A 72,089-nucleotide genomic window follows, 5' to 3' on the forward strand; every position below is an offset into this window, starting at 1 on the left:
AAGTAACTAGTAACGAAACGCATTACTTTTTAATTGAGACGGAAAGTGTTCCTCGAAATCAATAAAAACAGTCAAATGCAAACTCAGAAAATTATACAAACCTGCAATAATCAAATATGTTAAATAAGACAAATATCATTTATGTATATAATTTCATTTTATTAACCAATGATCAAATTAAACCATTCTGCTCATATTCTTCATGTGATTGGTTTAAAAACAAGTTTTAATCAGTTTTTAAATCATTGATTCAGATCGGGACTTCGGAGCATCGCGAATCATTGATTCAGATCGGGACTTCGGAGCATCTCGAATCATTGATTCAGATCGGGACTTCGGAGCATCTCGAATCATTGATTCAGATCGGGACTTCGGAACATCGCGAATCATTGATTCAGATCGGGACTTCGGGGCATCGCGAATCATTGATTCAGATCGGGACTTCGGGGCATCGCGAAAAAGTTAAACGTCAAATGATCCACGCCCTTCTCATAGTCACCTGACAGAGAGACGACCAGAGTTAACACTCAGAGCTGGTAAAGCTTACTAACACCTTAAAAAAATCACTTTGTTGAGTAAAATATTAGTTGAAACTAGTGCTGTCAAAACATTAAATCGCATTCAAAATAGAAGTTTTTCTTTACATAATATGTGTGTGTATACTGTTTATATTTTATATTTTGGTTATATATTAAGTATATAAAATATAAGAATATAAATATATATACATGTTACATTTCTTAAAATAAAAACTGTATGTGTGTGTATTTATATATTATATTAACATTATATATATATCATATATCATCAATCATAGGATAACTTATTCTCTCTCTCTCTCACACACACACACACACACACACACATACACACATTCAGAGAAAATAATGAAGGGGTTATCCCTGAAGGTGATGTGCTCAAGAAACTACCCACACCCCAGTTTATATTCCCCTGAAGCATCCAAATTCAGACCACCTAGACCTACATACCGACGGGATAATCTGGAGAAGTGAGGAGGTGGCCATCATCAGTGTTTGACTTACCTTCCATTTGTTTATTTTAGCTAACAATGATTTTAGATTTGAGTTTGCACTATGTTATTAAAAACAAGTTTTAATCAGTTTTTAAATCATTGATTCAGATCGGGACTTCGGAGCATCGCAAATTATTGATTCAGATCGAGACTTCGGAGCATCGGACTTCGGGGCATCGCGAATCATTGATTCAGATCGGGATTTCGGAGCATGTATCACGAATTTATTCAGATCGGGACTTCAGAGCATCGCGAATCATTGATTCAGATCGGGACTTCGGAGCATCGCGAATCATTGATTCAGATCGGGACTTCAGAGCATCGCGAATCATTGATTCAGATCGGGACTTCGGAGCATCGCGAATCATTGATTCAGATCGGGACTTCGGAGCATCGTGAATCATTGATTCAGATCGGGACTTTCGGGGCATCGCGAATCATTGATTCAGATCGGGACTTTGGGGCATCGCGAATCATTGACTTAGATCGTGACCTCGGAGCATCGGACTTCGGGGCATCGCGAATCATTGATTCAGATCAGGACTTCGGAGCATGTATCGCGAATCATTGATTCAGATCGGGACTTCGGAGAATCGCGATCATGGATTCAGATCGGGACTTCGGAGCATCGCAAATCATTGATTCAGATCGGGACTTTCGGGGCATCGCGAATCATTGATTCAGATCGGGACTTCGGGGCATCGCGAATCATTGACTCAGATCGTGACCTCGGAGCATCGGACTTCGGGGCATCGCGAATCATTGATTCAGATCGGGACTTCGGAGCATCGCGAATCATTGATTCAGATCGGGACTTCGGGGCATCGCGAATCATTGACTCAGATCGTGACTTCGGAGCATGTATCGCGAATCATTGATTCAGATCGGGACTTCGGAGAATCGCGATCATTGATTCAGATCGGGACTTCGGAGCATCGCAAATCATTGATTCAGATCGGGACTACGGAGCATCGCGAATCATTGATTCAGGTCTGGACTTGGGAGCATGTAGCCCTAAGGATCGCTATTCATAACATATAACTATAACTTGGCAAGGCTATTTATAGGATAAAAGACCTTTAGTGAACACAAATAGGATTATTTGAAACTGTTGGTTCGAGTTTTATTATGGATGTGTCGCTTTGAATTGGTTAGCAAACGCTTTCGAGGTTCATATGATAGTAGCCAGGACTTCTTTCCTGTATTTAAATGATGGAAGTACACGGTTTCCCGGGAAATCCGTCTTAACAGCTGTAAATTATTATGGTAAGCTTAATTTAGTTTAAAGCAAAACATTACAATTATGGATTTACGTTGTATTCGCATTATAATTACAATTTAAATTTTGTTAATTTTGAACAATAAAAGTTGTGTGTAGCGTCAATTTTAATAAATGTTGTGTACTTTGTTGATAACTAATTAATTTAATGCTAATCCATTGAAACTTGACCATATGACAGTTTTGAGCAAAAAAAAGAGCAAATAAAGTTTGTTTTCATTTTTTGACGATTTGTTGCTTTAAATCGCAGTTTGTGTATCACAGCACATTATTAATGAAGGCACATGAATAACTCTGACACATTACAATGATTTATTTTATTTTTATTTTGGAGTTAAAAAAAAAGAGGAAACTCCCCTAAAACAGAACACATTTAAATGTGCTTCCTGTCCCACAATACTACATTAAACATAAATAACTTAAATACATGAACACAGATAAATGACAGCAGCATGTACTCTTTACTTTACAGTTTACTGCTTGCATATTTCATAATTGTGTAAACCCAAAATGCTTCGCTAGTAAAACAAATAATTGGCGAAGAAAAAACAGGTCATGCTCGTCTCCTGTAGTTATAATACACTGAAACACACGTCAACTTCAACAGGTCAAGCTCAGATTCAAAACAAAACTCGCTTCTGTGCGTGCACTGTTTGAAAACTGGATGGAAAGGGGGCGGGGCAGAGCGGCGGACTGATTCGAATCAGACAGGACGTGATGTCACAGAGCTGCTGGAGGACTTCTACTCGATGTCGTCGTCGCTGACGCTCTGAGCGCTGATGATACGCTGCACGAAAAAGAGACGAGCATTAGATTAGCAATTTGGAATTCAGAAGACATTTAAATAATAATAAAAACATGGATTCGTCTTATTAACAGAGTTGCGTAATCAGATTACTTTTAATTTTAAAGTAACTAGTAACGAAACGCATTACTTTTTAATTGAGACGGAAAGTGTTCCTCGAAATCAATAAAAACAGTCAAATGCAAACTCAGAAAATTATACAAACCTGCAATAATCAAATATGTTAAATAAGACAAATATGATTTATGTATATAATTCCAATTTATTAACCAATGATCAAATTAAACCATTCTGCTCATATTCTTCATGTGATTGGTTTGAATGGTGCCCTCTACTGTACAGATGTGAATTTACGTTTCTCGTGAATATGAAGCAGATGATATATGCATATATTGCGTGTTGTAATTGTGTGTCACCTGGCTGATGGTGGGCAGTTTGGTGAGGAGCATCTGGAAGACTGGAGGAGGAAGTGTTTGCTGCAGGACCTGTAGGAGCTGCTGCGGCTGACCACACACAGCGATCGCATTCGTCAGATGATCCACACCCTTCTCATAGTCACCTGACAGAGAGACGACCAGAGTTAACACTCAGAGCTGGTAAAGCTTACTAACACCTTAAAAAAAATCACTTTTTTGAGTAAAATATTAGTTGAAACTAGTGCTGTCAAAACATAGGACTTCGGAGCATCGGACTTCGGAGCATCGCGAATCATTGATTCAGATCGGGACTTCGGAGCATCGTACTTCGGAGCATCGCGAATCATTGATTCAGATCGGGACTTCGGAGCATGTATCGCGAATCATTGATTTAGATCGGGACCTCGGAGCATTTATTGCGAATTATTGATTCAGATCGGGACTTCGGAGCATCGCGAATCAATGATTCAGATCGGGACTTCGGGGCATCGTGAAAAAGTTAAACGTCAAATGATCCACGCCCTTCTCATAGTCACCTGACAGAGAGACGACCAGAGTTAACACTCAGAGCTGGTAAAGCTTACTAACACCTTTAAAAAAATCACTTTGTTGAGTAAAATATTAGTTGAAACTAGTGCTGTCAAAACATTAAATCCCATTCAAATAGAAGTTTTTGTTTACATAATATGTGTGTGTATACTGTTTATATTTATTATTTACTGTAAAAATTAATACACACTCATGCATGTTTATTTATTTAAAATATAATATGATTATATATTAAATATAAGAATATAAATGTATATACATGTAACATTTCTTAAAATAAATACTGTATGTGTGTGTATTTATATATTATATTAACATTATATATATATATATATATATATATATATATATATATATATATATATACAAAGTACACATACATGTATTATGTAAACAAAAACTTTTTAGTAAAAAACTTTATTTTTAATCATCAATTATCTCACATAGGACTTCGGAGCATCGGACTTCGGAGCATCGCAAATTATTGATTCAGATCGGGACTTCGGAGCATCGCGAATCATTGATTCAGATCGGGACTTCGGAGCATCGCGAATTATTGATTCAGATCGGGACTTCGGAGCATCGCAAATTATTGATTCAGATCGGGACTTCGGAGCATCGCGAATCATTGATTCAGATCGGGACTTCGGAGCATCGCGAATTATTGATTCAGATCGGGACTTCGGAGCATCGCGAATCATTGATTCAGATCGGGGCTTCGGAGCATGTATCGCGAATCATTGATTTAGATCGGGACCTCGGAGCATTTATTGCGAATTATTGATTCATATCGGTACTTCGGAGCATCGCGAATCATTGATTCAAATCGGGACTTCGGAGCATCGCGAATCACTGATTCAGATCGGGACTTCGGGGCATCGCGAAAAAGTTAAACGTCAAATGATCCACGCCCTTCTCATAGTCACCTGACAGAGAGACGACCAGAGTTAACACTCAGAGCTGGTAAAGCTTACTAACACCTTTAAAAAAATCACTTTGTTGAGTAAAATATTAGTTGAAACTAGTGCTGTCAAAACATTAAATCCCATTCAAATAGAAGTTTTTGTTTACATAATATGTGTGTGTATACTGTTTATATTTATTATTTACAGTAAAAATTAATACACACTCATGCATGTTTATTTATTTAAAATATAATATGATTATATATTAAATATATAAAATATAAGAATATAAATGTATATACATGTAACATTTCTTAAAATAAATACTGTATGTGTGTGTATTTATATATTATATTAACATTATATATATATATACAAAGTACACATACATGTATTATGTAAACAAAAACTATTTAGTAAAAAACTTTATTTTTTTAATAAGAAACTATAAGGGGTATAAGAGAACATCTCTAAAGTGATGGACAGGTAATCATCAATCATAGGATAACTTATTCTCTCTCTCTCTCTCTCTTTCTCTCTCACACACACACACACACACATTTAGAGAAAATAATGAAGGGGTTATCCCTGAAGGTGATGTGCTCAAGAAACTACCCACACCCCAGTTTATATTCCCCTGAAGCATCCAAATTCAGACCACCTAGACCTACATACCGACGGGATAATCTGGAGAAGTGAGGAGATGGCCATCATCAGTGTTTGACTTACCTTCCATTTGTTTAATTTAGCTAAGAATGATTTTAGTTTTGAGTTTGCACTATGTTTTTAAAGACAAGTTTTAATCAGTTTTTAAATCATTGATTCAGATCGGGACTTCGGAGCATCGAACTTCGGGGCATCGCGAATTATTGATTCAGATCGGGACTTCGGAGCATCGCGAATCATTGATTCAGATCGGGACTTCAGAGCATCGCGAATCATTGATTCAGATCGGGACTTCGGAGCATCGCGAATCATTGACTCAGATCGGGACTTCGGGGCATCGCGAATCATTGACTCAGATCGGGACTTCGGAGCATCGCGAATCATTGACTCAGATCGGGACTTCGGGGCATCGCGAATCATTGACTCAGATCGGGACTTCGGAGCATCGCGAATCATTGATTCAGATCGGGACTTCGGAGCATCGCGAATCATTGACTCAGATCGGGACTTCGGAGCATCGCGAATCATTGACTCAGATCGGGACTTCGGAGCATCGCGAATCATTGACTCAGATCGGGACTTCGGAGCATCGCGAATCATTGACTCAGATAGGGACTTCGGGGCATCGCGAATCATTGACTCAGATCGGGACTTCGGAGCATCGCGAATCATTGACTCAGATCGGGACTTCGGGGCATCGCGAATCATTGACTCAGATCGGGACTTCGGAGCATCGCGAATCATTGACTCAGATCGGGACTTCGGGGCATCGCGAATCATTGACTCAGATCGTGACCTCGGAGCATCGCGAATCATTGACTCAGATCGGGACTTCGGGGCATCGCGAATCATTGATTCAGATCGGGACTTCGGGGCATCGCGAATCATTGACTCAGATCATGACCTCGGAGCATCGAGAATCATTGATTCAGATCTGGACTTGGGAGCATGTAGCCTAAGGATCGCTATTCATAACATATAACTACCCTTATGAAAATTAACTGTGGTTTTACTACAAATAAAACCAAAAAACCATGGTTACTATAGTTAAACCATGGTAACTTCAAATTAACCATGGTTTTGCTATATTAACCATAGTATTTGTAGTAAATCTGTGGTTATACAAATGGAAGTCAACACGCCAAAAAACCATGGGTTACTACAGTTTTACTATAATAAAACCATGGTTATTTTTCGTAAGGGTATAACTTGGCAAGGCTATTTATAGGCTAAAAGACCTTTAGTGAACACAAATAGGATTATTTGAAACTGTTGGTTCGAGTTTTATTATGGATGTGTCGCTTTGAATTGGTTAGCAAACGCTTTCGAGGTTCATATGATAGTAGCCAGGACTTCTTTCCTGTATGACGGAAGTACACGGTTTCCCGGGAAATCCGTCCCAACAGCTGTAAATTATTATGGTAAGCTTAATTTAGTTTAAAGCAAAACATTACAATTATGGATTTACGTTGTATTCGCATTATAATTACAATTTAAATTTTGTTAATTTTGAACAATAAAAGTTGTGTGTAGCGTCAATTTTAATAAATGTTGTATACTTTGTTGATACCTAATTAATTTAATGCTAATCAATTGAAACTTGACCATATGACAGTTTTGAGCAAAAAAAAGAGCAAATAAAGTTTGTTTTTATTTTTTGACGATTTGTTGCTTTAAATCGCAGTTTGTGTATCACAGCACATTATTAATGAAGGCACATGAATAACTCTGACACATTACTATGATTTATTTTATTTTTATTTTGGAGTTAAAAAAAAGAGGAAACTCCCCTAAAACAGAACACATTTAAATGTGCTTCCTGTCCCACAATACCACATTAAACGTAAATAACTTAAATACATGAACACAGATAAATGACAGCAGCATGTACTCTTTACTTTACAGTTTACTGCTTGCATATTTCATAATTGTGTAAACCCAAAACGCTTTGCTAGTAAAACAAATAATTGGCGAAGAAAAAACAGGTCATGCTCGTCTCCTGTAGTTCTAATACACTGAAACACACGTCAACTTCAACAGGTCAAGCTCAGATTCAAAACAAAACTCGCTTCTGTGCGTGCACTGTTTGAAAACTGGATGGAAAGGGGGCGGGGCAGAGCGGCGGACTGATTCGAATCAGACAGGACGTGATGTCACAGAGCTGCTGGAGGACTTCTACTCGATGTCGTCGTCGCTGACGCTCTGAGCGCTGATGATACGCTGCACGAAAAAGAGACGAGCATTAGATTAGCAATTTGGAATTCAGAAGACATTTAAATAATAATAAAAACATGGATTCGTCTTATTAACAGAGTTACGTAATCAGATTACTTTTAATTTTAAAGTAACTAGTAACGAAACGCATTACTTTTTAATTGAGGCGGAAAGTGTTCCTCGAAATCAATAAAAACAGTCAAATGCAAACTCAGAAAATTATACAAACCTGCAATAATCAAATATGTTAAATAAGACAAATATGATTTATGTATATAATTCCATTTTATTAACCAATGATCAAATTAAACCATTCTGCTCATATTCTTCATGTGATTGGTTTGAATGGTGCCCTCTACTGTACAGATGTGAATTTACGTTTCTCGTGAATATGAAGCAGATGATATATGCATATATTGCGTGTTGTAATTGTGTGTCACCTGGCTGATGGTGGGCAGTTTGGTGAGGAGCATCTGGAAGACTGGAGGAGGAAGTGTTTGCTGCAGGACCTGTAGGAGCTGCTGCGGCTGACCACACACAGCGATCGCATTCGTCAGATGATCCACACCCTTCTCATAGTCACCTGACAGAGAGACGACCAGAGTTAACGCTAAGAGCTGGTAAAGCTTACTAACACCTTAAAAAAAATCACTTTTTTGAGTAAAATATTAGTTGAAACTAGTGCTGTCAAAACATTAAATCGCATTCAAAATAGAAGTTTTTGTTTACATAATATGTGTGTGTATACTGTTTATATTTATTATTTACTGTATAAATTAATACACACTCATGCATGTTTATTTATTAAAAATATATTATGGTTATATATTAAATATATAAGAATATAAAAGGTTTATACATGTAAACATTTTTTAAATAAATACCATATGTGTGTGTATTTATATATTATATTAAAATTAAATACATATATATATATATATATATATATATATATATATATACACACACACACACACACACACACACACACACACACACACAGTACACATACATGTATTATGAAAACAAAAACTTTTTAGTAAAAAACTATTTTGGATGCGATTAATCGTTTGACAGCACTTGTTAAAACAAATTAAACATTTAAATTAAATGTAAAAAATAAAAGATAAAAAAAAACAAATAAAATGTTTTATTTAATTCAGCTAGTTGCCAAGGCACCATTTCTCATTTTCATTTAGTTTAACTTGATATACCAAAAAATACAACAAAAAAAAATAAAAAAAATTGGTAATGAAACTATAAGTTTCTAAATGTTTTATTGGGGAGGGGGACTATTTTGTATTATGATTATTATTATTATTATTATTATTTTGTTAATAAAGTTAAAAAATCATTTGAATGCTGAAAAACGAACGGCAAATAATATTTTTTAAATGTGCACACGTTCACACTTTTTTTTCTTGATATTTCAAAAATGCAGAACATTTCTTGTAACGTCACATAAATTATACCATGTTTTTCATTCAAAAGGCAAAATTTGAGGGGGGAAGAGTCGAGTAATTTACACAGCAGGATATCACTACAAGTTGTTTTAATATTTCTATTGTTTAACCATTGTCAAATATTAAATGTTTGACTCTTTCCATCTCACCTCACTCTGACGTGCTTCTGTGAACCCTAAACCCCGCCTACTCTGATTTGATTGGCCAGCTTAATTATTCTGGCATTGACAAACGCTGTCAGACGGGCGAGACAGACCATTTGTAGTTACTGAGAGGTCTTCATCTGGATCAGTGTCTATGTCATGATACAGAGGGATCTCACCCTGCGCCAGCAGCTCTTCTCCGAGCTGAATCTCCTCCAGGAAGAACTTCTGGACGGCTTCAGCGTCTTTCAGGTCTGGCAACTGAACAAACACAGACACAGAAAACATGAAAACCATTAATGAATGCTTCATGTAGCTATTTCTCAACCAGAATTCACTATACCAAGAAAAAAAAATACCATCTGTAACCACTGTTGCCAACTCATTTTCAGAGAAAGTTGCTAAATGGCATTGTGATGTAATTTCGTGATGACGTCATGAACGCAAAATTGTCACATCTCAGGATTTTTTGTAATTTTATATATATGTTAATTCAGATTCCTATGTAAAATAATATGCATAATATAATATTAAAATATAAATAGCTGTTTTTTAAATGTATTTAATTATTGAACACGTACACGTATTTGAATACAATGAATAATGTCCTGTAAAAAATGACTAATATATTTTCCATTAATTATTATTGTGTGAAGTGACCTTTGATAATCCAGCTTTCTCCTGAACCGCCTTCTGCTTTTTTCTCCCTGAAACAAAATCACATTCATCAACAGTTTACAACTAGTACAGTGGCTTAACTACTGAACTATATCTAGTCTAGTTCTCTAAATCTAACTTTAATATGATTTAAACACAGACAGCTAGATAGACCGATAGATGCGCTCACGTTCTCGTAGTTTGTTCTTGTAGTTCGGGTCACTGCGTCTCTTTTTGTCGAAATAAATGCAGTACGCGACAAACAGCGCTGCGCCCAAACCAGCTGCGATCCTGCTGCTGCTGCTGCTGGCGCCCATCATGACGAGAGACACGATATCAGAGCCGAGAAACTATAATAATAATAATAATAACAGCGATCAGACTGACTGCGTGACCCTCACGGAGAGCCACACGAGGAAAGACCCCGGTGACGTCACACCTGTGACGGCTGAGCTGCCGCGTCTTCCGCCTGATCAGAAAACACACAATAACATTATTTTACTGTATATGACAATAACACCAAAGACTAGAAAGGTGATCAAACAAGGGAGGAATATTATAATTTAATGTGCAAAATAAAACGATTTTTTTTAATCCGTCTTTTGGAACAAGTATGTTTTCTGTTTTTACGGCAGGTGGCAGTAAAGATCGATAGATGAATGCAAAACAAAAAGGCGGAATTCTTGTGTAATGTTTTGATGATCTGTAAATTGTACGTAGATTTGTTGAAGATGCTCCAAGTTCTGTGACCTTCAAACATGATTTAAAAAACATTTATTTCAATATTTAAAAGAAACTAAAAAAACATAGGCCCATAATATATATATATATATAGTTGAACACTGTAATACACTTTCATTAAATGTAAACATTAATTATTTACTAAACATCTCATAAATATTTAACTTAATTACTTTCATTGCATGGTAAAGAGTATTAAATTAATGAAGACAAAATTTAATTGACTTAATCTAATATTAGTTGTATAAACCTTTTATTATGCATTTTTATGCTTTTTTGCCTTTGAAATTTAATTGCATGAAAACTTAAATTGTTTCTGTTGCTAATAGAGGCATATGGACTAATGTTATGGTGTTTAAGGGTGATTTTTATTCAAATATATTGTACAGTTTTTTTGTACTTTGAAGTATCGCGTGAAAATATGGTACAAAAAATACAATTAATTTTATGCCATAAAGTAAAAATGAAATTATTATAAATTAAATCATATAATGTGCCCAAAATACCAAAAAAAAAAAACTTTCTGCTATAGATTGGAAATTTAATTCACATTTGCTTTTATTCAAAAATGGTTTAATGTTAATAACCAGACCGTTAGAGATGCAGACCGGTCAAGTTTTATCCTCAAAATTAATATAAATAATAGGAATATTTTTAAATATGATTTAATAATACTAATTTTTTCCCATACTTAAAAAAAACACAAAAAACAATCCCTTAAAGATGCAAGCGATTCTCGAGCAGAAACTCCTCAGTTGGCAGAAACACGGTGCTTGTGGTTGGAGAGGAGACCGAGGTCTGCAGACGCTCCACCCTCCTCTTCACAGACAGAAGTGCAATTATTTTTACCCAAAGCTGCAGCTGTTTATTGCAAGGTCTGGCAAGTGCATCACAGTCCCGCCAGGAGACGGAGGCAACTGAAAAAATCTGCTATTTTCAGTGGAATAAAACACACCACGAGTTGAGCTGCTGCCCAGGAACGTCCGACCAAAACGCCTTTGTGGCAGCAAAAGCTGTATTTTCCACAAACTCAGAGCTGTCTGATGTCATCCGATGTGTTTTCAAGGAGGAACACGTAGTGGAACCTGGATCGGTGTGATGTAGGCCACATCCAAGGCTCTTTCATCATTACAGGGAGGGGTATGGAGCCAAATCCAGGAGCACAGAGAGCCAGAGCTCTTTTTTGTGCTGTTTTTGGCCTGAGGTCTCTGTAAAGCCTCTGTGGTCCGGCTCTTTCGGTCTGCAAACAGCATTTCGTTGCAATCACGGCGACCAGCAGCTGGATAATGGAAACGGGAGCTCCACACCTGCTCCCCGTTTCTGCTCGGGTTCTCCAGCGCTGTTAGCTGTGAAGCTGAGAAGGTGTGAAAACCACTGAATGTGTCAGAAACTGTGTTTTTGCGCGTGTGTGTGAGAGTGAATGTGTTTGTGACACGTTGAATATCAAGAATAAAACTGGAAGTGTTAGATAGGGTTTGTGTGTGTTCAGTAGGGGTAGCTGCTGCTGCATCACACACTTACACACACACACACACTCACAGGAACAACACCAGAGGAATGAGAGAGAGATCATAACACGGCCGCTTTAATACACAACAGAAATCAACACTCACTGACTATTTACTCAGCTCTGGTTTCTAGTCTCTTTGTGAATGATTCATCAGTAAATATTTACATTTATGTATTTGGCAGACACTTTTATCCACAGAGTTTCCATTCAAGTTATACATTTTACCATTCATGCATTCCTTGGAAAATGAATAATAGTATTATTAATAGTATTATTAGTATATATATATATATATATTAAAACATTATAAAAAATCGTTTGCGAGTATTAATATTAATTTACTCAATACAACATGTAATTTTAAAGATAAAACATGTTTATTATTTAATTAAATTAAATTAAAAAATATTTTGTTAATCTTGTAATATGTTTTACTTTTTTATAAATGTGTTTTAAAAATATTTTACTTAAATTACATTATTATTCTAATAAAAAAAGCCTTTTGGTAGCCTTTCTTCATAATGACTATTTTCATTTCAGCTGACGTCATCAGTCCCGTGTATTTATCAACAAAAACATTTTCACCATCCAATCAACTCATTGTGAATTTTTTTTTTTTTTAAACCGAACATGCTGTTTAACTTGGAAATACATCACATTAAAACTCGACTACGTAACTTTTATTCCTCTAGCGGTTAAAATACAAAACAGGTGACTGGCGGAGGAAGATTGTTTAGCGCGTCACGTGAGTTGTGCTTCGGCGCGGATGAATCTAATGTTTTGAGGAACGCGCTGATCTTTCACGAGCGGGAATTTCAGTAACGACAACAAACTGAAACGAGCGAATGATAGTGATTATCAACAGGTAAGAGCTTTAACATTACTCAAGAGGTTTGTTTCATTGAAGTCAATTGTTTTCAAATAACGTTACAAAAGTTTGGCAACACTGACGTTAGACCTTACAGTTGCTTCAAATCAGATAACGAAAACTAACCATGATTTTACAAAAATAAAAACATTCATGGTACTTCAATTTAACCTTAGTATTACTACACTAACCATAGTTTATGGTGTGGTTAAAATGGTAAACAATATGGCAAAATAAAAAAAACATGGTTACTACACTTTTACTATATTAAAACCATGGTTAATTTTCGTAAGGCAAATTATAATTTGACAAGTGTATTTATAGTCAAATCGAGTAAAGCAGTTTGAGTGGTTTAGGGATTAGCATAGTTACCAACATAACCATTGTTTTATCAACAGTAAAAGCACAGAAAATGCTTTGAAAGTATGTTTATTCATGTTTAGTTTTTTCTTGTTGCATTCAAATCTTTTCCATTTGAGTTTCAGTTGTTTTGTCTTCAAGCTATTCCACTGTAGTAGGTCCCTATGATTTCTGCGATTCAGTTTAACGTGGAATGTCATGGAATATGTCAAATTTTGAATGAATTAATCAAAAGTAGGTCATTGCATTCACATCAAATCACGATTTGGACTATTATCTGTAAATATTGAAGCCAGAAAAGTATATTTAAATATGAATCATGCATGTTATGACGAAACATCTTCAGAACTGTTCTGTGACTGACTTCATGAGCGTTTGACCGTTTGATTTGAGTAAAACTTGCATCATATCACATACACAGAACTGTAAAGGTATTCACGGCAACCCGTCAAAATAAAAGTCTAATTAAAAGGTTTAGTTTAAAGTCAAGTTTTTGTCAGAAATGTATTACAATTGTTACCTATTTTTTTTTAAAGAAATAATAATGCAACATTTCTTCCATGTTTTATTTTTAATAGTGGATCCCCTTCGTTTACCAAAAATAAAGTTTGCTTAATTTTCAATAATTGAACGATAAATTAAATGAATGTTTTATGCCTTCATTTTAAAACCAGAAAAAGTAAGTACACTGTTGTTTTAATGCATTTAAATAATTAGACATGCTAAAACACAGAATTAGGTAACAATAAAACATATGGTGAAGAAAAAAATAAAACATTTCATAGGGCCCTAAACATGTAATTTTTGTTAAACTTTTAATAAATTGTTGTGAAAATGTATACGTTTTATGATTTTAATGAATTAGATCTTTTTCTGCAATACTTTGAATAAACCAACACAACCACGTTGCATCTAGTGGCTTCAACTGAACAAAAACATTATAATGCAACACTTTAATCATCAGCACATTTCATTCGTCACTGAATTTGACGCACACTTAAAATTCGAATGCAACGTTTTTGGATTTTTTTTATTTCATTTGTTTTTGTTTTTTTTGACAACCCTAGTTGTTATTAGGTAATGTTGCTAGTATTTTGTAAGTGTTCGGCTTCAGTTGGTTGGGTTTTGGCACCAAACGCTGCAACAACACACTTATACTTGGTATACTACATTTGCATAATATACTAAAGTAAACACCACTGCACTGCATGCATTTGTACTGTGCATGCACACATACATGCATACACAAAAGGATGCATGAAGGATACGTCTGGGCGAAACGCTTTGAGGTCAACAAAAGCCTCCTAGTGTTGCATTTCCAGGCAGGAGACGAGTACTAATCCGCACCTGCTCATCGGCTCTCTTCAGATCCTGTGTGTCTCTGCCATCCGCGACGGCCAGCCAGGCACATCCACAGGAGACTCTTGGCACGGTGCACACGGGCTGCAGATGGCCTGGGATTGATGCTCCGCACGCTGCCTCCTCCTGCAATGGATCTGATTAAAGCCTTTGAAAAGAGACAGGCATTGATCATGTCGAGCTGCATCCGAGAATACCAATTAAACCCTTTGAACTCCCCTTAAATTATATCACCATCCAATAATTACGCATCCATGAATAGTCATCATCAGGAAGAAACCTTGTTTTCTCTTCCCAATGGGATCCAAAGCTGCCTAATCAGTGTGTTTTGGTGTTGCTTCTGTCACTTTCTCGTGGCGACTCGCAGAAACGTTTCCTAGAGTCACGACTGTAATGACCGAAATCTGCTCTTTATACAATGCTGATAGTTTCGAAGCAGCTTCACAGTGATGAACACGAAAGGAATAATGTTAATGTTGCAAAACTCCTTAATTAAGAGTTCAATTTAAGCTGTAAAGCAGCTCTACAGAAGGCAGTAGTGTATGTATAAATGCAGCTTTTTTAATCTTAACAATTTAGACATTTTATCACAGTTTTGGGAAAATCGGATATAAATTCGGAACTCAGAATAAAGATTTTGACCTTTTCTCTGAATTTACATCTCATGTTTAATTAATTAATTAATTTATTTTTTGTTTCCACCATACTGTAAAAAATGTAAAGATGTTTCAACTAATTGTTACTTAGTAACTAGTTCCACAGAAATGTTATGTTCAGTCTATTTCTGACTTCAAAGTATTATCTGAATAGTTTTTTTAGTTGGCACTAGTTTTATAGTCCATTCATCTAAAATGTTTTAATTGGTCAAACATTTAGAAAACTGCAAGTTATGTCATTTAAAAAAATAACCATTTACTCATGTTTCATGTTACCTTAACTAAGATTTATTATTTTGTGCATTAGAAGAAATTGCTAGGAAACTAGCTTAATATATTTTTATAATTTAACAAAATTATTCAAAATGATTAACTAGTTTTTATCATTCACAATTTTTATTTTACATATTACAACACATAACAGCATTTTTTAGTTAATTTTTAATCTCCATTTATAACGTTTTTATGTTTACTAAATATACAGGAATGAAGACTTTTTTTTTTTCATGCCGGAAATTGTCTTCCATACAATAGTGTCTGTATTCAGCTAAATTCAGTTCAATGTTGATTCAGTTCAGTTCAATAACAGTGTTGATGTTGCAAAGTTAGTGTTTTAAATATTGTTGTCATCTGATACTCTAAACTGAACATTAAATGCTTTAAAAAATGTAACCGCTAGCAATTGTTTATTCCACAGAGTAGCCCAAAGTAACATTGTAGTTTATTTATGGGTGTGACAGCGCTGAAGCACGCAGGACGTGATTGTATTTGCCGAGCGCTTCACTCCTCACGTTCTACTCCAGAGCTTTGAAGTCTTTCTTTCAGGATGAAGTGTGCATGAATATTTTGGCTCGCGCCCGAGGCTGTGTTTTTCTGAGCAGGACTGGAATGAAAGCCTCGGAAAACATCACCAGTTTAACTGCATTTACCCAAGTCTCCCCTCTCTCTCTCTCTTTCTCTCTCTCTTCCCTCTGTTCTTGTTTCTTCCCCCCGAAGCTCGCCTCAGGAAACACTGAAACGATGAAAGGTGCTTGCATCTTTTTCTCCCTCTCTCTCTCTCTCTCTCTTCACATTCATCAAGAGCCTGTTCACATTTACTGTTTACAAGCCTGAGGGCAGAGTGCCCCCCCCCGAGCAGGAGACGAGCCTCTGATGATGCAATCGTCCTCGTGTTGCACAAAGCTCTTCAATGCACCACTTCTCATTTCAGACGCATTGTTCTGTGGCCTTTTGACACTGACATGCCTTGCATAAAGCAAAACTTAATTCATATAAAATGTGCATTATAGCCAACATGCAATGCAGGAAAATTTACATGGACAGATAATAATATATCAAACATTGTTCTTTAAAATATATCAGTAATATCTAAATTGCAGATGCATTCTTCCAGAATGCATTGGATGAATGCATTTAGTACTTTATTTCATGCATTGAAAAAGTTTGCATTTTTGTAAAGAAGTTACATTTATCAGATAAAGGAGATATTCAAAGCACTAGCAACTTAACATATAAAGTTTTGACTTGTTTGTTTGTTTTCGTTTGGTAAAGTGCATTTGAAAAAAATATAAAACTATATTATTAATCGATATACATGCTTATGACATCACTTTTCAAGTCAACGTGAAATTACATTTACAACTCATTTTACTTTAACTGATTTATGTTTGAGTGAGCAGTGTTATTTTGATATCACTAATATATTTTTGTAGTTTGAATTAATATTTTGTTTTTATTTTTATTAGTTTTAATTTTGAGTATTTAGGTGATTATTTATTTATTTTACATTTTTATAGTTTTCATTATTATTTCACTTGTAGTTATTTAGTAAATTGTTAACATGATGTTAAAATGGCAAACAAACTAACAAATATATTTTTTTAATTTTATTAAATGTTTTATTTTATTTTAATTAAATTTAAATATAGTTTGATTTTTCAGGTAACATTTATTTTATTTCCATTTCAGTTATTTTATTATGTGAAGTTAAAGTAAATAAAAAGGATAAATGTTGCCATAGCTAAAATAATAATACATTTATTTTTTCTTTAATTTAATAACATTTTAGTTCATGTTTAATTTATTCCAGGTTTAGTTTACAGAAAATAAGAAATGTTGTTGTGTAATATCTAAATATGGTTTTAGTCATGTTAAAACCCTGGTAAACAGGATATCCAGTCAAATGAATGGAACGCATCAGCTTCGTTTATGATTTCATGCACTTTGTAGCCCAATAAAATGCATCAATAAGTCAAAGTTCACACGTAACATAATAAGAAAACTAGTTCAGCTAACATTTACAGAGACAGGTGTACGTCATCTACGAGTCTCAGACAACAGACCCTGTATCTCAAATATCCCATACCCCCCTTTATTTTTTTGGTTCTAAAGGTGTGCATCATCTTTTGAGTATAGAAATGTGGGCTATTACCAAACAAATATATCAGTCTAAACGAAATGCATCTTTGATTTATTTTTGATTGTGAAATAGAGCAAAAAGAGTCGATATAGTGTCTAATTGTTAATATTTAAGTCTCTTAATGTTAACTCCTTGTTTATTGAACTGTTGCATAAAACCAGTATCACATTTGTAATCATGCTTATTTTTAGAGGTGAAAACTGGCACTCTTTGTGTGATTTACTAACTTTCTCTCTGTGGTATTTTCATGCATTACTGTATGGGGAGTGTGTGTGTGTGTGTGTGTGTGTGTGTGTGTGGTAATAATGGTCCATGTTGAAACACAGTGTTCCTTGTACAGTAATGGACTATTTGCCTCTGATTTTTGTTTCTGAATCGTTTCGGCCCTAGATTGAAGCACTGCATATACTGCCACAGCACTTTCGTGTTTTAAACTGTAGCTTTGCTCCAGTCACAAAGGGTTTCATGCATCTGTATGCAGCGGGTTTATCATCTTCTATTCAAATAATCCCAAGCCTGTCTGGTTTATCACTCACACAGATGGTGCACTGATTGAATTACACTTCAGTGCTGTCACATGCAGACACGAGAGCCCTGCCGGACCTAAAAATAACCTCTAATCTGAGAGCAGGTGGTCATTTTGACGGACCGCGTGAGATTCTGTGTATGTCCGCTCCAGCTGTCCTCCTACATCAACTAGGCTTTTTGTTTGTTTTTTATAGCTAACCTGAAATGTGAACTCTGGGGCCTAAAAATACAAGTTGTCCATCTTAAAATATCAGGCGTGACCCTGGTTTCACCCCGGCGGGGCCTCAGGGTGGTGGAAAGGACAGTCGGGATGAGTTACAGCGAGCCATGCGTCCTCCACGCGGTCATTCGACACGATGCATTGAAACACAGTCTGACACACTCGCTCTGGAAAACACCGTGGATTCATAGCCAAGAAACTAAAACTTAACATCATCTCATTTAATAAACACTCCACAAAACCAGATATACGGATCAATTTTTCGAAATAAATCATTGTTTCATTGATGTGTGGTTTGTTCGGAGGACAATATTTGTCTGAGATTCAACTAATCTGAGGGAGCAAAGAAATCTAAATATTGAGAAAATCATCTTTAAAGTTGTTCAAATTAAGTTTTTGGCAATGCATATTAAAAATTAAGTTTTGATATATTTACTGCAGGAAATTTACCAAATATCTTCAATGGAACATGATCTTTAATTAATATACTAAGAATTTTGGCATAATAGAAAAATCTATATTTTTCGACCATGCAGTGTTTTGGAACAAAATGTTTGGCTTTTGCTACAAATATACCTGTGCTAATTATGACTGCCATCCCCGATGTGGATGAGTTTGTGTCTTCATCAGGTTTGGAGAAATGTAGCATTGCATCAGTGTCTCATCATTGGAGTGAATGGGTGCCGTCAGAATGAGAGTCTGATAAAAACATCACAATAATCCACAGCAGTCCATCAGTGAACATCTGGAGAAGACCATAGTCATTGAGAGTCCATAATTCAAAATAACACTTTCTTGGTGAAAAAGTCCATCAAATCAAAATAAAAAAATGTCAGTACATTCTCAATCTTACATATGTTTTTCTTACCATGTAGACACTTGACAATAAGTGTATATTTTGGCGCACATTTTCAGACTTTTCTGATAAAGAACGGTCTACTTGTCCATAGTTTTTCTGTGTAGATGTGCTAGATTGACATCTTTAACCATTTTCTCATGTCTTACATCGTTTGTAGTGTCATTTCTAGAATAACGTCAAGTTTTACACAGAATGGGTAGGACTATTAGTAAAATTGGCAAAGTTAATGAGATCAGTTGACTTTAGTAATCTTTGTTGTATTAAATGCCAAAGGTGATTGTTAAAAATGTGAAAAAGCACTTTTAGTGTTTTTTTTCTCTACTAGGTTTGCATGTCAGTAACTCAAGAAGTATTAAATATATCTTAATATCCTTTTATATGTTGGTTCTTAACAAACTTTTCTTGTACTATTTTAATTTTTAAGTCCCAACATGGTCCGGTCACATAGATATTGGGAACTCAATGCAGCTCCATGTCCAAATTGTTGAATTTTACCCCAATGCACAATTGACACTTGGAGCCAGAATGAGAGTCCAATATCTTTGTAACTGGACCATATAGTGGCTTAAAAAGGAGGATACCAAACCACAAGTTTGTTAAAAATCCAAACATAAAGGGATCTTAAGATATCTTTAATACTTTTTGAGTTACAGGCATGCAAACCTTGGAATAAATAACAAAAAAAAGTGTTTTTTCCCATTTTTGAACTCTCACCATTGGCATATTATGCAACAAGCATTGCTAAAGTCAACATATTTTACTAATAGATTTACCAGTCTCTGTGTACAAATAATATATTGATGCTTCCATCTTTCTGAAGTCATTTTATCCTCCTGTAAAATCTTCATTTTGACCATCTTCTACTAAATAGTGGATCGCTCAGTAATTATTCATCCACTGCATTTAATATTTTGCCTTGCATCACTATTCACGTTTGTCTGTCTTCAGAAGAAAAAAGAATGAACAAAATCTAAATCTTTAGCCAGGAAAGTTTCTGAAATGTGGTTAAATGACATTAGTCAGATGATCTGTTCGTCGCCGGAGGATGATAGAAAACACTTTGTCTCTCCCTTCATTCACTCTCATCGCAAAAGCCCTAAACGAGTGGAGTTGTGTTTATAAGTGTGACGTTGATGCTGAAACGTGTTTTTTTATTTATTTATACTAAGCGCTGCTGCAGCAATTTGCATATGAAAGAGCCTTTGATGTCTTTATCTGATACACGTGGTGCTTTGAAGCCTCTGACTCATACAATATGAATATACAACACCGTCTCGTAGTGATTTAAAGCGCCGGATTGAGGCAAAGCTAGTTTTCCGAAGTGAACTGAATATAAAAGGAGCCTTCATCCTCTCTTCACAGGTCTGAATTAATCTGACGCTTCGCTGATTAACAAATCAATTAATGCTAAACAAATCTTGTTTGCATTTAACGAGTTTCTGCCACGTTTAACTCCACTTATCCTCAGGAACGTGCCGTGTTTGTATAGAAATGCTCGGTTTCTGGGATGTTGTGAACCGTGAGCTCGTCTCATGACCGCGAATCAAAGCAGGAGGAGGGAATCACGTTGCCAAGACAACAGCATCCATCCTGCGAAACATTTCAGGAAGGGATCCGAGTGTCTGAAGATGGAATAAATCCTTCCTGGGGAATCCGAGTTGATTTTTATTAAAGGGCGATTGTAGCATGAAAGGAAATGTTAATGTCCAGATTTGGTCACAGTTTGAGAGATTAATAAATAATGCATAATATTATGCAACATCATGAAACTACATTTGCATGTGCTGAAGGGTTTGCAACACAGAAACAGAATTGTTGGCAAAGTCAATGAGATGGTCAAGCAGTAAAGAAACAGTAACCCAAAAATGAAAATTTAGCCTCACCTTCAGGCCATCTGAGATGTAGATGGGTTTGTTTCTTCATCAGGTTTGTAGAAATGTTATGATGCTATTGCATCAGTGTCTCATCAATGGATGCTCTGCAGTGAATGGGTGCCGTCAGAATGAGAGTCTGATAAAAACATCACAATAATCCACAGGCCATCAGTGAACATCTGGAGAAGACAAAACCTGAAACAAATCCAGCATATTAAGACGTTTTTAACTCAAATACAAGTCCATTATAACACTTGTGGATTACTGTGATGTTTTTATCAGATGTTTGGACTCTCATTCTGACGGCACCCATTCACTGCAGAGCATTCATTGAAATTGTTGTTTTAAAAGCAGGTTTTCAGTTTAAGAGAAATAAACGATTTATAGTAAAAAATTAGTGTTTTCCCATTTGGATCCGTGTTATCAGTATTCATTATGCAGCAAAACACACGAGCATCAGATGAAATTATTCTGCCTTCAAACACTTAGACCAATCAAAATCACTTCTACATGTGTGCATTCTGTGGACATGGCAACGAGGCATTCGTTGCCAGGAAACAGCTGGGTTGAGTGTGTGTGTGTGTGTGTGTGTGTGTGCGCATGCATGCGTGCGTGTAAGTGTGTGAAGGTCAGGATGGTATTTGGGTCTGTGAGGAAAGTCAATCTGCTAAAAACACTCTCAAGGTTATGAAGAGCGAATGAAAGTGTGTTTGTGTCCAGTATCACTTCAGCTTTCCATCGACTGCTGGTTTCTGTTCATCATGTGAATCTGTATTCGAGAAGTTGATTCTGTTTCTGGTTTGACATTCATTGAAAAAGCATCAGTGTTTGAATATTTTTTTTCTTTTTCTTCTTTTTAAAGAATCTCTGCTGCTCACCAGGGCTGGAATTGTTTGGTTTAAAAATGCAGTAAAAATTGTGAAATATTATTACGATTTAAAAGTTAAAGTGTAATGTATTTCTGTGATGCTCCGCTGTATTTTCAGCATCATTCCTCCAGTCTTCAGTGTCACATGATCTTCAGAAATCATGAAAATATGATGATTTACTGCTCAAGAAACATTTCTGTCGTGCTGCAAAATATTTTTATGGAAACTGATACATTTTATTTTTCAGTATTCACAAATGAACAGAAAGTTTAAAAGCACCACATTTATTTTAAATCTTTTATAACATATAAATGTAATCATTACTGTCACATTTGATCAATTTAATGCATCCTTGCTGAATAAAAGTATTTTTTTTAAGAAACACTACTATGGATTTGGTAGGTAGAATATTTATTTAAATCATCCAAAACATCACACAGTCCATCTTTGCGTAATCTTCAGAGCACCTCGTCAAGAAAGTTGCAAAACTGACACAATGTAATTTATCTGTCACCCATAAAGATTAGATCTAATCACAAATGTTAACTCCTTCACCTCTACGGAAACCCTTAAGAAACCAGTGCTACTCGCCAAACAGCATTTTTGGGTTAAAACACAATCAGTAGCTAATGAAGTCATTGAGATGCATTGCAGAGAACGTTCATCATTGTTTTTCTCTGGACACTGTGGATGGGTTCGGATGTCTGTGGCCGACAGACTCATGGGAGAAATCAGTGCGGCTTAGATCAAGTCACTGTAAAAAACCCTCACTTGTTTAATGCTTCCTTTATGGATATCTTACAACATCCTGTTTCAGGCTTTTGGAAGAGACAGGAATAGATACAGAGAGCTACAGAATGTTCCAGTACTTTACAGATAACACTGAAAGCTAGATTGAAGTGAGGAACAGTCCTGGTTCTCAGATTTTTTTTCTCTTGTAATCTCTCACCGTCCTACCAGTGCTTCAGATTGGGCCCACAGCTTGCTGAAATCTCATCGTTAGAGGTTTATATATGTGTATATATATATATTTTTTTTTAATTAAATGTATGAGTTCATATTGCAATGTTTTTTATGTATTTTGAGATTATCTTGCGATTCTGAGAACTGCAAGATGTAAGCTCACAATGGCAAGATAGAGACAGAATTGCGAGAAACAAACTCAGAGTTGCGAGATATAAACTGATTATTGCGAGATATAAACTCAGAATTGTGAGATATAAACTCAGAATTGCGAGATATAAACTCAGAATTGCGAGATATAAACTGATTATTGCGAGATATAAACTCAGAATTGTGAGATATAAACTCAGAATTGCGAGATATAAACTCAGAATTGCGAGATACAAATTCAGAGTTGCGAGATACAAATTCAGAGTTGCGAGATATAAACTCAGAGTTGCGAGATATAAACTGATTATTGCGAGATATAAACTCAGAATTGTGAGATATAAACTCAGAATTGCGAGATATAAACTCAGAATTGCGAGATACAAATTCAGAGTTGCGAGATACAAATTCAGAGTTGCGAGATATAAACTCAGAGTTGCGAGATATAAACTCAGAATTGTGAGATATAAACTCTATATTGCAAGATGAACTCAGAATTGTGAGATATAAACTCAGAATTGTGAGATATAAACTCAGAATTGTGAGATATAAACTCAGAATTGCGAGATATAAACTCAGAATTGCGAGATATAAACTCAGAATTGCGAGATACAAATTCAGAGTTGCGAGATACAAATTCTGAATTGCGAGATATAAACTCAGAGTTGCGAGATACAAACTCAGAATTGCGAGATACAAACTCAGAATTGCGAGATACAAACTCAGAACTGCAAGATACAAACTCAGAATTGCGAGATATATATTGCGAGATACAAACTCAGAATTGCGAGATACAAACTCAGAATTGCGAGATACAAACTCAGAATTGCGAGATACAAATTCAGAACTGCAAGATACAAACTCAGAATTGCGAGATATATATTGCGAGATACAAACTCAGAATTGTGAGATACAAACTCAGAATTACGAGATACAAACTCAGAATTGCGAGATATATATTGCGAGATACAAACTCAGAATTGTGAGATACAAACTCAGAATTACGAGATACAAACTCAGAATTGCGAGATATATATTGCGAGATACAAACTCAGAATTGTGAGATATATATTGCGAGATACAAACTCAGAATTGTGAGATACAAACTCAGAATTACGAGATACAAACTCAGAATTGTGAGATATATATTCAGAACTGCAAGATACAAACTCAGAATTGCGAGATGCAAACTCAGAATTACGAGATATATATTGCGAGATACAAACTCAGAATTGCGAGATATAGATTGCGAGATACAAACTCAGAGTTGCAAGATATAAACGGTATTGCGAGAAACTCTAAACTCTTGGATGATGATTACTGATTCGTTTATGTCTGTTTTACTTAATTTATATCTAAGACAGCTAAAAACATACAGGTGCATCTCAATAAATTGGAATGTTGTGGAAAAGTTCATTTGTTTCAGTAATTCAACTCAAATTGTGAAACTTGTGTATGAAATAAATTCAGTGCACACAGACTGAAGTAGTTTGATTTTGGCTCACATTTAACAAAAACCCACCAGTCTAAATACTTTAAAAAAAAGTATAAATATATCCTGTGTAGGTGTGTGTATACACACACACACACACACACACACACACAGTTTAACTACTTTTAAGATTTGTACTCATGGAATTAGAAAATTAATGTTTAATTACATAATGATATTCTAGGGAACTGTGTGCTTTTAATTTTATAGCAACAGTCTGGACAGGAATCTTTTTTTTATTCTAACAATGCCTCGGTCTATAAGGATAGGCTAAAAAATAAATCATTGATTGATTCCATGAGGAAGAAATTGGCTGGTCTGAACATCTCTGATGTAACTTTGAATGCAACTCTTTAAAAGGTAAAAAGTTTCCAGGACCATTTAATTTTAATGTGACCTTCATAACAAATGTGTGTGTGTGTGTGTGTGTGTGTGTGTGTGTGTTGTACGTATGTGTCAAGAATGTGCCAGATAACACTGGCCATGAGCCATAAAGCATAGCATTCATGCTAATTTCTCTCATCTGTCATCTGGAGAGACGCCAAACATGCCAAAAGGACGAAAAAATCTGCCTTTGACAATCACATGAGCTGCTTTGGTTTTGTCCACTGAATACACACCCAAGTCACTTTAAGATCAGAAGCCAAAGCATATCAAAAGGTCATATTTATAAATATGAAGTAGCTACTTTATATCAATTACAATTGGCTTGGAGGCAAAAACTAGAAAAAAAGAAAAATGGCTTAACTCATATTGTGTTTTGTTCATTTTGACCTAGAGAGGAATTTATTTTTTCCAAAAATGCTAGTTAATGTCATTGCTTTTAAATAAAACCTACTGACTATGCTAACTCAGGATGTGTACTTAATAAAATGCCCTGCAATTGTACTTTTAGTATACTAAACCGGTATACTTAAAGTCTGCAAAATTGGAACAACTAATACATTTTGTATTTAATGCACTTTAATTGTGCAAAAATACAATTAAAAATATGTTTGGTATATTTGATTATACTAAAGTGGAACACTTCAGGTACACTTAAAATATTTTGCATTTAAAGACCGATATCATACAATCCTCATCAAAAGTGACATTAAAACACATTTTAGACTTGATATTAAGGAGTACGCCAAAGTAAGTTTAATTATAATTTTGTATCAGTAAATCTTGAGTTATGTGTCAGTCAATATGTTAATTGATTTGAACTATACTTAGTATGAAATAAATGTATTTTTAAGCTTTTACTGTGGTGATGAAGGGGTTAACTGAAGTAATCACAGTGGCCTTTGAGTGAGTGACGTGATTTGTGGCCCTGAATTCACTTACAGCATGTGCTGCCAATCTGTGAAGGACACAAAGATTAGCAAAAGAATCGGCCTTCTGCCAAACAATGTGGGACTTCAATGAGAAGTTGGTCTTATATAAAGCAGATTTAATTGCTTATTTAATTTGTGTTTCCAGACCCAAGAGCAACACAGATCTATCACATGCAGTTTGTTTCTCTGGTTGTGATTATGCAACAACATGACTCAAGATACTAAATGTTAGTTTTTCATACGTTTTATCTTCCCTTCTTGATGCATTACCCATTTTTGACAGTAGATGGTGATGTAAGTTAATATAGTAAGCGTATTTAGTGATTTAATATTACTAGTAATTAGTAATTACAGATTCTTAAACATAAGTGATTTATAGAAGCTTGTCTCCGTCATGGAATAAATATAAAAACGGTAATAATTACGACTTTGTCCAAGTAGTTCGGAGAAAAAATTTAAATAGCGGGATATAAACTCGTGTAAAAATGTAGATGGAAATTCAGAATAATGAGATTTAAACTCAAAAAAAAAAAACATTAACAAAATGGAAAAATAAAACTTCGCAAAAAAACCCCGCAATTACCGTTTTTTTTCAAATAACTTTTAATAACAGATCTGCGTTTTGTATTAGAGATTTAATTGTTTTAGTTTTTGTTTTGTTTTTTGTATTACAAGCATTGTTAAAGGTGAATATAGAAATAAAATATATATTTTGTTAATTCTGTGCAAAATATATATCTTGTTAATCTATTTTTACTGTTAATTTTGTATGAATTACACAGTATTTCTACAGCGTCTAAATTTCTACATGAAATTTCTATTTTCTGTCTTGTTTCTGCCATGGAATAAAAAATAATCAAATTAAAAAAAGGTAGTCTATATAATTTGGAGGAGGAAAAATCTGAATTGCAAGATATTAATTACTTTTTACTCTGACTTTTTCGCATCTTGCAATTTATTTTTGTCTCCCAAATTTTGAGTTTAGAACAGAACAGACACAGAAAAACACATGTCTCTCCCTCATGGCCCGGTTTCTCGTGATCAAAGAACAAACTTCATCATGTAATCTAGTCGCTGGTCGGTTGCTACAGCAGATGAGTTGTTTGAGCAACACATGGCTTTTCCATTAGCCACTCAGACCGAACTCCTTCGTCAGTCCTTTCCTCTTATTTTCCTGTCTGGCATTCGGGATCGTCATCTACACGAAGCTAATTTAGCCTCATTCTAACACACGGCTGTCTGTCCGACCCGAGGGACGCCCGGAGAATTCCAGTAACCCAGTAGCGAGACCCACCCACCGTCTCACACACACACACACACACACACACACACACACACACTGGAGTGGTGGATCCATTAAAGGATTTATTTCCAGACGAGGCCAGTCCTGCCGAGATGAACGCTCACATCTCTTCACACGCGACGCACTGATTCACTTTGCTTTCCATTACAGTTCAAAGAGAGACAGCGAAACAAAGCCAAAAACTAACATCAGAAACTAAAGGTGAAGAAAAGGTCATAATGAGGGACACATGGTTCTAAACTACAAAAAAATATTTTCTAGCTCAGTATTTTTGTCTTGTTATCCTGTACAAATATCTACACATCCCTAAAGCCAAATACTTTTACCTTATTATTATTTTAATATTATTGTGTGTGCATATATACATGCATACAGTGCCGTGAAAAAGTTTTTGCCCCCTTCCTGTTTTTCTTTTTGCATATTTGTCATACTTATATGATTCAGATCATCAGTCGATAATGCAAGTAAATACAAAATGCAGTTTTTAAATACTGATTTAATGTAATAAGGGGAAACCGCTGTCCAAACTTGTCAGGCACTACGTGAAAAAGTAATTGCCCCCTCCTGTTGAATCATGAAAGAACTGTGATTAATCACATTATTTCAGAAATCTGAGTTAAACTTCACTAGCCACGTCCAGACCTGATTACTTCCAGACTTGTTGAATCAAGAAATCACTTAAACAGAAGCAGTCTGACAAAGCGAAGCATGATTAAAGAGCAACACATCATGCCACGATCAGAAGAGATTCAAGAACAGATGAGAAACACAGTAGTTGAACATGCATCAGTCTGGAAAGGGTAATAAAATCATTGCTAAGGCTTTGGGACTCCAACGAACCATTGTCAGAGCCATTATCCACAAATAGAGAAAACTTGGATTAGTGTAGACCCTTCCCAAAAGTGACCGGCTTTTAAATTACTCCAAGAGCGCAACGAGGACTCATCTCATCATACTTTCGGAAGAACAAATAAAGTGCTTTTTCTTTCTCGTAGATACACACACATCTCCCTGACATGACTGCTTCAACTCTAACTGCAGTTACTGAAACCACGCCTTCTTTCTTTTACATGTACGCAAATATTTCCACATAGTGACATAGAAATGTGGGGGCGTGTCTAAACAAGGCATTCTAGGGGGGCGTGCACAAATCGTAACTTTGATAAAGAATGTCTCTTTGGATTTGAGATCTCTATCCTAAATTATATATATATATACATAGATCAGTCACATCACTCAGTCTACTAAGTGCCTGCTTATGGAGTCACATCAGTTCACACGCCTGAAAAAAAGGATACGCTGAAAATAAACGCTTTAATTTGTAGCAGAAGATCTCTGTAGTGAATCGCCGAGGATCATGGGAAGCGGCCGCAGTGGGAACACACTTGATCTGGTTTCAGCGCTGGAGATGAGGTCAGAGAGGACGATGGGTGTGACCCGCGGATATCCATTTCCAAAAATACACGCGTGGAGAGAGTGAACGCTGGAGCATATCAAAGCTCAAACCCAATCTGATGTTACAAACTGACTTTTCTTTGAACTGTTTGTATTTTAGTAACCTTGTAAAATAATATGCCATAATCTTCATTAATGCATTATCTAACGTTAAAGGATTAGTTCATCCAAAATGAACATGCTGTCATTAATTACTCACTCTCATGTTGTTCCAAACCTGTAAGACCTTCGTTCATCCTCATAACACAAATTAGGATATTTCTGATGAAGTCCGAGAGCTCTTTGACCCTCCATAGACAGCGAGGATCATTTCTTCACTCTTTTATCCAGTGCAATTAAAAACGAACACACCGATTGCATGCATAAATCACAAATACATTTTTTCAAACTGAACTTCCTTTTAACTTTTACTGCATTTATTTAGCTTTATACCAAACATAGGATGAATGTTGTCATATTCAGCTGCTAAAACAGGCTGGATTACATCCAAACACACATTAAGTGAATGTTATTAATAAAGCTGGACATTCCAGTGCAGTAGTATGATGTGACTCTATTATTATTATTATTTCATAACTACCTTCACGTTTTCTAGCCTTCGGGTCATGAGATAAACATAATCTCAGAGTTTCCCAGCGCCAAACAATCAGACGGAAAATAGGCCACAGTAAAGCCCTAAGGGAATGAAACACATCACAGACTTTCCTCTGTGTGTGTGTGTGTGTGTGTGATTGCATCAGTAGTGGGTCGGACGCAGACACACGGGAGTTTTCCAGGAGTCATCATTCACACAGTTTGGCTGTTGTTTGCTTGTGTCAGCATGTCTGTGGTCTCAAAGCTCACACACATGAGTGTGTTTCTCACCCCCAGCAGACTAACACGGATCTGTGCTCACAAACCCACTCCTGCTTTCCCATCGGGACGGAGAATCACATACGATTATTGACATCTACATTGAAAAGCTGATAAGATTAAACTGAGGTCTTTGCTAAATTTAAGTCTGGTTCAGTTTGTTCTGTTTCTTCGTGTCACTCCATGATGATCAGATCAGATCTCTGTGTGCAGCACACGTGTGTGTTTGTGTGTGTGTGTGTTTATAAATGTATATATAAATAACGGGGCAGCACAGCTCAGCAGGATACATGGAAAATGCCAGTGATGGTACATGAACAGATTGGAGTGCCAGTGTGTGTCCAACACCATGAAATGCTGGACTCGTGTGTGTGTGTGTGTGTGTGTGTGTGTGTGTTCCCCTCTCGGCTCAGTGATGTTCTTTAGCATTGTATCTGCTCCCAAACAGATTCGAGTCTGTGGCAGTGCTCTTCTTTTCGAGCCGGAGTGTGAGTTCAGTCGCCTCTGAACACACGACACCAAACGCCTGAGAGCCACATCAGACGAACAGACGAGGGTCAGCGCGAGCGAAGCGTTCCCAGCGTCCAGTGCAGACGAATGAGCGAGCAGTAACCTTCCTCAAACGCCCATCATCCTCAACCTGAGACACGGAGAGAAGGACAAAACGAGGTTAAAGACAAATGGAACATGCAGCAATTTCAATTTTTTCAATAATTCTTTTTTCATCTATTCCTTTACAGTTTATTTTTTTCAATTGCTTAGACACAATCTTAAGTTGTCGCACAGTTTCACAAAAGCTGACACTGAAACAGTGGAAGCACACACCAAACCTGCAAAACCATACACTATTTCTCAGCATTTTCATAAAACACTTTTTGCAAAACACAAAACTCTAACAGGAATTGATGTTGTGGCAAAGGGGTTTGCTTTTAAAGATGTGTTTGTGATATTTTGAATGCAGTGCTTCATTTTTTGCCAGAAGTGAGAGGTATTTTACATTTTGTGTGTGTGAAAATGTCCTTTACATTCAGTCAACATTTCATAATGTTATTCTTATTCTTGTAGCTGCACTACAAGCTGACTGTTTCTATAGCATGACTTTAGTGATCAGTGATTGGCTCTTTTACTCAGAAGGCGGGGCTTCGTTCGATAGAGCCGCCTTATTGAGCTTATTTTTTTAACAAAGATTAATAACTTCAGTTGCAAGAGTAGCTATTGCTCATTATTAATTTTTAATGCATTAACTAAGGTTAATTAATGAGATCATATTGTAAAGTGTTACTTTTTGGTCTTTATAGCCTAATTCATTTGTACTTTAATCTGTATGAAATTTGTCACTTTATAAAATTTTTTTTGCGTATTATATTATACTTTTTTTCAATACCGTGATAATACCGTATACCGTGATAAAAGCGGTATGTGATTAAATATATGCACTTTAATCTGTGTGAAATTTTTTACTTTATACATTTTTTTTGCGTATTATATTATAATTTTTTTCAATACCGTGTTAATACCGTATACCGTGATAAAAAAGCGGTATGTGATTAAATATATGCACTTTAATCTCTGTGAAATTTGTTACTTTATAAATTTTTTTTTACGTATAATATTATACTTTTTTTCAATAGCGTGATAATACCGTTTACCGTGATAAAAGCGGTATGTGATTAAATATATGTACTTTAATCTGTGTGAAATTTTTTACTTTATACATTTTTTGTGTATTATACTTTATGTAAACTTTCAGTACTTTTTGCTATAAGAAAACAGTTTAATACACTTTTTGATGCAAATTGTAAATACCGTAATAATACCGCGATACAAGTAATTAACCGCAACATGAAAATTTCATACTGTCATATACCTAGCTGACAATTAAGTGCAAAATAACAAAAATGTGGTTTATATTTTGCTTGGTATTACTAAAGTACAGCAAAAACGTTTTTACAGTTTAGATAGATGTTATTAATTTAAACAATAATTTATACAGTTAAGTAAAAAGATTTTTCGAAGTTGTAAATAATTGCACATTTACAAGAAAATACTGTTTCAGTCTATAAATCAAGTCTAAAAATAAAAAATTATGACTATATATATATATAGATATATATATATCTATATATATCTATATAAAACAGCCGTAAAAATTAATGAAAAAATATTTCGATTTTTGTCTTTTAAATTTGTAATTGAATTAACTTCATATGATTTTTTTAATGTGAGCAATATACAAAAATTCACGTTTGACATCAAATAATATGTGATATTTCAGTGCTATGACAGGATCTTGAGTCAGTAGTGATGTATGTCTGTGATGTCGTGGATTAGTGTGTGGTGGTGGACGGGGAATTCACTGTTTATTTGTTCTGGTTTTCTCCAAGCCTCCTGATCCTGTTCTCAGAGGCTAATTCTCTATTTCTGTCACGTTAAACCTCCTGCCAGGCATATTCTCCGTTCAGTTCAGTAACCTATGAAGGCTGTGACGCATGTTTGGGCTATTTACACTGTGTGTGTGTGTGTGTGTGTGTGCTGAACTAAGCCACTCAGAAACGCTGAGTCAGTCTGATCTCTCTCTGTTGGTAGGGGGCGTGTCTGTTTGTGGATATGACTCCGCCCCCTCTACTCATTTGTTTAACTGTGTGTCACCATCAGCTGGCTCCGCCCCTCTCTGTTTTTAAAGAAACAAAGCCAGAGAAAGAGAGATTGTTGAGAGCCTGAAGTATGTGACCTTTCCACAAAAATCTCCCCACATTTAATGGCTCGTCACACAGAAATGTGCACATTGGTTTTCGCATACAAATTCCACCGAATTTACTATGGAAGTTGTTTTAAAAAAAGTCCTACACCACATATTTTCAATAGTATTTGCACATTTGAATATACATGCCTTTTGAATACACATAGGAGCCAGGGTTTTCCTGGAAACAGATAAGAGTCTGTGTGGTTTAATGTTTTACTACGGTACGAGAGAATCAGCGAGCGTTCAGACCTCTTCAGTGTCTCTGTAGTTCCTCCAGATAGTAATGCGATTAAACAAGAGCAGATGGAGAATAAAATCCTCTTGTTAGACGTCAGAAAAAGACTTGAGTAACCTCAAGAGTTGTCTAAAACTGAGATAAGATACTAGGATTTGTAATCAGAAATCACAGATCTCAATATCAACTCATATATTCTCATTTTATTCCTTATTCATTTAATATATCTGCTCTTTCACTGTATGTAAAAAAAATATATTGTTTGTGTCTAAAGCTGTTATTTTATATCACTGATATGATATTATAGATTTTGTTAATATTAGATTTTATTTCCTTTTTTTAGTCTTTATTTTTTTGTTGCTTTTGTCACAATTAAAATAAATTTAAATTTGTTTTATTATTTTTTATTTTAGTAGTTCAAGTTAAACTAAATAAAAATGAGAAACGTTGCCTTGACATTAAGTTTTCATAATTTTTATTTTATTTAAATTAATGCAAATGACTTTTAGTTTACCTTGTGTAAAGCAGTGTTGTTGTTTGTTTTTGTTTCTTGTTTTTTTGTGTCATTTACATACTATTATAGTTTTTGTTAATATTTTGAATTAGATGTTATATTTATATTTTTTATTATATTTTACAAATTTTAGATAAAATTTTTGGAATTTTATATTTTTTTATCAAAAAAAATGTAAATAATTTTTTTTACATTTATTTAAATTCATTAGTTTCAGTTGTTTTATTCAAGTAAACTCAATAAAAAATGGAAATGTTGCCTTGGCATTTAGCTGAGAATGTATGTTTTTAATATTTAAAATGTATACTTTAATATTACATTTTATATTTATATTTAATAATATTATATTTTGTATTTAATAATAAGTTTGAATATAATTATTTTATTTTTTATTGTCCTGGTCTTAAGTAGTGGTTCTCAGTAAGGAGGTCTGTAGGATTGAATTATTAAAATTGTCAAATTAAAATAATCACATTTAATTCAAATCGAATATTTATTTTAGTTTCCCCTGTCAATAACTGTAATTGTATTAAACACAGCACAGTTCCTGAAATGAACTGAAATGATCTGAATATATTAACACTCCCAGTTTCCGTTAACAGTTAAAAACGAGCAGCTTTGTCACCAAACACAGTCTGGGAAGCGCTGATCATGAAAAACGAAGAGGATATGTATAAATCAGCTCTTTGTGGTGATATAATGTTTAAGTGGAACAACAATTAGTTAATCTGCCAACTTCCTTCTTAAAGTGGTAAAACGGCTCATTATGCAAGCTTAAATAATGCTTCTGTTCATGAAACACTGGTGTGTATGAGTACTCTACGTTTGGCTTATGTGGCATGAGTCGGGGGTTTTATTTCCCCATTTGTATTTACAGTAAATGCACTACACGTGTTGCGCAAGCCGCTGTGTTTACACACATAGGTTTCCAGTGAATTCTGCACAGTTCACAGTAAAAGCTCAGACACACACACACACACACACGCTGACCTGCAGCACAGCTGTAATTAGAGTTTGAGTCATGGGTTGCACAATGCAGGACGTGTAATCACATTACTGAAGCTTATCTGTCTCGCCAAGGGCACCTGGTGTACTCTGATCCCGCTTCAGTGTGTGTCACAGAAACACACACACACACCGCGAGAGAAAGTGCAGAAGAAAGTCTCTTCTGCTCAGCAAGACTGCGTTTGTGTGATCTGTAAAAATACAGTAAAAATTTGAAATATTATTCTTACTTAAAACAGCTTTTTTCAATGTGAATACATTTTAAACTTTAATTTATTTTTTGTGTTCAAAACTGAATTTTCAGCATCATTATTCCAGAAAGTACCAGAAATGTTTCTCGAGCAGTAAATCATCATATTATTCTGATTTCTGAAGATCTTGTGACACAAGACTGGAGGAATGATGCTGAAAATACAGCGGAGCATCACAGAAATAAATTATATATAAACATGTATTCACATAGAAAATAGTTATTTTGAATTCGTAAAATATTTTTAAATTTTTTACAGTATTTTTGATTGTCTTGGTGAGCAGGAGAGATTTTGAAATCGTGTTCATGTGATATCTCGTAATCGTTGTGCTGTCCTCAGAGGCAGATGTGATCAGATCAGTCATTTCAGGTCACACAGTTTCATAATACACTTTTTAAAATGATAAATTGGGATTTAGAAAGCCCTCATCATAATCTAGCTCTTATCAAGATGGCACTATATATTACAAATATTGAGGAATTACTGTTTTTCTGCAAATGTTTTTTAAAAGAGCAGTCATTCTCAAGCTTTTTGACTCCGATTTATTAACATCAAGATTCAAAGGTCTGTAAATTCAATTTAAGATCACATCTCATTTTAACAGATAATTTTGCATAATTAATTATTTTTCTTTTAATATAGTTATTTATCATTGTTGGTGTTTTTATTTTAACATTTTTGAATTTTTAGAACTAGGCATAACTACAGTAAGTTGTAAAGACCCAAAAATTGTATTTGTACTCAGAAATGGCTTGTAAATTTCACCTGCAATTATAAAGAAGCGTAAAGAAACACATCAAATTAAAAATTAACTTTTGAAGTAGAAAGTCTGAAATAGTATTTCCTTGTAAAACATACTCCAATAATCCTTGTTTATGCTTATTGTGAAAAAAAAAACATTGTTTCCAAAGTTGCAAACATCAGCTGCATGATTGTTTATAATGATGCAACATTTTCATGATTTTCTGTAAAGCTGATTTGAAATTATGTTTTTGTGAAAAGCAGTATACAGTTGTATTTGACTAGAAATTTTTTTATTCTTTTTTACAATTTCAATGGGATTTTTAAATGTGTTGAATTTACATAATTTCATTATTTTTATAATGTGTTTTTAATGTATTTATTAAATGGTTTTACTTTACACAACTTTCTTTTTTAAACTTTATTAATTGGCTATTTTTTTGTGAATTCCTTTATTATTATTATTAATTTAATTTTCACGACTTCCATTTATTTTTATTGTATTTTTTTAATTCACATAACTTCCATTTATTTTATTTATTTTTTACATTTAATTTTCCATTTTATTTTTTTGACAACTTCCATTAATTTTTGTATTTTTATTATTATTATTTTTTTAAATTTTTTAATTTTTACATTTTATTCATTTACTTGACTACCTTTTATTTATTCTATTATAATTTTTTAATATATTAATTTTCATGACTTCCAGATATGACCTCATCTATCAGTCTGGAGAAACCCTTTGTATTAATAGTATATACATATAGATTTTTAGCGTATTTTAACACTTGTTTTGTCTCATTTTAAATCATTTTAGACCTGATTGAAAGCCTAAAACAACAGTAGACCAAAAAACTACTACAGTAACTCACAAGCTTTCTGCCAAAATACCAACACAACTACTCTGAGCCTCTTGTGGTCTCGGGTTCCTCTGTTAATGTGCATCTGTGGGTTTTTCCTGCTGAAAAAAGGTGAACATGATGCCAGTAAAGTAATCATTCACGTCTGGAGCACACATGCTGAACTTTCAGACTCTGTTCTGGAGATTCGATCATTAACAGGAACAGTCAAAGGGATGCTTGACTTATTAAACACCACTGATTAACCTAGATTTCCAAATGAGAAATTCCCGGCACGTGGAAGTATGAATGTCAAGTTGTGTTGTCACTAAACCCATAGAGAGCGAGAGAGAGAGAGAGAGAGAAATGGAGTCTGTCTGGACGTTACATAAGCTGTCATTATGTGCCATCCTCGCTTCGGGGCTCGGTTACATCACTCTGAACTTTACCGTGCTGCGCTCGTCTTACTTTTGGAAGCCGTGTGAATAGTGCTAACGTCAGATACCTTTGCAGAGCTAAGAGAGGAAAAAATGAGGGAAGTGGGGAAAGTAAGCAAGAAGAAAGACATCTGTGTTCCCGTCAGACGCTGGTGGGATAAGAGGAGAAACGAACACAGTTCAAGTGAGGATTGTTGATGAGTTTACAGTTTCTCTCCAGGAAGAAATGAGCGCATGGAGAAATCCACAGAAACAGACGGACGCTGTAACACGAGTCTGTCATCATGACATCAGTCTCAATCTGGTCCGAGTTTAACCTCGTTTGGCTCCAGATGTGGATCAGGAAACTGTAGAATAACAGACTACAATCTCAGAGTGATTTCTCAATATAATTTACAGCATCCACAAGCCATTTAACTTTCATATCAGTCAGGCCGGACTTAATTATATCTATTAGATCAGTGGTTCCCACAAACCTGATAAAAATATTATTAAAAATAGATATAATATTATTAATAATCATATTTGATTTGTATTGTATTAATTATAAATGTTTAATATTATATTTATTTTAAAAAGTTTTTATTTTTTATTTGTCTGGGGGGGGGGGGCAATATTGGAAACCCTGTATAAACGTACTATCAGAAGTTCTGAATAATTAAATAATTAAAGATTTAATGTAATATGCAAATTAGGATATTTTCATGATTTCTGAAGATCATGTGACACTGAAGACTGGAGTAATGATGCTGAAAATACAGCGGAGCATCACAGAAATAAATTACAATTTAACTGATATTGACATAAAAACAGCTGTTTTGAATTCTAAAATTTTTTACTGTATTTTTGATCAAATAAATGCAGCCTTTAAATATAAAAAAAAAAATTAAATCATTTTCACACTTAATTTTGAATATTTAGACTTTGAAAGTCATGCAAATTAATCAAATATATATTTTAGAATAACTATCCATTTTTCTAGTCATGTCAAGCTCTAAAATATTTAATCAAGAAGAAAAAAGAAAAACTTTTATCCCACGAAGAACTGTAAAAGTCATAGGGCTTCGGGGTCAAATAGTTTGTGAAAGCTACTGCATTGGAGTTATTTCACGTTATTTCCATATTTAATGAATTGTATCTATCCGCTGCTGCTGTTGTTCTCCAGCAGATGCACCGCAGCTGGAATCTCTGGTCACTCATTGGCTGCAGATTTTTTTGGCAGCGGAGTGATGCGATGGTTGCGAGAGAAACAGGCCAAAACACAAACCAAAAGAACACAAAGAAGTGGGAGAGTCTGCGTGCCTGCATTAGTTTGGCGTGCGTCCAAGGCAGCCATAATGCAGAGACAGAAATGAGGCTGTTGGAGGGACACCAGGTCTCAGAGAACAAAGATGTGAGTGCTTCTAACGCCGGCAACTGGGGCTCGCTTGGCAGCGTGCGTGTTTTCCCTTCCATTTTGCCTTGGAAGCGCGCCCCTCCAGTTTCCAGGCCTGCAAAGAGGATTACGGCGAGATCAAGAGGAGGGAAAGAGAGAGAGACTGACATAGAAACACTGAGCGATTCCATCTGAAGCTACAAACCCTTTCCCCAAAATGCAACCCCTTATAATGAATTCAAAATCTGTAGATTGTTTAAACATTCTAGGTCCACTGTTAACCATTATTATTTTAGAAATAGTCATAATGTAATATTTTTCAGCTAAACCCACATCTTATCAGTAAGTTGTCATTAATATGATTTAAGTGTTTTTTATAAGTTATCATGTTATTGCATTAAAATCTAAAATTTTAACTATTTAAAATTTCACTAACTACACATGAACCACAAAAACAACAAAAATATGATGCAAAATATATACATGTTTTTTTTTTCAATATTGCTGAGAAATCCTATAGGAATATATCGTTGTAATAAATGTATAAGAACATATAATCTGATAACTGTTAACCCCATTGTAATCAATGGAATTCAGTTAAATTCCTTTGAATGAATCATTATGGCTCATGATCGATTAAAAACAATCCAAATGTATGCAACTATTTATGCAACTTATTTATATCTAACAAAAATACATATATACAATATAATAATTTCGCTTCATGCTGCTTCATCAATAGGTGAACATATTTATGTTAATCAACAAAACTGAGCGTGTGAGGCATAAAGAAAAGGCTTAATATATTTTATAAAAGATTTTGACACAAATATAACTTCATAGATCATTTTACAAAAAGTATTTTTGATACTAACGGCACTCTATACATACCCGGGTCAAAAATGACCCGAACACGAAACTTAATTCTTTTATTCATTGGTTATATCTCTTAAAAAAAGAATTTTACAGAATCTGAAATTTCAGATTATGTGTATTTTTAGGGTCTTAAAGCATTTGCAAAGTTGTATTCCCTTACTTAAAACTATGCATTTTTTAGCTATCTTTATGTATCACTTACGGGTCAAAATGGACCCATATGCATTATGCATTTCTGAAGGTTAAGTCAGTGCATTGGTAGCCCTCCAGCATAAAACTTCCTGTCCTTGAGTCCAGCACACTGATATTTATGGGTTAACGCTAAACGATATAACATGCGATGACTGTCAGCAGGACAAATGTGTGCAGCTGACATCCTTTGCATTGATCTGCGCGAGGCGTGCAGATGTTTATCTTTTCTCCAGTGTGGCGATGTTCTCTGCTGATTACTCTGAGAGAGATTTATTTCTGTCCCGCCCTTTAACAGCATCCCATCGAGGTGATGCTGAGATTTACGGCGTGCACACTCAGCAGCAGGCGTGCAGAAATCTAGTGCATGCATTAAATCAAAGCCTTGTGCATTTAGACAAGAACCAAACATGGCGGTCCTGTGTGTTTTCCTGTCGTATTTCACTGCATGGGAGGTCTGCCCACATGAAAAGGGAATGCGACCAAAACATTGTAAACAGGAAGTGGATAATCACACAGGCCACCCAGATAAGGTTGTGGTCTCCATAGCTACGCCTTTCTGTGCAATGAGCCAACCAATCAGAGGAGAGACTCTCACTGGGCAAGAGGCAATGTACACAACATCACCAGAACATGCAATTACATCACTGATTGGTTTCATTTCCGTGCATGCGCATTCAGTGCACAAAAGTCATCATGGTTAATAGAAGTGCTCGGGTGGATTAAGTTTTTCACATTAAAAGCTATTTGTATAATTCACTATTCAGCAAGCAGCTAACACCTTTCCTGTCTATGCAAAGATTAAATAGGGATTCCTTAATTGGACAATGTGCTATTTAAATATTGAACGGCTTTAGCACATCAAAGCGTGCCGAACAAAGCTTTCTTTTAATTATTAAAGAGACGCAGTGTGTGTGAGTAACACATGATCTCTTTCTCTCTCAGATGAGATTCATCACATTGCATCACAATACTCCAACTCTTACTACACTACACGCCGAACAGAGAACTAATGTTTTATAGAAGTTATAAAAGTGTTAGGACAAAACGTCCTTAAAGAAATGTTTATGGAATGTTTTTATAACTTTATTATATTTGATATGCGTCATAACGTTGGGAGATAGTTCTTCTCAGTCATTACGTTGTTCAACATTCAAAGAAACATTATCTAAGTCACGATAAGAAAACAGGACATTGTAACATTTTTAGAATGTTACAAATAATCGTTCAAATAATGTTATACGCATTATCACTCTAAAAAAAACTATATATAAAATCTAAATATAATCTGAAGGATTTTTTCCATTTATATAATAATATATAAAAAAATTTTTTACAAGTGTTAGTATTTTTTTATTTTACAGTTCTTTTTTTTTTTTTTTTGGCAAACAGAAATATCTGTAAAATTATTGGAATTATTATAATGTCATGTTTAATGAGCAGCCGGTACTGTTTCTGTTATTTTACAGATTTATTTTTTTACTGTGTATTTTGGGTGAAACTTTGGAAGAAATGAGTTGGAAGAAATATTTCTGTAACCTTTAATGTTCTAATCACAAGAAGAGAACTGGACATGTATCTGTTTTGTCTCGGTTCTCAGATCGTCTAGACACCTGACCCGTCTCGTCCTCCAAGTCTAACCCATCTCTCCGGTCCGGATCTGTCCAATTCCTCCCATGTGAGTATTTAAGAGGGCCGCATGCACTCGGTCCTGCTGTCGGAGCACATGTGCAATGGATCCGTCTGCCCACAATTCCTGGAAACCTCAGAAGGCGCTTATTAAAGTCTGTGGAGCACCGAATTGTTTTCTTGCTCTGCTCTGCTTTCCTTTTGCTTAAGTAGTTCCTGAGGGGGAAAACACTGGATATTAGTTTTGTTATTATTTGTAATATTTAGAATTCAATTAACAATTTCAGAGAGCAAATTACCCAGTGCTCTTTAGCTCAGACTGTTGATTTGGCCGCTCCTAATGTTCCTGCTGTCTCCCTGATGGATTCGTTTGGTTTCTGAATGGTTTCGCTTGTATGGAGAGATCCTTTGACTGCATGATGCAACAGCTTCCAAAAGCAAACAACACACTCAGAATCAACCCTACACCTTTTACCTGCTTAATTGATGTAGAAATAATGAACGAATAGTATATACGCCACATCCGTCCATTGACCAGCGTTTGAGTCAGTTTTCCAATTCCTAATGGTCCCTTGAAAAAAATGGGAGATGCATAGTAAAGAGCAGACATTATTTAACCTTTGCTCCAATTGTGATGAGAATACCCTTAAATTTGAGCTCATAGAGTGTGAATTTAAGACCATATTCATCACCTAAATGCATGTATGTATAACATATATTTACATCTGTATTTATTTAGCAGATTATTTTATCCAAAATGATTTAGACATTATGAATACAACAAGTTCTTATATATAAAAGTGCATATTTTTTTCCTGTATGCTATGATTATTATTATTTTAGGGTTTCATTTCACTTACATGTGCATTAGTTGGGTCTGTGTTCTCTGTGGGCTCTAGTAAACTTCTGTCACTATAAACCCTTATCTTATCCCTTCACAAGTCTGCTGCCCGTCTACACGCATTATCCCTGTACACTAGATTGCGTAAAATATGGAGCGGACTAGACAAGACTACAGAAATAAAATCAGCCGGCCAATCAGAGTAACTAGAGGTGAGTTTCTCAAGACAAGGCCTTAGGTGAGGGATGTTCCAATTCTGCTAAACCAGCTTTACTAAGAGCCTTAGGAGGGGGAGGTTTACCTAGAAAACCTGATGGCATGATGACAAGAGAAAGCCCAGAGAAAACGCCAGTAAGCAACATGTGCTCTAATCTCGCACGTTAGTCACTGGAGAGGATTACGTCGAGCAGAAAGTGTTTATCCTGCACTTTAAAGCCATAACAGTGAACAATGCATTCCATCTGAATGCAGAAAAGGCTAACATTGTTCTGCGTGTCATTCACATTCCCTGCTGTTGCTGACTCGTGCTTTTAGGTGGAACTGAAATGCATGTTGTATATTCACGGTGGTGCATTGACAGGCGTAATGTTATGTGTTGCAACACCTTTGGCGTTGTTCGCGAAAGGAGATTTACATGACCCATGCATTTACATAGTTTCCTTTTATCTTGGTTTTAGACACATTATAGCAGCATGCATCCCTTCCTGACCGCCTGCTGTAACTTCTGCTGTCAAAACAGAAATGCACAAAGCAGCAGTGATCATGTTTCTGCAACATGCACTCGCTGTCAGCGTGTTTTTGGCATTGCAGCGACTCGTCCAGCAGAGCGTGTTCACAGATCTCTGGCCTGCTGCCAGTTTAGGCTTGGTTTGTTTTTCCACGGATGGGTGAGGTACATGCCTAACTCTCTTACTTCCTCATGAGTGCCTGCAAAAACAAGTCCCAGTCGGTGCCTGCGGCTCTTGAATCACCTCGTCTTTTGTGCTGAACCTTCAGACAGACGAAGAGAGGGGAAAACTGTGATGCTGCAATGTTGACATAATTCCTAATTTCCCTGTGCAACATAATCGTAATGTTTGCTTTCATTTTGGAAGAGTTGCACCTATGACCTACATGCAGCCAATCAAAATTATAGGCCAACTCTGTTTCGGTAATGCATAAACGGAGCATAAAAACCCTGAAATTTGGAAAGGCAGAACCACGTGGTCTTCGCAAAGGGACTTTCCATAATTTTGCCAGCCGTCATGAATCACATGTTCTCTTGGCAGGGATGAATCAGGCTTCGAGGCTGAACGAAGTCCAGCGCGGGTGAATAATCTACCAGCGTGGATATTCCAGACACACACGGCTCCCAAGAGCACTACTGATTAAATCAGTAAAAACTCCCTAAGAACTGCTGGGAAGTCAGAAGCTCATTCCAGCGGTTTTTTTAGGTTATGGAAGAGGTAAAGGGATGCAGTGGCGCGTGACGTTGTGTTGGCGTGCGCACAGGAATGTGAGGGTTTTAAAATCACATTTACTCACAGCCATCAGTTGTGCAACAAGTTACCATTGCATTGGCTCTCCATTTGGGTCATTGCTGCTCTGCAGAACCGTATAAACTCTGCAACCTTTAAAAGTCAATAAAAGTTGATTATTTACACAAAACTGGAGGCCAGACAGGATAGAAATAAAGAGCACACATTTGCTCAAAGGATGGAAGTTTTGACATTTTGAGAACTAATTACAGGATGGGATGTAGAATGACAAACCAACTAATAACTCATGAAATCCATTGTAAATACTTACTGTTGTTTGCTTCTTGAGAATGATTTCATTGTCTTTTGGAAATTACCAGACTTTTGGATAGCCTATGACAAGACTAACAGAATGGAAAGTGATATTGACAACACAGAAACACTATAAACTGAATAGAGAGTGATTAATGTCCAGATTGTTCAAATGTTTCCATCTTTAAAGCTTGTGAGTTCAACATTTTATCCAAAATATTAACACATGTTTGTTTGAGACATGGAAAGTCAGATACCCATTTGATCTTTCAATCAGAGAATGAAATATGCGATACAGTTTGTTTACTTTAATAATTGAACATCTTATTTATACATATTCCTTGCTCTAAGTATATTCTTTTTTCCATATTTGGATTGGATTTACCATTGTAATGGATCTGTAATTGGGTTATTACTGTTATGCAGAACCTTATGAACTCTACAACCTTTAAAAAATCAATTAAACAGTTGATTATTTACATAAAATTGGATGCCAGACAGGATAGAAATAGAGAGCTAAAGTTGCTCTCTGGATTGACTGATTAGGCTACATGAGGATAAAACTTCATCTAATTTTTTAACCATGTTTTGACATTTTAAGGTTATAAAACCAATTCCAAACATGATGTAATGTAGTATTAGACTGGCAACCCAAATATTATCTAAATTACCTAAAATATCAAAAAGGGAAATTACCCTTTATACCCTTATGACTATTAGTCTTGTTGTCCAAGGACACGTATGTATTCTAATTCGTTTGCTTTTATAATCTAACGTATTAATTACATTGTTATTCCTCTCATAGCAAGGCGGACGAACCTCAGTCGTCAATACACACTTTTTGAAACGTTTCACCCCTTTTTGTCGAGGAGGGAGCGCGCCGCGCGTGCGCAGAGCGGTTCTTCGAGGAATCAAGTAAATAGAAGCGGCGCGGTGACGTCACCGCTCCCACACCGAGAGCTCGCGGACGCGTTGTGGAGCGCGCACACTGCCATGAACTTCAGAGCGTAACTTCGCCGTTTTTCTCGGTGGGAAACTACGACCGTATTGATCTCTTTTTCTCCCCCTCATCAGAACGCGCAACATTCGGAGAATCTAGTTGCATATTTTGTCCCTCCGTTTCCAGCAGCATGTCGTCCGCGGCGGTCGCTGCCTCGCGCAGGCAGTCGTGTTATTTGTGCGATCTGCCCCGCATGCCGTGGGCGATGATCTGGGATTTTACCGAGCCCGTGTGCCGCGGATGCGTCAACTACGAAGGAGCGGACCGCATCGAGTTTGTGATCGAGACCGCGCGGCAGCTGAAGCGCGCGCACGGGTTCCAGGAGGGCAGATCACCGGGACCGGTGGGCAAACCGGGGAAGGACATGCAGCACATGAACCACACTGAACCGGGCTCGCGTGCTCCGCAGGCGCTGGATCGCTACCCGCTCGCGTCGGACAGACCCCCCAGACTGGGTCCGGAGTACCAGGGGGGGCGACAAGCGAACGGGATCCCGGTGCCGAACGGGTTTCCAAAGCCCGACGAGCCCCCGGAGCTGAACCGCCAGAGCCCGAACCCGCGTCGGACCGGCGCCGTGCCTCCTAACCTGCTTCCGCTGGTCAACGGGAGCATGCATGCGCTCAACGGGAGATCCGTGCAGATGGGGATCCACCCGGTTGCGTTAACGGCGGAGCATGTGGGCAAACGCGCGGAGGACATGAAGGACAAACACCGCGCCGACAGCATGAGCGACGCGAGCGACGGACACAAGGACTGGACGCAGAAGGGCAGGACGGTGCGGGAGCTGATGTCGCTGCACAGCATCGACTCCCGGTTCAAGAAGGAGCACAGGATGGGATTCGAGAGCAGCTCCGGTGCCTTAAAAACAGGTAACGTTACCGAGCAATGCTTTCAAGCGGAGTGTTCGTCTAAATAGATCTTAATGCATGCATCTAGTCTTTCAAATAAAGCGAAGCATCAGAAAATGCGTATTTTTAGCGAAATAAACAAGCTTTCCATTGATGTGTGGTTTGTTCGGAGGACAGTATTTGTCTGAGATGCAACTATTTGAAAATCTGGAATCTGAGGGATGCAAAGAAATCTAAATATTGAGAAAATTATCTTTAAAGCTGTTCAAATGAATTCAGAGCAATGCATATTACTATTTACAGTATCCTAATGATTTTTGGCATAAGAGAAAAATTTATTATTTTGACCCACACAATGTAATGTTGTCTAAATATACCTGTGATACAGTTACCTGCCACCCAAAAATGACTGTGAAGCTTATTTTATTAGATTGTACTGTTTGTAATTTAAATAGACACAGGTTTATAGACCGTGTTAGAATTTTGATCTATTGTAGATTTGTTAAAAACTGAGTAAATAGTAGTTTAAACCGTCCGAGCATGTCTTTGAACTTTAGATTTTGTCTCCACATTCTTATTTTTAACTGTTCAATCTTTAAAATAATGCTGTCAAACTTATTTATACGTGCATTTGCCTTTTAAAACATAAAAACTCTAGATTATGTGTCTGGAGTTAAATCTTTAGAATAATTTGAGATGTCAAAACATGCTCGAGGTTACTCACAGGCGTCTTTATTCATGCATTCGCCATTAAAACAGCAGAGCATGCTTTCAAACCCCAGTTTTTATGTGCAATCTAACATTTTTTATATTTTCTCCAAACTTGTATTTTTATTTAAATTTTTTTACTGGATTTATATTTTGATTAAGCTGAGATGTCAAAACATGCTTTAAAACTCTGTATTATTTTAATTTACACATGCATTTGTGTTTAAAACTCATGTTGTACATATGATCAACATATTGTATCCAGTTTTAAACTAGAATCAATCTTTAGAATAATTTGAGGTGCCAAAACATGCATTTGTGTTTAAATCTGTATAAAACATCCGGGCATGTTTTAAAACTCTAGATCATGCATCTCGATTCCTTTTAGTTTATTATTTTGTACCTGCATTCTCCAAAGCATGCTTTAAACTCTCTAGATCATGCATTTGTAATGTTTGGAAGCATAGCAGATGCCCATCGCTGCCATTTCATCATCCGGTGATTGGTGCATGGCACATTTTGTCTGGAGCGAGAAAATAGTGCTAACAGCAGGTCATGCATGAAGCGCTGAACTAGCAAAGGGCTGTTTAGTCAAGTATTAAGTCTCTTACGCCTGGAATGCATGATTTTTGCCATGAATTTCCGCTGATTTACAGTCTGGAGAAGTTGACGCTAGTTGCCGTTGCTAGTTGTCGTGTAGTGTATGATGGTTAGTTAGTTTTCCTCTGTCACTGTTTACAAAGTCGGGAAGTGTATCATGCCTAGTGTTTTAAACATCTGTTAAAATGTTAAAAAGTCGTTTAGGGGATTCCAGCCTTGAAGGAGTACATTTCCAGAATAAAATGTTTCCCCCGTGTCATCCAAGATATTAATGTCTTTTTTCAGTCGCAAAGAATTTGTTTTTTCCAGGATTTTCCTCCATATAGTGGACTTCAGTGGTGCTCAATGGATTGAAAGTTATAAATGCAGTTTCAATGCAGCTACAATGAGCTCTACACAATCCCAGCAGAGGAATAAGGGTCTTATCTAGCAAAACGATTGACCATTTTCTGAAAAAAATAAAGAATTTAATCCACTTTATAACCACAAATGCTCGGCTTGTTCTAGCTCTGCAATGCACGTCTTCACACATAACGTAATCCTGTTGGAAAGGTCATGCGCGGTTAGTTCTTCGTCTTTGTACTTCATTTAAAAACTCCATCTTGATTTTTTTCTCCAACTTAATAATCTGACATAGTTGTTTTTCCTTTTTTGTAAAGTGCATTTGACGGTTTCTTTGCATGTTTGCTTTTTAAACTCCGGGTCGCTACTTCTGCCTACGTCACATTTGACCTTCCCAACATCACCTGATAAAGACCCACATCACAGAGTTAATGCTAGCCCAGCATTTGTGGTTAAAAAGTTTATAAATATAATTTGTTTCTAATAAAACAACCAATCGTTTCGGTAAATAAGGCCCTTATTCTTCTGCTGGGATCGTGTTTGAAACTACATTTTGCACCTTGAAATCACTGCCCACCATTGAAGTCCACTATACGGAGAAAAATCCTGGAATGTTTTCCTTAAAAAGAAAACTTAGTTATATATGATATAAGAACTAAATCTAGATGGCTTTCTAAACATGCAGCTCTTTCGTGCGAGATGCGAGTGCAGCGCTTATAAATGTAGCTTTAGAAAATGTGCGAAATATGCGTTCTGTGTGAACGGCTTGGTTTCAGTTTTGATGTAAACGAGATCTCCGTTACGAGGCATCCTCATTCCCAGACGAAGCCTAAAATACTGTGTGGAGGATGCAAAATAATTTAATAGTTATAATATGATCGCGTGGTGAACCTATGAACCGAATTCATTGCTCTTGAGAAATTTTATGTTTATTATCCCACCCTACTGTTAGATGAAATTTACATCCTTGCGTGGTGGTGAGCAAATGATAAGCTTAGTGTTTATCTTTCTCTCTCTCTCTTTCCCTGCAGATCGTGGTAAGCACTCTCGGGGCATTAAAAGGAAAACCTCTCCCGAGCCGGACGGGGAAAGCAGTGGCGGCAAACTTAACTGCGAGAATCAGCCGTGGTTGCCGTCTCCGTCCGAGGTGCTCAAGATGCCCTTGGGATTCGCCGCCGCTCCTCCCTCCACAATCTCCCCGCATTCGCGCACTACACCGCCAGAGGCGTCCACCGCCGCGCAAAACGGCCAGTCGCCGATGGCCGCACTAATTTTAGCCGCGGACAACGCTGGAACCGGCTCACCTAAGGACAGCGGAAACCAAGTGCACTCCACGACCGCGGGACAGCGGAACAGTGGAAGCCCACAGTCGCCCTCGACAGGACAAAGGCGGCTCACGCTGGGAACGTCGGGAACGACGACCGTGCACATCCCAGGCATGGACCCGCAGGCCGGGCATCCGCAGAGCATTCCCGATTCCTCGGTGCCTCCCGGAAGCGTGCCGTTGTGCTGCACCCTGTGCCACGAGCGCCTCGAGGACACACATTTCGTCCAGTGCCCGTCCGTTCCGTCGCACAAGTTCTGTTTCCCGTGTTCCCGCGAGAGCATCAAACAGCAGGGGGCGACGGGAGAGGTTTACTGCCCGAGTGGCGAGAAATGCCCACTTGTTGGATCCAACGTACCCTGGGCGTTCATGCAAGGCGAAATAGCCACCATTTTGGCTGGGGATGTAAAGGTTAAAAAGGAGAGGGACCCTTGATTTTTTTTTTTCTTCTTCTTCTTCTTTTTTTTGCGCAAAATATCCTCCAGGTTTAAAAAAAAGTACACTTCCATAATGTACTTGTCAAACGATTAATCGCGATTAATCGCATCCAAAATGAAGGTCTTTGTTTACATAATATGTGTGTGTGTACTGTGTATATTTATTATGTATATATAAATACAAAAACATGCATGTATATATTTATATTATGTTTAAATATTAAAATAATATATTTATATATAATATAAAATATAAGAATGTATCCATGTGTATATACATGTAAATATTTGTTAAATATATACTGTATGTGTGTGTGTTTATATATATATATATATATATATATATATATATATATATATATATATATATATATATATACCGTACACATACATGTATTGTGTAAACAAAGTGTTTATTTTGGATGCGATTTATCGCGATTAATCATTTGACAGCACTGTTCTTAAAGTGCTCAGTTTTTGCGCACTACTTTTGTACTTGATGTACTAAAAGTGATTCTTTAGTACTTCAACTATGTACTCAACTATGATATTTTGGGACATCATGAATATGAAAAAAAAGTATTTTTCTGTATTGAAAAAATAGTACTACTACTAAAATACATTTTTAAATACAGAGATAGTATGTTAAAAGCGCATTTTATTTCATATTCATTGTCTCCCAAAATAGCATAGTTAAGTACACTTAGTGGAGCTCTACATTATGGAAGTGTACTTTTTTTTTCTTTTTTTTTTTTAACCTGGGCACAAATCGTATTGCATACCATCCAAACGTGACGTAACGGACATGTACATATTGAACTTATGGGAACTGTACACTTGGTAAAAATGGCTGTATAATTTTTTTGATTTCCCTTTTTTTGAATACATTGTATTTCTATATTTTTTCCTTTCCCCCCCATTCAGTGGTTGTTCAGAGCGAACGCTCGGTGTACTAGTAGACCTGGTGGCAGTCCATGTTTAAACACTGAATGTGACTAATACTCTTTAAGCACTTGGCAAGAACTGAAACGCTTTTAGCTGTATTGTATGCACTTGTTTAAAAATTGCCAAATACAATTTCTGACCTTGTAATAACAATCTGACGTGTCTGTGGTTGGCTTATTGTCTGCCCTCGCTGAATCATGCAACGTGGATGATGCAATGACCTCAATGAGTGCGAAAAGGGAACTAAAAACCACAAGCAGCAGCTCGGGGAGATTTTGTCCTGGTGCATGCTGGGAGTTCATCGCCTCAATAATGGTAACCGATATCATGAATGTTTGCAAAGCTAAAGCAACCCTAGAATGCTTGAATTTGGAAGAGTATCTAGTTTTTTTCTTCTCTAACACACAGGCTGTGACTTGTATGGCACATTGTTTTCGGCCTCCATGTGGAGTAATCTAACGCTGCGTGCAAGACGACACTCCGCGTCTATTTTTACTCGCATGCTGTGTGTTGAGGAGCTCGTAAACAATCTTTCCTTTAGCCTTTTTTGGTGGATAAAGACCTGCGATGTTAAACATTACAGCTGCGTAAGGATGACATGCTCTCCAGACGCAGACGGGGCATTTTAGCATCTGAAAAGGCTAGTTCATGCTTCAAAAATACATTTATTGGTAACTTAGTTAACATAAATGAACAACAAAATACTTCTAAAGCATTTCAATTTAAATTCCAGCATTTACGAATACATTAAGCACAATTTTCTAAATGTTATTCATGAACTACTTAATGCATTTAAGTTATGTTAACTAATGGAAACGCTCAAGCTTGTTGTTTTCTAGTCTTGCACTAATCGTCTTTTGTTAGATTTAATCAAACTGAACTGTTCAAATGCATTAAAGACAGTGCAGGCTTAAACCGTCGAGCTCTATTATCTGAGGCGCGCTGTAGCATATGCTTAATAAAATGTGGAGGATCACGTGGTCGCTGTGCTGGTATTCCTGAGTCACACTCGATCGCCCGCCTCGCTTCACTGTTCACACAGCATTCAAATGAATGGAGATCTGTCCTTGCACAGGTCACATGCATTCCAGTTAACCCTTTCACCACCGCCTTGACCTGGAAGACAGATTTGGCTTCTAACTGGAATATTTTAATTGCTTTTTCAGTTTTAGCCATCGAATAACTTCAAATTGAAAGTTTTTTTGGTGCATATTTGATTTTAGCCAAATAAAATGCTTTGAAAAGCATGCATTGCAAAATACGTCATCGTAACACTTTACACAAGCAGGTATTTGTATCCAAATCAAAAGCAAACATTGATTCAATGGTTCAAACGTCATGAGCTGCAGTCGCCTGGAGGATTCCAGCCGTGCCAACATGTCTTTTCAGCCTTCGTCGAAACTCAACACCCCGAGGGGGAAAAGACTATCGTCAGAGATGAATCACTTTACTCCAGTTACATTGTAGCTCTTTCTGTCTTGTGTTTGAGCAGCTGGTTAGCGTCACATGGGTGTCTTCAGCCATCACACAAATTTCACAATTTACCTTGATTTTGGTTGTCATCTTATATAAGACCATTTTGTTACATGCACTTCTGTTTTACTTAAAACCATACATGCATCCAAAAATCTATGCAATGCAAGTGTGGCGAATTCGCTAGGCCAAGCTGTTTACATGCTCGTCTCACACTAATTGAACCAATGAGAATTAAGACAGTTTTTGAAATCGAGTTTGCATTGATCTAAAAGGTAACACTAAGCCACTTGAAATTCAGGTTAGGATGGTGCATGAGTGCATTTTCAAAACAAAAGTACTTTGGATATTTTTATTTAATCATTTCCGAACTTTGAAAAGCTGTGTTCAGAACTTCTCAAACCTCACAACAAAGACTTTATGAGTTTGGAGTGCGTTCACCTCGCTGTACTTGTTTAGGGTTGGGTTGGTTTGTTTAGACTAAGATGCTTGATTCCAGATTAACAAGGAACAGTATTTCACTGGAATACAGTGAGGAGTCAGCTTTTGGAAGTAAAAACCCATTTGAGGAGTTGATTTTAAGCGATATAGTCTTTATTGGGTGATGCCTTTTACAGAACCATTTTGGTTCTCCAAAGAACCTTTCATGCAACAGTTCATAAAAGATCTAATAAATAAGCTTTTTTTAAACTTTTTGTGCAATAAAAAGGTTTAAGGATCTTAATGGAACCATTGATGCCAATAAAGAAGCTTGATGTTTTACAAGCGTAACATATAAACCTTTTAAGAAAGACCTTTTTTTGTTTTATAACTTAAATATTTAGTTTGTATACTTACTATTGACAAATTTATTTATTGTCCCAGCTAAAAAAATAAAAAAATAATGTTTTAAGTACATTTGGATAACGTTCCTTCTGAATATTTTCAGAACATTCACTTTTTCAAAATGCTTTTAAAAAGTTTTTTTTTCCTGTTTATGTGAGCTTTAGCAGAAACATTCTTTGTATTTTACAAATGTTATGGCAACGTTAGTTTAGAATGTTCTCTTAACATTTTGAAACAAGTTGTAACATTTAAAAAACATTGATAACACTTTGTTTTACGTTGCATTACATGCACTTACTATTATAATAACAATGTTATGCATAACTACATGCAGGTAACCCTGAACCAAACCCTTATCCTGACCCTAACCATAACATAAGTACATGTAGTTAATTAATATTACTCAGTACTTAAGTGTGTAATTACACTGTAACAAGGACAGCTTAAAATAAAGTGTAACCAAAAGATCAAACTAAAATGTTTCAGGAAAAAGGTTCCAAGAACAATTTAAGAATGTTACAAAAAAAAATTCTCGTTTATATGTATGTTAATAAAACATTAAGGGAGCATACATAAAAAAAAAGACATTTAATGAACATCCAATTGAAATCCTTTCAGAAAAACGTTAATTCAAAACGTTGTTTAAAAAAAGAAAAAATGTAAAGTTTACAAACATTACGGAAACATGTTTTCTGAACGTTTTCAAACAAAAAGTAGCGTGTTTAAAAAAAACATTCGACAAACATTTCATAAACAACGTATGAATAACACTTAACATCGAAAGGCCAGATATAGTTATAAACATTACATCATCTTAAGTGCTTAGTGGAATCAACAGTTCCTCCCTTCATAGAAGTCAAAACACCTTTTGTTTGGTTTTATTGTGATTTCAAGTCCTTATTTGCATAAAATGTTGTGATTCAACACTAAACTGGTTGGTCTAGGCTTAGAAATATTTACTAAAGAATTCCATGTAATCCTTCAACAAGAGCGAGAGACTTCCGAAACTGAAGCCGGCTCTCATGATGTCTGCACTAGTGAAGTAGCCGGTTTGCCACGTCAGCAGTTTTAGCCATTTGTCCTGAGGGTTTGTGCTGTGTTAAACGCACACATGCACGGGAGAGGAAAGCAAAAAGCCAAACACCCCAGATCACATTCCTGGGCCCCTGTGCTGACAAAAAAAACTGAAAGCGGAGAATGCAAGGGGAGCGAACGAGGCGGATATTTCCAGCAGTTGCTCTCACTATAATTAGACAGAATGCACAGCCATCAATCACACACACTGCAACACCAAGAAAGGAACTCGTGTCCCGCTGACCGCAGGCCTTTATCTAGAGGAAAGCTTTTTATGTCGCACCAAATATAGCGATCACACACGCTCTGAACCTGGGACGTGTCACAAAAGAGTGCATTCGTTACCTGCAGAGAGAGCAAACAGAGGATGTGTGATGTGCCACGTCAGTGCACATGTCCACTATCCCAAAACAGCTGATGAAGATGAAAGATGGATGTGGAACAAACAGAAATCGAGTCATTTAATCAGTGCGGACGATTGCTGAATATAGAAGCAGAGTAACTCCTTATGGACATTTGTTTTTTTGACCATTTTGCCTGTGTTAATGCCAAGTGCATGAATGTAGACATTATATTGGAACTTTAATATTTCACCCCTATAATAAATCTATTCTAGAACAGATAGTTCCGCTCCTTGATTCTGATTGGCTGAGCCACATTCAAAGCTGTTCTAAATGACTACAAAGTAACACACACCTTTGTTTATGTTTGTGTGTTGCTCGGCAACCACTTTGTAACAACCTCAACTGTTTCTGAGGAGCTACATTGTTTGATGGAAGAATACTGTTGTTATTAATATCATTACACTTTATTTGCTCGGTTTTATTTTGTGAAACTATTCTGCGAATATGGAACAACCGTATTATAAAACAATAAACCCTGTGAAGCTGTGGTTTACAGTGAATATAACAGCTTTTAGGCACTTAGCTGTTATAAATTCACTGTAAACCACAGCTTCTTGGGGCTTTTGACTTACTGTTATTTATATTCCCTGCTTACAAAAATAAGTTCTAATAAGATTTTGATAACGTTCCTGGTATGTTATTGAAATGGTATTTTAGAATTTTCTTAAAGATCAGATTTTAAAAATGTATTTCTTTCTTCGAAGCCACTGAAGGAATATTTTATATCTTACAAACATTATGGGAACGTTACTTTTAATTGTTTTCTCAAAGCTTTGAAGCATGTAGTTAACATTTAGAAAACAAATGACGTCCAACTAAAATGTTTCATTAATAATGTATAAATTACATTTTGAGAACATTATTGAAGACCAGATAATATTAGTATTTTAATTTTGTTTGATGTTATATGCCTCCACTTAAGATATATACTTTACTTAAGCTTTACTACTAACTTTACTATTTACATTATTTACAGTATATTCCCAGCTAAAAAATACATTACAATAACATTTTGGCAATGCTCCTGATAATTTAAGGAAAAGTCAATTCTGCATGTTCTTACAAAAATTGTTTTCTTCTAAAGTTACGTTCCATTTGAAAAACATTATGGAAACGTTACTTTTAAATGTTTTCTCAATGTTTTAAAACAAAATTGCGAGATAAACTCAGAATTGAGAGATATAACCTTAAAATGTATATAACCTTAAAAATTAACATATAAACAACGTTTTGAGAATATCATCGAAGACCACTTAATATTAGTATTTTTTAATTTTCATTGATGTTATATGCCTATGCTTAAAATATTTGTATTTTTGACTTAAGCTTGCCATTATTTATGTTTTAAGAATGTTTTAATAACATTACCATTAAATTATGGAAACAATATTTCTGAATGTTTTCAGAACAATGTTTTTATTTTTAAGTTTTTACATTAAAGGAATGTAATTTTTTGTAACATTATGGTAATGTTACTTTTGAATGTTTCATTTGAATGAATTTCGAATTGATCATTTAGAAAACCTTCTCTATGATTTTAATGTTTACATCAAATGCTAATTTATACGAATGTAAGCAGTAATATTAAGACCACATTTTTTCATTTTATGCACATTATGGGAACGTTAATTTTGAATGTCCTCTTAACGTTCTGAAACAAGTAATGTGTAAAAAAAGTTTTATGAACTATAAATATTGTTCAACGTTACACAAAAAATGTGTGCAATACAAGCCATAACTATAACTTTTTTTTTTGTGAAAGTCAGTCTGAAACCCTTAGAGATGGACTGAATTGAGAATGTTATGGAAGTTTATGGGTAACTGAGAGTTTTTGGTTGGGGATATTTAAGGCTTGAATTGAGAATAACCAATCAAACGCCCAGATTGAGCTGAAACATGAAACGAGCCTCCAGTAATTCTAGCAGCATAATTAATCAAAGACGTCAGCTTATAAGATATGCCTTATGTAGTTTCGTCTCTACATGTGGCTGACTCGCCTTTTACAAACCCAAACTTTTTATTTTTAAGGCAAGTTCAGAGAGATTGTGTGAAATCTTTCCCATGTGATTGTGGCCTGGCATCTTTTATAACGAAATCGTCCTTTAATTATTTGGCAGTGAAATGGCAGTTTTCCTCTGAGCGTTTAAAGAGACAGTTTTGAGAGGGGGACTGAAATATTATTCCAGAGCGTTTTCAACCCCCGGCTTTATTCTCCTGAGCCGTGTGGCAACTTTGAACACGGTGTCCTATTACAGGACGCCAGATCTCAGAGATTGGCTCTTTAAAGTGGATCTGTCATATCCTTCCTTTTTGTTAAAATGCCTTTCAAGGAGACAGCCGTGTTTTGGTGCAGATGGCATTGGACTTCTTATACACGATTTAGAGGGTTGTTGTCTGTCTTCGATGTGTTAAACGATAGCTTTGCATTGAAATATCCCATGCGACAAATTTAGGTTATAAAAACGTTGTGCGAACATTGTTTTGAAATGTTATTAAAAAGTTCAAAGGTCAATTTTTTTATTGTGATTGTTATTTAGAAGTAAAAAAAACCAACAACATTCTACTTTTTCAGTGAAATATCACAAGCGACATATTTAGGTTATGAAAACGTTGTGCGAACGTTGTTGTTGTAATGTTACCTTTTTGTGTGTTTATAAAAGTTACAAAAACTTTTTACTAACTGTTTTCACTCCAAATTTGGTATTTGAACATTTGTTTAAAATTCTAAAAATGTTAAAATATTGTTTTCTTATCCTAATTAGAATTATAAGTTATTAAAAAACTTACAAAAACTTTTCTTTACAACATATACTGACTTTATTTTCACTTAGAATATGACGCTATTTGAACTTATATTTTTAATATTCAGAAAACTTTAAAATGACGAGTTTGATCATAAATGGAATGTTACTAATGTTACTATTTAACGCTACTAAAACATTTCGAAATATTCTCGCAATATTCAAATTTCCATTGTCCCATTGTTGTCATTTATAAGTTACAAAACGTATCTTACAACATTATAACTTTTTCACCCAAAATAAAATCTTATATGAAAGTTTACACATTAAATGTCCCATTACGTTCTTTAAAGGTTGCAACAATGTTTCTTATAATGTTATATTAGCTTTTAGACCCAAGATATAACGTTATTTTTCATTTTCTAAGAACGTTAAAATGTCCATTTAATTATAACGTAATTAAAAAGTTATGAAACATATCTTACATTGTTGTATTAACTTTAAATGCAACCATTATATACTTTTCATCTAATAACATTTTCTCTCAATATTACAGCACATACTGTATACCAACTATTAATGCCATAAACATTACTTTAAGAATGTTTTGTCCTAACTTATAAAAGTTATGAGAATGTTTCCTGTTAGCTGGGATCCTCCCAACATGGGCCAAAGTCATGAAAGAAGAGGGAGCGGAAAGAAAAGAGGGAGTAAGAGTTCGCTCTGACCTCATTTGTTAATGTGTAGCAGGCCTTTCCGTAGGCTCTGTTTGACAAGAGTTGCACAACACAGAGCTTTGCACTTTGGCTGGCCTGCGGTGTGTGGGTGTGGTAAAGCACGGCTAATCTTTGGCCTTGGCAAGGTCCATCTTGCAGAAACTCCCATTGGTCAGCCGTCATCGTCTGTGTGTGTTTCATTGCCTTGTTTTAGTTTTTTCCTAGTTTTGTCTGCAACAGTTGCTAAGTGAATCAGCAGCCAAAGCAGTGTGTGCAAAATTATAAACATATGATTGCAAAATGCTAATGCTAAAATCCTCCTAAATTATGATTTATTTACTTTAAATTATATTTTTTCATTATATATATAAATAAATGTATAAAAACAATAAGAAAAAACAAGAAATTAAATTTTTTAAACAAAATATAGATAAGTGCTGGGCAATGATTAATCGCATCCAAAATCAATTATTTTATGTAAATAATACATGTGTGTGTACTGTGTATATTTATTATGTCTATATAAATACACGCATGCATGTATATATTGCAGGAATATGTTTATATATTAAATATATTTATATATAATATAAATTATATGAATATAAATATATACATTTAAATATTTATATATACTAAATATATACTGTGTGTCTTTGTTATATATACATGGTAATTATACACAGTACACACACATATATAAAAAACTTTGATTTTGGATGTGATTAATCGTTGCCCAGCACGACAATAAATATATAAATACATAATAAAAATAAAAAAAAGACAATTTATATTTTTCATACAATATATATATATATATTTTTAAATGTATAAAAAAAGTATAGACTGTATAAAAATGGATTATGTGTCATAAAATATAAATAAAAATATATTACAAAAACATAAGAAAAATAGGAATATATAAATAAATACATAAAAATCCAAGAACACAACAATTTCATAAAATCTAAATATATATATAAAAAACATAGGAACAAAACATTTTATTTAAAAACCGAAAACATAAGAAAAAATTTGAAATAAAATAAAGGCGTTTTCATTAGATCCAAATATAAATTCATGTCATCACCAAACTCAAAATGTTATGAATTCACCAGGATGATAAAGCACATGGTAGTCATTAACCAGTGAGACATGGCTGGCTCCGCCCCTCTCCCCTCATTGGGCGGGGCTTATCTCACAACCACTTGACCTTTGGCCCTGCAGATCTGTGGGTAAGAAAACAAACACATCTGGAGAACAGTGTCACCGAACACTGACCACTGCTTAACAAAGACGCCTTCAGGCCATGTGAGTATAGACTGTGAGGAACACAAAGTCCTCTGTGTGTGTTTCGAGGGACAGAGTAAAAAAACACTGGATACGTATCGATATTAGCCAGAAACTACGTTATGAATGGTTTGTGTATTAACTCACCACTGAGAAATCTTTGCCTTTTAACCCTATAAATACTGAAACACATCAGTGCAGTGACAACTACAGAGGATTTGAGCCCCAGTTAAGCCTAAATAAAGTTGAATTCCCTCTGTATTGAACTATAATGTTATATAATACATAAGGCATATTTTTCAATGACTTGAAACAATGTTTCAGTGACCACAATATGTGCACTACAAATGTAACGTTGACTATTGAAGGTAAAGAAGCTTGTTTCTACCGTTGCATACAAAAATAAAAGTTATTGCAGCTTTTTATCTCACAAATGTGACTTTTTTTTCTTGCGAGACTGAATGTATAGCTCACAATTCAGTATTTTCTCTCATAATTCTGATAAGAGAACTCAGAATTTGCGAGAAGTAAACTCAGAATTGCGAAATGTAAACTCATAATTTTGAGATATAAACTCAGAATTGCGAGATGAACTCAGAATTGCGAGATAAAATAAGAATTGCAAGATATAAACTCTATATTGCAAGATGAACTCAGAATTGCGAGATATAAACTCAGAATTGCAAGATAAACTCAGAATTGCGAGATATAAACTCAGAATTGTGAGAAATAAACTCAGAATTGAGATATATAAACTCTGTATTGCAAGATGAACTCAGAATTGCGAGATATAAACTCAGAATTGCAAGATGAACTCAGAATTGCGAGATATAAACTCAGAATTGCGAAATATAAACTCAGAATTGCGAGATATAATCTTAGAATTGCGAGATAAACTCAGAATTGCGAGATATAATCTTAGAATTGCGAGATAAACTCAGAATTGCGAGATATAAACTCAGAATTGCGAGATATAAACTCAGAATTGTGAGAAATAAACTCAGAATTGAGATATATAAACTCTGTATTGCAAGATGAACTCAGAATTGTGAGATAAACTCAGAATTGCGAGATATAATCTTAGAATTGCGAGATAAACTCAGAATTGCGAGATATAAACTCAGAATTGCGAGATATAAAATCAGAATTGCGAGATAAACTCAGAATTGTGAGATAAACTCAGAATTGCGATATATAAACTCTATATTGCAAGATGAACTCAGAATTGTGAGATATAAACTCAGAATTGCGAAATATAAACTCAGAATTGCGAGATATAAACTCAGAATTGTGAGAAATAAACTCAGAATTGAGATATATAAACTCTGTATTGCAAGCTGAACTCAGAATTGTGAGATAAACTCAGAATTGCGAGATATAAACTCAGAATTGCAAAATATAAACTCAGAATTGCGAGATAAACTCAGAATTGCGAGATATAAACTCAGAATTGCGAGATATAAACTCAGAATTGCGAAATATAAACTCAGAATTGCGAGATAAACTCAGAATTGCGAGATATAAACTCAGAATTGCGAGATAAACTCAGAATTGCGAGATATAAACTCAGAATTGCGAGATATAAAATCAGAATTGCGAGATATAAACTCAGAATTGTGAGATAAACTCAGAATTGAGATAATATAAACTCTATATTGCAAGATGAACTCAGAATTGTGAGATATAAACTCAGAATTGCGAAATATAAACTCAGAATTGCGAGATATAAACTCAGAATTGTGAGAAATAAACTCAGAATTGAGATATATAAACTCTGTATTGCAAGCTGAACTCAGAATTGTGAGATAAACTCAGAATTGCGAAATATAAACTCAGAATTGCGAGATAAACTCAGAATTGCGAGATATAAACTCAGAATTGCGAGATATAAACTCAGAATTGCGAAATATAAACTCAGAATTGCGAGATAAACTCAGAATTGCGAGATATAAACTCAGAATTGCGAGATATAAACTCAGAATTGCGAGATATAAACTCAGAATTGCGAGATATAAACTCAGAATTGTGAGATAAACTCAGAATTGAGATAATATAAACTCTATATTGCAAGATGAACTCAGAATTGTGAGATATAAACTCAGAATTGCAAGATGAACTCAGAATTGAAAGATGAACTCAGAACTGCGATATATAATCTCAGAATTGCGAGATAAACTCAGAATTGCGAGATGAACGCAGAATTGCGAGATAAAAACTCAGAATTGAAAGATACAAATTCAGAATTGCGATGTAAACAATTGCAAGATAAGCTCAGAATTAAGAGATATAACCTTAAAATTGACATGCAATCAAAACTGTGTGAATGAAATTCAGTATTGTGAAAAATAAACTCGATATAAACTCGAAATTGTGGGATATTAACTAAAAATTGTTAAACATTAAGTCAGGTTCGACTGTTACTATGATATTCTATTTTATAATGAATCTTTGTTTTTATGGGTTGAAACTGGTGTCTGTTATTGCCTAAAAAGACATTATGGGCCCTATCTTGCACCCAGCGCAATTGACTTTGTACACCGACGCATGTGTCATTCCTATTTTGCACCCGCGCAAAGCGCGCTTTTCCCTCCACAGAAGCACGTCGCTAAACTAGTGAATGAACTTGCGCTCCCTGGGCGGATCAGCGCAAAAAAAGAGGCGTGTTCCGGCGCAAACAATCCCTGGTGCTATTTTGCTGTTCCATTAAGCAATTGCGCCACTGACCAGAAAAAACCTAGTCTAAAGTCAGTGGCGCGTTGCGCGCTGTTCATTATGCTATTTTAAGGGCGCATGCTTGACCTTAATGTATATAGCGTGCACAACGCGCATACACTTTGCTCATATAATCTACACAGATTTTTATTAAGATTCATAAATTGTTACACTAAAAAAATATTAACACATGAGATGACGGAAATCATTGTGGTGTGCCACGAAGATGTGAAAAAATAGGCATAAATCTTGCTTACAAATTATTCAGGCTAATTGTAGTAATTAAGGATCAGACCTGTTTGCCCAATAGTGGCAAGACATATATGTATATAAGGACATCTGACAAATTGGTTTGTCCGTCAAGAACCAGGAAAAAAAATCGATGAAACAGTTGTGGCTATTTCCTCCCACGCCTGTTTAACCGACGCTATTTTGGGTGGGTTTCTCCCATCCCCATACAACACAATTTCTCTGTCTTTCATTGCTTTTACAAGAACATCAGTCTCCTCGGCTGTGAACCGCTCCTGGCGTGCGCCTGGTAAATACGCCATAATAATAGCAATCCATAATGGAACTTGCGCACCTGCTTTTAAAGGGAATGTTGGATGACGCTCTGATTGGTTTATTTCACGTTACGCCCAAACCACACCTATGAATAATGAAGCTACTTCAGACCCACCCATTTTAGATTTGCGCCGGGCGCAAGAGCCATTTATCCCGCCGGGAAAATAGCAACAGCGCCGAGACCCACCCACAAACTCACTTGCGCTTCGCGCTTTGACACTTGCGTTTCAGATCGTTTAAATAGGGCCCAAAGTGCGAGAGAAAAAACATCTGCACGTCTCACTTCAAAAGTAACGAGACGAGCCGACCCTGAAGAGCACAGCAGCATCCCTGTTTGTGTGTAGATGAGTCTGAATAATGAGCCAGCCGTGTTTTAGCTGTGTCCCATTAACCTTCCCATCCATACGAGATCAAAGCTGATGGAGATCATCTGTTGCGCGGATGTTGCACCATCGCTTGAGCCGACATGAGAGCGTTTTCTCACAGATGTTAAAATATGTATAAAGACGATTTCACAGACCTGCTGGGCAAATCGAACGCTGAGACGCAAAGGGAGGATACACATCACAGCCGAGTGAAGAAAGTCCACTACAAAATCAATGCAGAAAGGCTGTTTGCAGCTCTATGTGCCAAAAGAGTGAAATAAATGAAGGGCTTTTGAGTGGAAAACGCTCAGAGGTAATGATGATAAAGCCTCGCAGAAGGAACTTCTCACCTGAAGACTGTCTTGGAAACCTTGTGATCTAACCAAAATTGACTGTCTTTGGCTTTTTTTCCAGAGCTGATGCCTTCATCCTTGTCCCCAGTTTGTTATGACCTGGTTTTCCTCAAAACCTTCTGTAATCTTTCTGTCCACTGAGTGCTGCGAGAGACAGAAAGATGTCATCAGTAAGGTATCATAAAAGCTGCAGACATGAAGAGAAACAAAGAACAAACTCACGCTTTTATGTAGAGACAGAGCTTTTGTTTTTTAAAGCAATGCTTCTTTCTTTTCTTTTCCTTTATTTTATATATATTTAAGTGCTATTTTATATTTTATGAAAAATGTAATTTCTTGATTTTCTTATTTTTTAAACCACATGAAAAATAAAAAATAAAATTCTTGCCATTCTGAGAAAAAAATTCAGAAATGCAAGATATAAACTCTTATGGGCTACATATACTTACATATTCTTTTAGTTTACATCTCGCAATTCTGACTTTTTTTCTCAGGATTCCAAGTTTATACTTCATAGTTTTATCACAGTCACAGTTGCTTTATTTATGTTCTTTTTCAAATCAAGAAGTTGCTGTAAACCGAATTAATATTGTATCAGAATTGTACAATACTATTGTGTTTTAGCTATGATTATGATTAATTAATTTCAAGAAATTTGCCACTAATACAGACACTTAACATGCTCTTATATAACTCCTAAATACAATATTCTAAACATATTTTGAATGCACAATAATTTAATAGTTGATTCAGGATTATCAGATGATTATGAAGCTGTTTTTGCACTGATCTCACACTTATTTAATACCAGACATGATTTTATTTATTTCATTACTTGTCTTTTGGTTCACACGTCCATCAGTTTCCAAATACATGAGAAACAAAGTAAGATAAAACACCTTTAATTTCCATAAACAGCTAAGAAACCCCTGAGATGCACAGCGATTCTATTCTATATTCTCACAGTACACAGTAAGTTATTCTTCAACGTAAACAACCTGTGTTTTGCATTGTGCCTAATGACCCAACTTTCTGTTTTGAATGCAGACACATTTCTACCGTTTTAACCGCACTTTTCTCCTGCCCTAGGTAGAGATTAGTATGTTACCAGACACACATTTTCTTCTTCTTCCTCCTTTGCATGATTAATGTCCTCTCGCCCAGTCACCAAACCGCTCTATTTTTAGCTCTGATGTCAAAAAGAGGCCTGCAGGAATCTCTTTGGGCCACGATTCACATGACGGATGAAATCATCACATGGTACAGTCTCTCTTTTTCACTCCTGTGCTGCGAACGGAGTCTGTGAAATGGAAATGAGTGTTGCTTTTTTGTCCTCGTGACACGAGAAACTAGGCACTCATGTGAACGATGGCTCTCAGATGCTGGATTGCTGTCAAATCCGCCGAAAACTGGAGCACGGGAGGGAGGGAGGGAGGAGAGAACAAAAACAACTCAGAGGACCAAAACGGATTTCGACAAGAGAGAGGGGGAAAGAGAAGCAGACAGGCCAGTCTTTTGTGTGCTAGACAGACTTGTTTAGGACGAGGAGGATTCAATCAGCTGATAACGTGATGTGTTGATAAAAAGCTCTTCTGTGTTTTTGTGCCTGAACAAAGGTCTTGGCAAAGGTTGTTCAGTTTGACACGCTTCAGGAGTCACACACCGGTTGTTTAGTCAGATACAGGATCAGGACGGGGTTCAACAGAACTACAGACAGGTCTGAACATAGGTGGACTTTCTATAAGCCCAAATGGAGGATTTCAGTGAAGCCAGGATAAAAACTGAAAAAGAATCCGTTTACAGAAATTAACTTGCATTAAAGAGCGATATTTAACTCCTTAAATTGACTTAAGCATTTATTTTTTTTACTTATAGGGCCAAATGTTCTGGAAGAAATACGTTTTTTATGCTCATCAGGCTGCGTTAAGATCAAAAATACAGAAAAATCTTGTGAAGTATTATTACAATTTAAAAATAAATAAAAATTAATGTTGTGATCAGAGCTGAATTACACCAGACATTAGTCACATGATCCATGTGCTACTTTTCTTTTCTAACAGTGTTTGAGGCATTACTATCACTTTTTGTCCATTTAACATACCCTTGCTGAATAAATGCATTTTCTTTAAAAATATAAATACAAATAAGTTGCTGATGCAACTTGGATAATAATACATTATATGGTGAATGGCAATCAAATGAAGGTAATAACAACAAAATTCATCTTTGCACTGCAGAAGTGGCACAGAAGCTGCATCTGAAGTTGCATTTAGATGCATTTATGCAGACAGTTTAATGCAGCTCAGAGATGCCATGAATGCATTTACACTGCAATTACAAATGCTTAAAAATATTTATGTGATTGATGTTTTACATATAATATAGACTGAATATAGAACTATGAAATTATACACTGAAACTATGAAACTACACCCGCTAGGTTGCACTAAATAATAAATATTATTAAGTTAATTATTAATTTACCAGTTCAACTGATTCATTTAAAATTACTGATTCATTCAGGAACTAAGCGAGTGACATAATGGGTATGTGTACTACCACAATACTCTTAATTTTTGAGTCATTAAAAAGGCTATAAATAGTTAGAGTAGTATGCAAATATGCATTTTTGAGTTTAGTCTTTATGAATGAATAGAGTCGATTTGTGCAACGCAATCATTCTTTTATTTACTGTTTACCATTGTATAAAGTATAAACTAGTGTTCTTAAAGGGATAGTTCACCCAAAAATTAATTTATGGAAAGAATATTATTAAAAATATATATATTTTTAAATACTATGGAAATCAGTGGCTTCTGACAACTGTTTGTTTCTTAACATTCAACATTCAACATTAAATATCTTCTTTGTGTTCAACAGAAGAAAGATAGAGACAAAGGAACGCTCTGGTATTTAAAAACAGGAATGTCTGACCTAAAACCAGACGGGTGACCACCCCATGTGCCATGTCCTGCTCAAAAACGTACTAAAAACCAACTTACTTAGCATTCAGCTAACTTTGTAGACAGTGTGGCTATTCACTTGCACCAGTCTGAGATAAACCTGTTAGTTGGCTTGAAGAGGAAAGAGTTTTAGAGCAGAAGATGGATAAACTCATTGCTCACTCTCAGCTCTTGTTACATTATCTCTTGAGTGTGAGTAAAAGAGATCCTTTTCTGTCTCATTAGTGTGCCAATCTGAAATATTAGTTCATTCCTCCCTATTCCTCCTTCTCTTGACACACAGTATCCTGACAGCTTGATTATTCAAGAGTGTGAAGCATCTTTTTCAACAGACGTTGCAAGAGCTGGGAAAAATTCAGAACTGAAAAACAGGAATGAGAGCAAGTGGAATTTACTGAATTGCAAAACAAAGAAACGCATGTAATGCAATAATGATCAAATATATCAACTAGATCTTCTCTATTTGTTTATATCAATCATTCCATCTTTTTATCTATCTGTCAACCACGTGTCCATCATTTTATATTTGTACCTGTGCTTTAATTAATCTGTCCATCCTTCTATTGTTCTGTCTTTGTATTTGCCCATCCATCCATTTTTCTATCTATCCATCCATCTACCCATATTTCATTGTATTCATTCATTCATCCTCTCTCCATCCATCTGTCCATCATTCTGTCTTTGTATCTGTTCATCCAACCAACCATTGTTCTATCTTTATATATGTCATCCATGCATCAATCTGTCCATCCATCCATCATTCTGTTTTTGTATCCATCCATCCGTCTTTGACTCCATCCATCCTTCTATCATTCTGTCTTTTGTGTCTGTCCATCCATCCATTCATCCTCCTGTCATCCTTCTATCCATCTCTCAGCCATGCATTCATCCATCCACCCGTATATTTATCCATCTATCCATCATTCTATCATTTTATCTACTTGTCTGGTCATTCATCTATCTGTCCATCAGTCATTCTGTTGTTCTTTCTGCGTATCTCTCTATTCATCCATTGTTCTATTTCTGTATCTGTCATCCATCCATACATCTTTTTGTCTTTGTATTTGTCCATCCATCATCCATCCATCATTCTGTTTTTGTATCCATCCATCTGTCATGGTATCCCTTCATCCTTCTATCTCCCCATCCATCTATCCATCATTCTGTCTTTGTATCTGTCCATCCAACATCCATCGTTCTATCTCTTTATCTGTCATCGATCCATCCATCCATTGATCATTCTTTCTTTGTATCTGTCCATCAATTCATCTATCCATCCATCCATCCATCATTCTGTCTTTGTATCTGTCCATCCAACATCCATCGTTCTATCTCTTTATCGGTCATCCATCCCTCCATCCATCCATCCATTGATCATTGTCCATCATTCTGTCTGTGTCCATCAATCCATCTGTCCGTCCTTGTATCTGTCCATCCATCCATCATCCATCCATCTATTATTCTGTCTTTGTATCCATCCATCCATTGATCATTCTTTCTTTGTATCTGTCCATCCATCCATTCATCCTCCTGTCATCCTTCTATCCATCTCTCATCCATGCATTCATCCATCCACCCATATATTTATCCATCTATCCATCATTCTATCATTTTATCTACTTGTCTGGTCATTCATCTATCTGTCCATCAGTCATCCTGTTGTTCTTTCTGTGTATCTCTCCATTCATCCATTGTTCTATTTCTGTATCTGTCATCCATCCATACATCTTTTTGTCTTTGTATCTGTCCATCCAACATCCATCTTTTTATCTGTCATCCATCCCTCCATTCATCCATCCATCCACCCATCCATTGATCATTCTTTCTTTGTATCTGTCCATCAATCCATCCATCTATTATTCTGTCTTTGTATCCATCCATCCATTGATCATTCTTTCTTTGTATCTGTCCATCTATTCATCTATCCATCCATCCATCATTCTGTCTCTGTGTCCATCAATCCATCTGTCCGTCTTTGTATCCGTACATCCATCCATCATCCATCCATCTATTATTCTGTCTTTGTATCAATCCATCCATTGATCATTCTTTCTTTGTATCTGTCCATCAATTCACCCATCCATCCATCCATCATTCTTTCTTTGTGTCCATCAATCCATCAATCCATCTGTCCGTCTTTTGTATCCATCCATCTATAAATTCATCCATCCATCCATCCATCCATCATTCTTTCTTTGTATCATCCATCCATCCATCTATCCATCATTCGCTTTCTATCCGTCCATCCCTTGATCATTCTGTCTTTATATCCGTCCATCCATCCATCATCCATCCATCAAATATTCTGTCTTTGTATCCATCCATCCATTGATCATTCTTTCTTTGTATCTGTCCATCAATTCATCCATCCATCCATCCATCCATCATTCTGTCTTTGTGTCCATCAATCCATCTGTCCGTCTTTGTATCCATTCATCCATCCATCATTCTTTCTTTGTATCCATCCCTTCATCCAATCTACTGCACTTATTTCAAGTTAAACTTTCTTTTAACATAGAGTATAAAAACCTCCGTCCAGCGTCAGCATCCCTCGGCTCATTGTGTATATAATTCTAGATGATTTCTCTGAGGCATGCGTTGGACTGCGGCCCAGAGAAAGCCATCCACGTCCAATCCCATTCCTAAACAAAGAAGAATGTTAATAACAGGTTTCACTTGGACACCTAAGAGTGCGAGTATGACCTTTCTTTCATTGTTGTTTGTGCACATCTGGATTTTAGTGGGAAAGGCCGTGTGGCGTCTCCTCTTCCACTGACAGTCAGCCTCAAGTTTGAGGGAAGAAAATAATCCATTGTCATTCAGAGCAGTCCGTGGCCAGGTCAGAGAGGATACGCCACTGGATGCTTGAGTTCAGCAGGAGCTTTGCCAGAAGAGCGTGAATGTGGATGAAGCTGTGGTTGTGTACATGTGTGCTGGCGCTCGCTGAAACGGTCAGTATTTACACATGCGTGTTTGTGTAGGCAGCCGTGTACGGCTAAAAGTGTTTTTATATGCATTTATGAGCGGCTTTGTTGCAAATTGTGTCGAGAAATTTAGCTTTATGATTTTAAATGCATGCATGTTAAGGCACAATAAACTTTCAGCATGCTTTAAATTGGCACAAGTTTTGAATAAACGTTTGAGTAAATATTTCAAAGCGCCGGTTCAACCAAAATAATATGTCAACTTAAGAAAGAAAATACAACATTGATAGTTTCATTTAGTGTTTAGTAACTGGGAAGTATGTGAACTTGTTTATGTGTTTGTCTGTAGGTGGAGACAGGAAACTAATTCTTTCTAATGGACTCTTGACATTAGTAAGACTCCACCACGCTTCTCTCTCTCTCCACGTGTGTCCTGTTATGGTGGGCGATGCGTTAAAAGCCAGCTCTTAAACTGAGATGTTTGCGTCTGTGACTGGGCTCCCACAGTTGCTATTTTAACCGCACATGTCCAGTAAACGTCTCCAGGCCCATGTGCATAAATATCATGTTGATTTGTTGCTGGTTAACGGAGACGTGTCACTGAAAATGCTCCTCAGACATTCATTAAGTGGTGCTTATTTAGGGAAGTCAAACTAGACGGGTGGTGCGTGAAGTTATAGCAGGAAACACACCTTCAGATCATCTCTTTCTGAACGGAGAGACCTGCAGCGACTGGGCCGAGTTTTATCTGCAAATAGCAGCGCTGGCTGATGACTGCCAGAGGATCGTTCCAGAAAACACGAAAAAATTCTAAGAAATGCTGTTCTATTGAACTTTCTATAAATCTGTAAATCCGAAAAAATAATATAAATCATACAGTGGATCAGCCTTGGTGAGCCAAAAGAGACTTCACCCAGAACATAAAACAAAATAAAAAAGACTCCAATCTTTTGTGAATTGAGTGTTGAATTGAACGACTTTTACATTCCATGTTAATTCCAGAATTTGAATTCTAGCAGTAAATTCAAATTTCATTTTTTGTTTGAATGTATCAAAGTAGAATTAAAATGTTTTGACATTCATCTACAGCTACAGTAATTGTAATTTTTGATGAAAGATGGAGGATGAATGGATGGATGATAGATGGAAGGATGGGTGGATGATGGATGGATAATGGATGGATGGGTGGGTGATATATGGATGGATGGCTGGATAATGGATGGGTGAATGGATTGATGGATGGAAGATAGATGGATGATGGATGGATGATAGATGGAAGGATGGATGAATGAATGGATGGGTGGATAATAGATGGGTGGGTGGATGGATGGATGGATGTGTGGATAATGAATGGATGGGTGGATGATAGATGGGTGGATAATGGATGGATGGATGGATGGATGGATGTGTGGATAATGAATGGATGGGTGGATGATAGATGGGTGGATAATGGATGGATGGATGGATGGATGGATGTGTGGATAATGAATGGATGGGTGGATGATAGATGGGTGGATAATGGATGGATGGATGGGTGGGTGGATAATATACGGTTGGATGGATGGATGGATAATGGATGGATAACTTGATAATGGATGGGTGGATAGATGGATTGATGATGGATGGATGATATATGGAAGGATGGATGAATGGATGGATGATAGATGGAAGTGGATTGATGGATGGATGGGTGGATGATAGATGGGTGGATGATAGATGGGTGGATGGATTATGTATGGATGGGTAGATGGATGGATAATGTATGGATAATTGGATAATTGGATAATGGATGGGTGGATGGATGGATAGATGATAGATGGAAGGTAGATGGATGGATGGATGGATGGGTGGATTGATTGATCTATACTATGATTCAATTCTACATCCTGTGTGCTGCAGCCAACTGAAATTCACACTCATGAATTGAACGAGAGCCGAATGTTCAGTTCTGTATTTTGCACAACCGCACTATCACCATCACAGCAGTGTAATACCAGGAACCATGCACTTGTAAGATTAACAAGGCATGAACAGCCCGTGTCAGTCTTTAGCAGTGTTAGTGGACGTAGACCTGCAGTCAGTGTGCTATAGCAGTGCAGCACACATTTCACCATCAGTTCAAACGTCCGGATCATTAGATTTCCCCAGAAAGAGGTGATTTACAGGGACGATCCGCTGTCCGGCTGTCTTTTGAACTGGTCAAGGACGCTCCTCTGACAATGACTCCCTAAACAGAGCGGAGTCCGAGGAGGAGGACATTAGATCCCTTGACTAAGCAGCAGAGGAACCAGAACCACAGAAATCCACCACTGCATACTGAGCATCTAGTTTATCACATTATTAAAATGTTAATGTAGTTTAGTCATACTGTTTTCCCTGAAACATTCATAATCATTACTTTTGCGCTGTGGCAAGCTTTATGCATGTGCATGATTGTTTATTAGGCTATGTAATTAAAGGCTTAATTTAATGTGTGTGTGTGTGTGTGTGTGTGTGTGTATAGACTCATAAATGATTTTCAATATTTTAAGTTGAAAATTAGTAACTAAAATTAAATTAAACCTAAATAGTAATATATATATATATATATATATAAAAATTACAAAAAGACTTTACAAATGAATTACAAACATTTTTTATAAACTTACAATGTAAACTAAAAGCTAAAATAAAAATAAAAGGAAATTCAAAATACTAATAAAAAAGATTGACTCGTTCTCGAGTGAAGAACCATTTCTGTCAGACGCGTCTGATTCGTGAACCGAGGAGCTGATGATACTGCGCATGTGTGATTCAGCGTGAAGCAGACCGACACACAGAGCATCTGATCTGAACTGATTCTTTTGGTGATTGATTCTGAACTGATTCTGTGCTAGTGTAATGAGCGCGGGTAAACCAAAGGCTTGAATCAAGGACAATCATCGCCAATGACGCCATTACGTCGAGCGCAAAAGAACCGATGAACCGTTTTCTTCAACCAGTTTATTGAATCGAACTGTCCGAGAGAACTACTGGTGATCCGAACACCGATGCAACCGGTTCTTCACTCGTGAACGAGTCAGTCTTTCTTTCGTTATCTGGCTCGGCTCGGTGTTCATCTTCATCTCTTCACAGCAGTTCAGTCAGTGTACTGTTTGAGTCAATGAATTACTCCGGGATATTGGTTCGTTTTGACTCAGAGGGAGTGTCAGACACATTAAAAATGTTAACAGCTCAAGGAATTTGTGGATTAATGCGTATTGGAGACGCGAACCATTTAAAACGATTCAGTTCGATTTGGTGAACTGGTTCAAAAAGATCCGGTTACATCGAATGATTCGTTGCCGAACCGGATATCACAAACTGCTTTGTTTTGAACTCTCTCACAACAGACACGGAAGAGAAGACAATGCTGAATAAAGTCGCAGTTTTGCTTTTTTTGGACCAAAATGTATTTTCGATGCTTCAATAAATTCCAAATGACCCTCTGATGTCACATGGACTCCTTTGATGATGTTTCTCTTACCTTTCTGGACATGGACAGTAGACCGTACACACAGCTTCAATGGAGGGACTGAGAGCTCTCGGACTAAATCTAAAATATCTTAAACTGTGTTCAGAAGATGAACGGAGGTCTCACGGGTTTAGAACGAAATGAGGGTGAGTTATTAATAACATAATTTTGATTATTGGGTGAATTATCCCTTTAAGGTCAAGCACTCAAATCAATAGAAATAAAATAAATAAAACAAAAAATTAAAAGGTTAAAACTTGAGATGAATAAAAGATGATAAAATCACATAACAAATTAATTACTAAAATGAAAATCAAGTTTAATTTAAATTTTATAAAATCACAATTAATCACATTAAAAAAATAGTTTACATAATATATATATGTGTGTACTGTATTTATATATATATATATATATATATTTTTTTTTTTTACATTAAATCATACATTTGACACTTACATTTTTTCCAAAATTATTTACTACCAGGTGAAATTCAAGTATAAGTTAATTTCTTATGAAAAGTCTAGTCATGATTACTTCAGCTCAACATTCCCCTTTGATTTCAGAAGGGAAGTGTAACGTCACAGAAAACTCCCTGCAAACGTGTGTGTGTGTGTGTG

General features: G+C 36.0%; 2 protein-coding genes and 3 long non-coding RNA genes across 6 annotated transcripts; 2 read left to right on the forward strand and 3 right to left on the reverse strand.

The window, feature by feature from the left end:
* Window positions 1–2,619: 2,619 nt before the first annotated feature.
* Window positions 2,620–3,694, reverse strand: LOC113110731 (uncharacterized). The gene is made up of 2 exons (XR_003293190.1): window positions 3,534–3,694; window positions 2,620–3,099 (listed from the first exon to the last, which is right to left on the reverse strand). It is a non-coding gene; the product is annotated as an uncharacterized LOC113110731 (long non-coding RNA).
* Window positions 3,695–7,393: 3,699 nt separating this feature from the next.
* Window positions 7,394–10,561, reverse strand: tomm20b (translocase of outer mitochondrial membrane 20b). Its single transcript, XM_026274882.1, has 5 exons — window positions 10,321–10,561; window positions 10,134–10,180; window positions 9,653–9,734; window positions 8,308–8,450; window positions 7,394–7,873 (listed from the first exon to the last, which is right to left on the reverse strand). Exons 1-5 carry the CDS (start codon window positions 10,448–10,450, stop codon window positions 7,829–7,831), a joined length of 447 nt encoding a protein of 148 aa, XP_026130667.1. The 5' UTR covers window positions 10,451–10,561; the 3' UTR covers window positions 7,394–7,828.
* Window positions 10,562–12,829: 2,268 nt separating this feature from the next.
* On the forward strand, window positions 12,830–40,807 carry LOC113110734 (uncharacterized). The gene is made up of 3 exons (XR_003293194.1): window positions 12,830–13,246; window positions 30,370–30,590; window positions 40,730–40,807. It is a non-coding gene; the product is annotated as an uncharacterized LOC113110734 (long non-coding RNA).
* Window positions 40,803–44,184, reverse strand: LOC113110733 (uncharacterized). 2 transcript variants are annotated; one of them, XR_003293192.1, is made up of 3 exons: window positions 43,388–44,184; window positions 41,058–43,209; window positions 40,803–40,974 (listed from the first exon to the last, which is right to left on the reverse strand). It is a non-coding gene; the product is annotated as an uncharacterized LOC113110733 (long non-coding RNA). The 2 variants fall into 2 exon arrangements; XR_003293193.1 differs by having other exon boundaries at window positions 41,058–41,329; window positions 41,619–44,184.
* Window positions 44,185–44,333: 149 nt separating this feature from the next.
* On the forward strand, window positions 44,334–48,733 carry LOC113110715 (interferon regulatory factor 2-binding protein 2-B-like). Its single transcript, XM_026274868.1, has 2 exons — window positions 44,334–45,237; window positions 47,898–48,733. The coding sequence occupies exons 1-2, from the start codon at window positions 44,499–44,501 to the stop codon at window positions 48,623–48,625; spliced, it is 1,467 nt and encodes a 488-aa protein (XP_026130653.1). The 5' UTR covers window positions 44,334–44,498; the 3' UTR covers window positions 48,626–48,733.
* Window positions 48,734–72,089: the final 23,356 nt, after the last annotated feature.

This window comes from Carassius auratus, chromosome 11, assembly GCF_003368295.1.
Source record: "Carassius auratus strain Wakin chromosome 11, ASM336829v1, whole genome shotgun sequence".
Lineage (NCBI taxonomy): Eukaryota > Metazoa > Chordata > Actinopteri > Cypriniformes > Cyprinidae > Carassius > Carassius auratus.

Coding starts and splice junctions, on each gene's coding strand:
- tomm20b (XM_026274882.1), bottom strand. CDS start 10,450: ATGATGGGCGCCAGCAGCAGCAGCAGCAGGATCGCAGCTGGTTTGGGC. Junction 8,451..9,652: donor AGAAGAGCTGCTGGCGCAGG/GTGAGATCCCTC, acceptor TCTCTCTGTCAG/GTGACTATGAGAAGGGTGTG. Junction 7,874..8,307: donor AACTGCCCACCATCAGCCAG/GTGACACACAAT, acceptor TTTTTCGTGCAG/CGTATCATCAGCGCTCAGAG.
- LOC113110715 (XM_026274868.1), top strand. CDS start 44,499: ATGTCGTCCGCGGCGGTCGCTGCCTCGCGCAGGCAGTCGTGTTATTTG. Junction 45,238..47,897: donor CTCCGGTGCCTTAAAAACAG/GTAACGTTACCG, acceptor CTTTCCCTGCAG/ATCGTGGTAAGCACTCTCGG.